This window comes from Chenopodium album, chromosome 23 (genome assembly GCF_948465745.1).
Source record: "Chenopodium album chromosome 23, dcCheAlbu1.1, whole genome shotgun sequence".
Taxonomy (NCBI): domain Eukaryota; kingdom Viridiplantae; phylum Streptophyta; class Magnoliopsida; order Caryophyllales; family Amaranthaceae; genus Chenopodium; species Chenopodium album.
The window spans coordinates 14,316,887-14,388,975 of NC_137856.1; the positions used below are offsets into that span (position 1 = coordinate 14,316,887).

At 37.1% G+C, this 72,089-nt stretch overlaps 3 protein-coding genes and 1 long non-coding RNA gene across 7 annotated transcripts; 1 reads left to right on the forward strand and 3 right to left on the reverse strand.

Moving 5' to 3' along the window:
* Positions 1-11,950: 11,950 nt before the first annotated feature.
* On the reverse strand, positions 11,951-22,060 carry LOC145606859 (uncharacterized). Of its 4 annotated transcripts, none has more exons than XM_081662705.1 (5): positions 21,911-22,054; positions 20,034-20,158; positions 17,077-17,448; positions 12,660-16,957; positions 11,951-12,333 (listed from the first exon to the last, which is right to left on the reverse strand). In XM_081662705.1, exon 4 carries the CDS (start codon positions 16,907-16,909, stop codon positions 12,731-12,733), a length of 4,179 nt encoding a protein of 1,392 aa, XP_081518831.1. In that variant the 5' UTR covers positions 16,910-16,957; positions 17,077-17,448; positions 20,034-20,158; positions 21,911-22,054; the 3' UTR covers positions 11,951-12,333; positions 12,660-12,730. The 4 variants fall into 4 exon arrangements, with proteins under 4 accessions (XP_081518831.1, XP_081518829.1, XP_081518828.1 ...); XM_081662703.1 differs by having other exon boundaries at positions 20,034-20,197; positions 21,911-22,050; XM_081662702.1 differs by lacking the exon at positions 20,034-20,158 and having other exon boundaries at positions 21,911-22,060.
* Positions 22,061-38,719: 16,659 nt separating this feature from the next.
* Positions 38,720-41,082, forward strand: LOC145608890 (uncharacterized). The gene is made up of 2 exons (XR_014105939.1): positions 38,720-39,982; positions 40,715-41,082. It is a non-coding gene; the product is annotated as an uncharacterized LOC145608890 (long non-coding RNA).
* Positions 41,083-48,720: 7,638 nt separating this feature from the next.
* On the reverse strand, positions 48,721-49,704 carry LOC145607076 (uncharacterized). Its single transcript, XM_081662847.1, has 3 exons — positions 49,291-49,704; positions 49,088-49,152; positions 48,721-48,802 (listed from the first exon to the last, which is right to left on the reverse strand). The coding sequence occupies exons 1-3, from the start codon at positions 49,702-49,704 to the stop codon at positions 48,721-48,723; spliced, it is 561 nt and encodes a 186-aa protein (XP_081518973.1).
* A 66-nt stretch (positions 49,705-49,770) lies between these two features.
* Positions 49,771-53,900, reverse strand: LOC145607077 (uncharacterized). The gene is made up of 8 exons (XM_081662848.1): positions 53,876-53,900; positions 53,524-53,737; positions 52,682-53,412; positions 51,738-52,578; positions 50,941-51,540; positions 50,812-50,871; positions 50,251-50,670; positions 49,771-50,110 (listed from the first exon to the last, which is right to left on the reverse strand). The coding sequence occupies exons 1-8, from the start codon at positions 53,898-53,900 to the stop codon at positions 49,771-49,773; spliced, it is 3,231 nt and encodes a 1,076-aa protein (XP_081518974.1).
* Positions 53,901-72,089: the final 18,189 nt, after the last annotated feature.

The window sequence follows — 72,089 nt, forward strand, 5'->3', positions numbered from 1 at the left end:
AATTTAATCATCAAAAATCACCAAAAATCATACTACTACTATTCGTACCCATGAACAATCTAAAACTTGCAATTATATGATATTTTAAGTGCCTTGAATACTTGTCTTGGAGGTTCTTGATGAACATCCTCACATATCCACTTGTCATAGAAAGTTGTGAATCCTTCATTTTTTTCTGTTTTAGCATTTCAAGTTCCCTATCATCAGTTTCAACTTGAATGTTACACCTACACCTATCAATGAAAGCATTTGTAATGGTTTCCCAAGCGGCAACCTTTTCTTTATCTAAGGATAAAAACCATTGTTGACATATAGTTTCTGATATGAAATAACCAAGAAAACAGAGAACAGAGGGGAAAAATCAACTAACAATGATTTCAATTCAACAAAACAAGATAAACCTATCTCAACAATCACCAAGATATATGAAATAGGGGTTCTTAAACCTATCTGAACAATCATCAAAATATATGAAATAGGGGTAATTAATCAAAGCTAACACAAAGTAGTGCTAGGATTAAGGTGTAACCACAAAGATTACAAGGTAGCAATCACAAAGAAAGCAAATAATCACATGACTATGGGTAGAGAGAGAAAATCTTATTGATTTCAAAATTAAGCAAAAGTTTTTTCCTAAAAGAAAGCTTAGCCCTATTTAAATGCTTTACAAATAAATCCTAAAGTTCTTAAATTACAACCCTTGGATTACAAATGAAAGGCCAAGAATAAAAGATAGCAAAAAGAAGCACAAAAGAAAAGAAGTTGTTTGCTCGAAACAAGGCCTCAGAGCGGCCGCTCTAAAGGGTAGGAGCGGGCGCTCCTCACTACTGAAACTTCAAGTGATGCCCATAAGAGTAGGCGCTTCATTGTGAGGAGCAGGCGCTTCTCTTGGAGAGTGGATGCTCCTTATAGGGGGAGACGCTCCTCGCAACTACTTGGTTATCTCGACTTCAAATGTTCATACTTCTTCATTTCCTGCTCAATTTTGGCATGTGACCTGTCGTTGGAAAGCTCTTGAACTCTAGTTTCACATCCAACTTTAATCACCCAAAAATTCCTTGTTACGAAGAAGATATAGACGATTGAATTTGAGTGTTGCATTTTTTTACCCAGTAAAAGATTTTTCTTTCTCATCCTTTTTTCCATGCTTCATCTTCATATATAACTTGTAAACTCAAGACACAAGGATTGCTCTTATTCACCTAAACCATATCATAACATAGAGAATTCACCAAAATGTTGATTGATCCTTAAATGCCGCTAAATAAATTGTATAGCCATATAATCAGTAGGTTTCAAGGATGCTCGCGCATCAGTTTCAAGAGACAATGGGAAAAGTGGAGGAAAGATCCTCTTATCAATTGCCTTAATGTTCATAATTGTCTCAAAAGCCCTTATTGAAACTTAAGGATTGTCAATTACCTTGAACTTAGGGATGTCATTGGCGTTGAACTTTTGCGGAAGAAGTTCTTTGTCCACTAAGACCCATTGGGAGCTAATCCCATGGAACATGTAGATATTTTAATAAGGCTATCTTCGATACGCTTAATTGTATCTACCGGCACTTGCCTGCTAGGATTGTTGACTTACGTAGTGAGCCCTATAAGCATTTCAGCGAGTCCATTAACGGTTTGGTTGAGATGATCAACTTCTTCTTGACTGGCCATTATAAGCAACTTTTTATGTGTCAAATCAGTTTATCAAATAGCAGTACTTGAACGAAGGTGTTTACTTCATTAAATGCCCTTCTCTCCTTGACCAAGTGCTGTGATATAAAAACATTGACTCTTTTAGTGACTCGACTCGAATTGACTTTAACTTTTATATGTTTAACAAAAAAAATGGGTGCATATTTTGGGAATCAAATATGAGGATCAAATTATGGTTCAAATAACATGGTATATGTTGGGAGGATAATATTCAACTTACCCCCCTAAAAATGACAGAAAATGCGCGCACAAGACACTTAGACATGGTCATGGTGACATATATACAAAGTGCGTGCAATTGACTAGTGAGTGAAAGTGACATGCTTGAGACTCGGGTAAAGACCATGGAACTATATGACTAGACTCGAACAACCACCGAATTCTGACCTTGGTTATTAATTAATTAACAAATCAGACTCGACGCGAAGACCTAAGCAGATAATTACACAATTGTGCAAAGATAGAGCTGTCGCGTCGCGTCAACCCCATCGCTATGCGATGTTTTTATCGTTTGGTGATGAATGCTGGCGCTTTGTATCACAATTCAAAACCTCCGCGTCAATACTGAAACGTTGGTTTTAACTTGAATTTGGTGTCATGTTCGAAAATGTAAACCTATGGTCTCGCTAAGTCAAATATGTTTAGACTTTATTAATCCAAATTAATTAATTAGTTAAGCAAAGTCCTTTAGTCATCAGTTAGTTTATTAAGACTTATTTACAAACACAAGTCAAAACAAACGGTTAGTTTAATCATATAGTAAGTATGCACAAGCAATAGATGCACAAATAGTTAAGTAGTCACAATATGATGAAATGAATTTGCAACCTAACCATGACTCTAGCTCTCTAAAATTCAAGGATTATGGTAGTCAAAGAGGGCCCATGGTTATGAGTAAGGGTGTACATAAATAGGACCAAACCTGAAAACCAACCAGAAGTGGACCTGTTAGGACCGGACTTGTACATTCAGGTCCGGTCCTGTTCCTTGAAATCTAAGGATTCCGGTCCCGGTCTGGATCAGGTTTAAAACTCGGGTTTTTAGGTCTGAACCAGAAACTCAGTAAAATTGTGTTTTTTTCCCAAAAAAAAGACTTTTTTTTTCAAAAATAAAAACAACAAATCAGTTTCATTTCTAACCCTAACTTCCTCACTCTTTGATTCTTTCAGCTAACACCCTTCATTTCGCACCCTACACCTGCACCGACTACACGCTCCCCTCAGGCGACCACCAAGCACCCACCGCCCACCAGGCCACCAGCACGAAAACCTCCGTACACGTTGCATCAGCCACTGCACGCGAACTCTGGGCACTGTAAGTGTTTTTTTAATTAAATCTAATTATGTTTAGGTATTTTTTATTTGAAATGATGAATTAAACGTGAGAATTTATATGTTTACTCATGTTTCAATTGCTGATAATGATTATTTGTTTAATTTCTGTTTTTTAGTTCATTTCTTTTGAATTCATGTTTTTTTTTGGTTTTTTTTACTACCTCCGTTAAATATTATGTGCAACTTTGGAAAATTTTATATGGAAGTTTTGACAATTACCACCTGCTATTATTTCTTTAAAAAATTACCACCTACTCTTTTATAAAACATCAAAAATTCCTCCCTAGTTGCCTCCCAACTACTTTATGACGTCATGTAGGCCCCACTTTTTACCTTCCCTCTTCTTTTCCCACCCTTTTTTTTTAGATCTCACTCAATTTTCATCTCCCCTGACTCATTTTTTGAGCGAAAAAATAAATTGGGGCCCAACTAGGTGGTTATTTTTTGAGCGAAAAAAAATAAATTGAGCGAAAAAATGAGTCAAAGGAGATGAAAATCGAGTGAGAAATGAGAAAATGGAGGGAAAAGAAGAGGGAAGGTAAAAAGTAGGGCGCACATGACGTCATAAGGTAGTTGGGAGGCAAGTAGGTGCGAGTTTTTGATGCTTTATAAAAGAGTAGGTGGTAATTTTTAAAAAAAAATAATAGCAGGTGGTAATTGCTAAAATGGAAAGAATAGTAGGTAGTAATTGTCAAAATTTCCATTTTTATATCTCACAAATAATACCCCAAAGTTGCATATAATAATTAACAGAGCTAGTAGTTTTAATAACTGTTTTTGAGATTTTTTAGTTCATTTGCTTCAAATTCAAGTTGAATTTTGGTTTCTTTCGAATTGTGAGTTTAATTTCTATTTATTCCGTTTTTATTTTCTTTACAGTGTATGCTTTTTATATAGTGTAGGTATTTTTTTTGAATTGTCATTAAATTCTAGTGTTTTATGTGTTTAGGATCAACAAGGAAGTTGTTCTCACATTTTTAATAAAAATGGCATGTGTTTATTATTGTTACTTATAAATTACTTATATTGTGTATAATTATGTTGTAGATGGAGAGCTATCAATCCAAAAGGTCTACTTCTTTTTCTCAACAATTGTCACAACCACTTTTTGAAAAGGATATAGAAGAATTGTAATCTACTTTGCCTTCGGATAAGAAGCTAGAGGCGGGACAGGAATATATATGGAACTTAAAAAGTTAGAAAAAAAACTAGGTATTGGAAATATTACTTAGAGTATGTCCAGAATGGCAAACTACGAGCTTAATGTAAGTTTTGTCCTAAAACTTTTGCTGCTAATGATAATCTTAATGGTTAAAAAATGTTAAAAACCATGCTGAATCATCTCTTGGTAATCCTGCTAATATAGAGAAAGAAAAAAGGCAAAGTAAAGCAAACTAAATTGTATTTTGGTCAAGAACATGAGAGTGGTGATGATTTGAAGTATGGGAGTAGGAATATTAACTTGAATGATGTTAGAGAGGCATTGATTCACATGATTATTGTTGATGAGTTACCATTTAAGCATGTGGAAAAACCTGGTTTTAGGCACTTTGTGCAAGTTGCATGTCCACAATTTCACATTCCATCTCGTGTTACTATTGCTCGTGACTGTTTAAAGTTGTATTATAGTGAAAAAGAGAAATTGAGAGAAATGTTAAAGACATGTTAAAGAATTTATGTGACCACTAATACTTGGAATTTAATACAAAGAATCAATTATATGTGTTTTACGACTCTTTTTATTTATAATGATTGGAAATTGCATTAAAAGATCATAAATTTTTGTAAAATTTCTAGTCATAAAGGAGAGGCTATTGAAAAAGCAGTTGAGGCATGTTTAGAGTATTGGGATATTGATGATAAACTTATTTACTATCACTGTTGATAATGCATCTTCAAATTGTGCACACTTGAGTAGAATGGTTAGAAGAACAAGATGAATTAATGATGGAAAAAATATTCATATTAGATGCAAGGCTCATGTCATTAATTCAATTGTGTGGGATGGTATTAGAGAGCATGGTGCGTGCATTGATAGAGTTAGAAATGCTGTGAAATATGTTAAGAATTCCCCTGCAAGAATACTTTGATTCAAAGATCTTTGTGCAAAAAGTGAACATAGATTCCAAATCTTCTTTATCCTTTGATGTCCCCACTCCTTGGAACTCCACATACATAATGTTAGAAACGGCTTTGAAGTTTCAACGTGTTTTAAGTGGGTTATCTCTTCCTGATGGAGAGGATTTGAATGATAATGAAAGGCCTCCTGAACCCGAATATTGGAAAAAAGTGAAGACGTTTGTTTTGTTTTTAGAGGGGTTTTATGTGTTAACTAAACGTATTTTTGGTTCCCATTATGTAACGGCTAATAAATGTTTAGGTGAAATTGCTTCTATGTATGATGTGTACGTTGAATAATTGGGAACAAAGTGGGGATTTGAATTTTCAAGCTATGGCCATTGCAATGGAAAAAAAAAAGTTTGATAAGTATTAGGGGTATGTGGACAAAATGAATAAGTTCATCTATATTACTCTTCTTCTCGACCCTCACTCTAAGTTGGTCATTGTTGAATTGACACTAATTGATATGCATGAAAAGGAAAAGGGTATGAAACTTGCTAATGATGTGAAGGAGTTCACTTACACTATATTTGAGGAATATAGAGAAATGTATGCTTTCTAATATTCCTCAAAGTTCCTAATCTAGAGATAATATGGAAATGGATGTTGATAATAGTAGAGGAGTGCGTTTTTATTATATGAAACACCTTAAAGATAAAGTAAAAGGATTGAAGGGGACAAATGGATTTGCGTTAAGTGAGTTGGATAGGTTCTTAAATGATCAATTAGGGCCGGAGGAGGAAGAACAAGATACATTGACTTGGTGCGGTAAGAATGGTGAGCGTTATCCGATTCTTAATCGCATGGCACGTGACATACTTGCCATCCCATTGTCGACTATTGCATCGGAATCTGCTTTTAGTATGGGAGGTCGTACTCTAGATCCATTTCGGAGTTCTTTAACTCCTAAGGTAATGTGTCTTTATCGTTTTTATGGTTCAAGCGGTTCTTTGCACACAAGATTGACTTAGAGCTAAGGGAGTGTTAACCGTTGATGTGGAAGAAAAATTGAAAGAGTTAGAGGAAATGGAGAAAGGTAGTATTAATTTTATGTACTTGTAATTTTGTTACACCAAATTTATTATTTCATTGTTATCATTCAATAATATATTCTATATTGTTATTTATTTAGAGGTGCAACGTGGCGAATCTAATGATGTAGACAATGAAGTTGTTTTCGTGGACTCATTAGTGTGAATCGCGCATTCAAAGGGAAAACAACTCGTCAAAATTCAAGTTGTCTTTGGGTATTTCATTTATTTCTAGTATTTGAGACTTAGAGACTTTATGTAATTTTATGAATTATTTGTTATATTTGAGACTTAGAGATTTTATGTAATTTATGTAGTTTTTGTGATTGATAATTTCAAATTTATGTAATTATTAAATTATGCAACAAGTAACAAGTCCATAAACAGGTCCACATGCAGGTCCAACATTTTATTTATTTAAAAAAATAAAATTTTATATTTTAAAAAATATTTTAAAAAATAATAATAAAAAATTAAAAAAAAAAAAAAAAAAAAGCATACACACAAAACAGGTCTATTGAGGTCCAGACCTGATTGTTCAGGTCTGGACCTGACCCGGACCTGTAGAATCAGGTTCGGTCTCCGGTCCTGAAAATTTGCTGATTCAAGACCCGATCCCAACAGGTCTGGTCCGGAATTCGACTAGTGTACAGCCTTGGTGCGGATGCATCGAGAGGAAGCCTTACCTTTGGAAGGGTTGGCGCGTATGGATGGAGCTTCGCAAGTTAAACTTGCTTCCATGGTTTGGTGAATTCACAAACTCGGATGTACCCGTCGTTGCACGAAGCTATCAATTGGGTAAATGGAGCGTGAATTTGCAAGGGCTAAAGACCATATGTAGAACACATATGGGTTTAAGAAAAGAAGGAAAAATACAATCAGGAAGTAGAATCAGCCAAACAGTACTAGAATCGGTTAAAACAATAATGTAGATTTCTAGCTCGGTGTTGGAAGAACTTGGCGCGAGAAAACAAGGTCCGTCGCGCAGAGATGGCCTTATCGCGTCGCGATGAAACCATCGCGTCGCGATAAAGCCATCGTACGGCGATGGTCACTGTCGTCTCGCGACAGTTCCTACACTCCTCGACAGCTTTTTGTGTTCTCGGGATTCTCCGATTTTCACAATATTTTTTCGATTTTAGTTGTCAAAGATATTTCTCAATTTTCCTACGTCAAAAAACTGTAGGGAATATTTCAACACACAACTTTGAGCCCCATTGTAATCACGCATTTAATTATGGTGGCGTCCAAAGTGAAAGAAGTTAGAGCAAAAGAGTCGCTAACAAGTTTTAGGAACATGTAGACCGTTCATGGGTGTAAAGGTTACACCCCATTCACGATCATAGAGATAACTAACTCCATAGTTGTGCGGAACCATGACTAGATATTCAGGGATGATGTTACGAATCCAACTTAAAAAAAGATTAATCCCGCCCTAAATAGGCATCTACTTTATTCTTATGATGTTCATGTGCGCTTTCAGACCAACATACATTCAATAAATTAATACTAAGCATATTTAATCTACGTTGGTTGATTATTAATGCGCAAATAAATCTATTATTGGTGATCACTTAAACTGAAATTATATTAGCCTAAATCAAATTGTTTATTATCTTATTAAGCGTGATTTCAAGTACAAATTCCCTTTAAACCTGCAAAAAAAAGGGTGATCAAACAATGACAATAAATCATGCAACATAATAATGTTAACACAGCAATCATCATCGTAATGATAATAATCTCATTAAAGCATAATAATATTAATAAGATCCTATGCATGATACTAACTAAATAATAACAAACCCTAGCATGTCACTAAACAATAAAGATCAAAGCTTTAGACCTAACATGATAATATCAAGATATTAAAGACAAGAAGCACCCTAAACATGATACTAAGAACATACATGATATTAGAAATATTAGTCAATACCCTAAACATGATACTAGAAATCATAAAGACATCTAACATAATACAAGGAATCAAAATAATAATCTAAGCATGCTTTCTAAAAGAATAGAGTAATTAAATTACTCACTTTGAAGCATCGTACCTCTTCCAATCAAAATAAAACACACGTTAGTAAATTTCAATAAATAATTAAATTAATTGAAATATGGATTTGGGACCAAACCCTCAAAACTACCAACCTTTTACGTCGAGGCCTACGGCAACTTCAAACTGGTGTATTAGTGTCTCGTGAAGGATGTATGGCGTGTATCTAGGAAATGATTTAGAACAGCATGAAAGAGATAATAAGCTTTAGTCTATAGAGAGAAAGAGAATTGATGATGATTGTGGGTGATTGAAAACAGAGGAAAACGTCCCCTATTTACGAAGAAAAACGATCAAAAAGACCAGAATTCGATAGATCCAAATCCGACGCAGATAAACGCAGTAACATTATCACATCGCGATAAAACCATCGCGGCGCAACAGAGTCTGTACGATAAGACTTTATACGGAATCCGACTTCCAATCATATTGGGCTAGTCAAATGTCCGTACTTATCTTTATTAAATCAGATTAAAAAATACTTGATCCTACATAAAAATCATAATCTTATATTTATAACAATAAGATAATTATTAATCCTAATGCCTTTAAAACTTAAAGGCAAATTTGTAAAAAAAAAAAAAAAAAAAAAAAAAAAAAAAAAAAAAAACCATTTAAAAGCACCATTTTGCGAAATAAAACCTTTTAAAAGCTTTTTGGTTAAAAAAAACCACCACATTCATTTTTTTTTGCGACAGGAAACTTATTCCTCTAATTACCCTCTAATTAACATAATCAAACTCTAATTCTTCTAATTAACCTCTAACCCACCAAATTACTAAATAATTAGATTTAATTAATACATATAAATAAATCACCACTCCTCCTTCCTTCTCCCTTCTCCCTTCCTCCCTCCCCTTACTCCTCCTTCCTCCTCCCATGAAATCAACCCCTCCCCCACCGGACTCGCTGTCCGGATTTCCACCTCCGACGACCTCCTCCACCTCCACACGACCCTCCCTTTCCCCTTAATCACATCCCAACAACCATTTCTTTGATTTTGAAAAACCTTATAAAATTGATTTGGGGTGTTTTTTTTATTATTTTGTGCATCTTTCTTACAATTGATGCTTGTTTTTGTTTTGATTGTGTATGTATGTAATGTTAGGGTGATTTAGAAACAAATTGAAATTGATTTGGACTTGATTTGAGTATGTTTAAATATATAAGATCCAAAAATTCGAAGAAGGGATGTGGTGGTCGCCAACGGGGATAAGGGGGAAAGGGATGGTCCACCAGTAGTGGAGGTAGGTTGCCGGAGGTGGGGGGATCAGGGCGGCAGGTCTGGTGGATGAGGGGGTTGCTTGAAAGGGAGGGGGAAAGGGAGGAAGAAGGGGAAAGGTGGTTGGTTGGTGGTTGGGGTGGTGGTTCTTTTTATGTATAAATAAATATAATTATTAAGTAATTGGGTGGGTTAGTGGTTAATTAGAAGAAATGGGAGGAAGTTAGAGTCTAATTAAGTTAATTAGAGGATAATTAAGGAAATAGGTTTCCTTTCGCAAAAAAAATGAACGTGGTGGTTTTTTTTAACCAAAAAGCTTTTAAAAGGTTTTTTTTCGCAAAATGGTGCTTGTAAAAGGTTTTTTTTGACAAATTTGCCAAACTTAAAATAACCTCCTAGATATTTCTAGAAGATTAAGAAAAATCCTAATGGTTTTAAATATAATTAAAATTGTTGGACCCTCCACATGATCATTAGGTACAGATATAAAGCTCAATTAAGTCCCAGTTTAGTATTTTGGTCATCGTTGAAGGTCTTTTCGAGCCCCATCCAACTACACATTTATTGGACCCAGATTATGGACCAAAAGAAACTAGATTTGACGTTTTCATAAATAGGACACGAAATGAATAATTTAAAACATTTTTAGAAAAAAAGGAAATTCACAAGACTCCTCAACATTTCACCTTGCTCGATAATCAATGGCGTAAAAAGTACTCATCACTAGGTTTGGTTTTTAGGAAGACACAATCATGTGCCTACAATTATCATACCTAAAAGAGCTTTCGACCAGTGAAAAATGATTAAAACCCCTTTATAAATCAACAATGATGACTTATGAGTAAGGAAAGTGAAAATTAGATAATACACCTAGATTGCATCACGTGCATGGTGTTTGATAAAGAACATACGATGCACCCAGTGAACAAAAAAAGGCGGAAAGAACATACATTGTTGGATAAAAAACACACCTATGTTTGACAAAGAATATACCTTTAATATGTTTTTTGAGTATAATCAGTGTGTTCTTTGAATATAATTGTATGTTCTTTACGTTATAACTTATGTTATTTAACATATGTTGATTAGTCAAAGAGGAGGAGAGATGAGTACCCAACATATTTCTTTAGTGGTATTTTGTTTTCTAGTAAGTGATATAATAATGTCACTTTTAGTGGTAAAAAAAAATTCAAAAAAAAAAAAAAAAAAAAAAAAAAACCAAAAAAGAAAAAAAAGAAAAAAAATATATTAAAACTTATACGAAGTATTTTATTTGAACTCACATATTTCTGTACATTTGTGCTCATTGGAATAGTTCTTATACTTCTACGGTTCTACCAATAGTTCTACACTTGTACGGTTCTACACTTCTACCATACTTCTACACTGAATAATCTAGCTGATATGTAGGCAGCTTGATATTACTATCAAAATAAACCCACTCTAGCTGTTAAGCTATCACAATTGGCAATGAACCAACGGTGCAGTTTGATACATGATCTTTAAATCTTTACCCAAATTTCTGAACAAATTTAGAGAGCGATAATTTATAACCTTAAGCAGAAATTACGCAATCCAAAGGCCTAAATGCTTCACCATTTTCTGCAGGCTAGAGGACAAATTAACCACTGAAACATTTTTTATCAGTAACCACTCACAATACCAAAGGCATTGCAGTAGCAGGACAAGCACAAAGCCACAAACCCATGGCTGCTACTTCAGCAGTACAATCTCTCAAATAAGCAAAGCATGTGCTCTGATACATTATTACAGAGAAAATACAGGTTTATCTCCATGATAAACAAGTTTCGTTATCAAGGGGGACAAAATGGTAATTTTAACAGTGAAAATGGATTTTGCCATAAACCGCTACTTGAAGTAGCGATTCATCTCAAAACCGCTACTTGCAGTAGCAGTTTTACTCCGTGATGAACGAAACTTGTTTACCACGGAGATTAACTGGGGCAGCCTCATTATTATATGGTACAAACAAAATACTTCAGTTGGGTATTTAACAGCAGATGCCAAATTAAACTAAATAAAGACCTTTGCCTACATAGGTGTCACCATCAACTCTGCACGGCTGCACCTCCATCCCATGCTCAGGGAAGGAAGCACTCACATAATAATTTAAAATATTATATAAAATGCATTGTATATGGTTGTTAGTGAGCAGATCTGAAAAAGAGATAAACTTGAGCTTAAAAATATGGAGAGCAAAACACAATCAATGCTCTGGGCATACACGGCACAATCACAAAATCAGTAAGAGAGCAAATGCTGTATCGACCAAAAAAAATACCCACCACAGTGACAACTCATTTGAGTTTTAGATGACATGGATTGGAAGAAATGCTCAAGGACAGTACACAAAATTTCAGATCACCTGTTAGTATCAAAAGTAAGATGGGAGCTATTTTGGTAATAGAAAGACAAATTATACGAAGTTAAAATGAGATAAACCAGGAAAAGAATGGATTAATTAAGAAAAATGCGCATACGGATACTTCTGCTATGAGCAGTAAACAAATTCAACATCCATTGCTCGGAGGTTGAAAAGGAAATGAATGGTATCAAAGCTATTGAGACTTTGGATAACAGGCACTTTTCTCAACAATTTATCTACATAAGGAAAACTGACCAATAGCCACCTGGGGATAGATTCACAGCATGAAAACAGAACTCCCTTTTTTTTCTTTTCTTTTTTTTTTTTCTAGTAAACAGGATTGACACAGCAGGAGATGGGGGTCGGAGACTTATGAACACATCAGTTTACTCACTTACCACCCATCCTTTTTATGACTTAAGAGTTGGATGATGATATCTTGGTAGCTAGCCTTGGTCCATCTTCTACAAACTGTAACAAAAAATTATTTTAAAAGAAAAGTTAGATGATGCAGGTTCCAGCAAAAAATAAATGACTTGTACAAGTAAAAACATATATGCTCATGGAATCCCATCAACAGATAGATGGCACTTATTCGCATACAAACAGTCCTTTCACAAAAATACAACTGAAACCTAAAAAAGTACAATGGCCCATTATGCAAACATCACAATTTCACAACGAAACAGAAATGTATATATGACTTAGAAAAATAACAAAATAGAGTTGGACAGAAAACTAATTTTATACACTGATCAAGCACAAATAGTGAACATAATGTCAAAAGATAGACTTACATAGCTAAACCAACTTCCAACTTCCAACTTCCAATTTTGAAGGGTCATTATATTGGTCACAATTTTTTTTTCTATCGCCATGATGATTGCTTGAAGTTTAGCTTATCTACATTCCATCCTCCTTCAGGTTCCTTTCTTTTTATATGGCCGCCTCCCATGCTATACATCCTTGCTTGCTCATCTGCCAGGGTGTGTGAGCTGATGTTGGAGACCTGCCTGGATACAACTGGCAACGACTCATCTCTACCTTCCGCGTCCATAACACCAGGGCCACAATTGAGATCTAGACCTTGTTTTCCCCATTTATGATTGCTTCCAATCACACTGTTATTTCCAGTGTCTGGAATGGAGCGAGAAACAACATATGCATGAGGATACTGAAAGGAAGCTGTTGCAGCATTTCCAACCAACTGAGAAGGGATAGAAGCAGTTGGGTCCATGTATCCAGAAGAGCCACTAGCCAAGGCAGATGTAGGGAGAGAGAAATTATTAGCAAATGGCAAGACTGGATATTGAAAAGCAGCAGGATGGAAAGGCAAAGCAGGAGAAGATGACAATACTGATCCTCCACTGTAAACATCGGGATTAAATGACAGAGCTGCAGTTGGACCACCTACAACACGCTGAGGACCGCCACCCATCCCAACCATTGAAAAGGCTTCTCTTTCAGGTAAAACTGATGGTGTCATGCTTACTGAGTAGCTAGTTCCTGGAGTATACCAAGAATAGCAGTTCCCTGCGTCAGAGCTATTAATTCTAGGCCCAAAGGGTGGTTGGAGCAGAATGTTCCCAATGTTAAGCTGACGAGATGGAACTTGTTCTGCAGGTAATTCCTCGGTCTCAGGCCCATCATTTAAATCAAAATCCCTCTTCCCACTTCCTCCAACATTAGAACAAACATTGGCTGTTGATGGTTTTTCATGCTGAGTAAAGGCCTCAAATATCTGCATGTTGCTAGCCATGTGCCGTCCCACGTGGGTCATATCTGAAGCTTCATCAACTTTATTCAGATCAAGGTCCAGTCCTCCAGAACTACACAGAGATGCCGTAGTCATCGGCTCAAGTAAAGGATTATTTCTAACATTGAACTCCTGACTAGAACTTTCATCTGCCACATTAAGGTCAATATCCAAAGGAAACCGAGTTGGTCTGCAAACAGGGGAATCAGGATGAAGGGATTTTCTAGGCTCAGCTGGACGAAATGCACTTGTGGCCGCTGAACCTTTCCAACCAAGTTCCCCTTTATTCCACAACAAGTCATCAGAAGGAACAAAAGGCCCCTTAGCAGCAGCAGCCACAGTAATTGATGCAGGAACACCACATGATGCAGGGGATACAGGGATTTGCAAGGGGTTGACTGAACAAACAATATCTGAGTAACGAGCAGAACCCAAGTTAGCCGGCTCACCATTCTTCCCCTCGTCAACATTAAAACCTTCATTCAAATCAAATCCAAGCTTTGTATCCATTTCTTGACCTCCTGAAGCAGTTGACAAAGCAACATTTTCTGCAGCAGATCCACTAGTCTCTTTACTCTCTTCTTCTATTGCAGTTAATTTAGTCTCTTCTGCATGTGACTGTAATTCTGCTTCCGATAAAGCAACTGCAGTGCAGCTTGCTAGTCTAGCTGAACTGCCATCTTTGTTTTCTGCATTTTGATCCTTGCAGCTTCTGTCTTGATCCACATCAGCACAACACACTACAGCTTCACCTTCTTTCACAGGTACAGAAGTATCACTCTCTTTGTCTAATGTCCTATTTTCTGTCAGACAGGCAAGGCCACATACAGCAACACCCTCAGTTCTTTCAGATTCGACTTCTGTAGCCAAATGAAGACTTGTACCGGAAGAAACCATCACTTGCTTCACATTAGTTTTAGAATCAAATTTTAATGTTACAGCAAGTGATTTTTGCTCCATATTGCTTTGAAGCTCTTGCTTGATATTTTTTTCATCAACATCTTTAGGAAAGTATAATGCAGTATTTCTGTGAGTTTTTTTCTCAAATTCGTCATTCAAAGAGACGACCTTAATTTGATCTTGAACATCACTAAGTCCCCGACTTGCAACTGGAAGCTCATTCTGACTCTCTTCTTTGGCAGCTACAACTTTTCTGTTTGTACTATCAGGCGTTTCAGCACCAAGATTATCCATACTCATACCTGTAGTGCAAGCAACAGATGCTGGTGGAGAAGCAGAATTACCTTTTTCCTCCAATGTCACATTGTTTTTCAAGCAGTCTTCCATACTCCGATGTAAATTATCATTTTTAACACCACCCAGTTTACTACTTTCCCCAACAGCTGTAAAAACACCTGCGACATTAATATGATTATCATTGCCAACATCATCAGTTGACTGACCTTGTTGAACAGCATCATCCCCATGCAACTGTTTTTGATTTCCAACACAAGTGCTACTGGAGTTTTCAGCTATATTTGAATTTCTGTGAGGAGAGATGACAGGTGAAACAACACCAGTCTTCGGGATTTCCCCAGCAGCTACACTAGCAAGAAGATTCATTCCAACATCATCCCCAGCCAACATAGACATATTAGATTCAGATAACTTAGCACAGCTTTCAATTAAAGCATTCATGGAGCTGAAAGAAGAATCATGCATATTTCTAGACATATGTTCAATGCTGGAGGATGAGCAAACAACTTTTGAAACAGAAGGTAGTTTCTTAATTTCACTGGTTCTTTGGTGTACCAAACTTGAAGGCTCATCAACCTCATGAAGTTGGTGAGAATCGTGTTTATTATCCCTCACAGCAAACTCTGATAGATCGTGCTTCTCTAGAAGAGAAGGAGAAGAAGCTCTACTATTTGTGCAGGAAGAATTCTCCAAATAGCCACCAGCAATGCTTTGAGCAGGACCTCGGCCCCGGTTAGATATCTTCACAATAAGCTTATGATTGTTGCTTTCTGGAACAGAAGCATCAACAACATTATGTGATACCTTTTCTACAACTGAGTTTTTGCCCACGTATGAGCTTTTATTTGATGCAGTTTCTTTTTGGGCACTGGAGGAAGGACCACAAACATGTTCACGGTGCTTGGAACTACTGCCTACAGTTTTATTCAAACTCCTAGACCCAGCAGTAGACTTCTTAGTGTCTTCCATGCCGCACAGAACAAAATTTTTAGCATGGTCACTTGAGCATTGACTGTTCGTGAGGGATTGGGATTGGGATTGGGATTGGCTAGAACTGCTGCTTTTTTCTTCCCTTGCCACTGACTGCGGCTCAGAGCTTCCATCATTGGAAGTTATTATCCGGGACTTCCCATCCTTATAATTATCGGAAGCTGATGTAGGAGACACTGTCGATATTAAACGACCTGGATGTGTAGATGCAGATTTGGAGGTAGAATCCCCTTGAACAGGTTTCACTGAAGAAGATTTCAATGAAGAGTGATGTGTGACAGAACTCCTAATTGAAGCATCATATCCACTAGGGTGCCTATTACCACCATGAGAACTGTCATTCTGGGATCTGCCTGGCCATGGAACAGCTTGACTTGAGCCAGGTTTCACATCACTGACATTCATTTCAGCCTCAACGCGTTTCTTCCATGTGTCAACCAAACTCCTTGCTTTCTTCTGAATTTCAGAGTTTTTATGAGAACGTAAATGATTAACAGATTTGCCAATGTTACACATCTGCAAGGCATTAAGATTCACAGGAAGCTTATCAAGTGCACGAAGTAAAACCAAGAGGAAGTCATCCACAAATTTATCATTGTGTTGTATATTTCCAGAATCACCAATTTTACCCTTGTGAACTTCTTGAAGCCAATCATTTAGCACATGCAAACCTCTAAGCTGAATAAATTTATTAAGGCAATCAAGCTTATCTGTAGCAGCTATAGTACTAGCAAGCATGGATCTACAAGTCAAATCTATCTTCTTCTCAGATTTATCAGGCTGCATGAGACGTACTAGCCTCACTACAGCTTCAGAATCCATAAGTCCACCTTTCTCAGCAAATTTAGCGATTTCTGAGTTCAGAGTGCTTTCTGATCTTATTTGGCCAGAGTCTCCATCACCTGGTTTTGAAGACCGTTCTCGTTTAATGGCATCAAAAGACTGATCACCTCGTTCCCTCTTCTTTCCCTTTCTATGAGAAGGGAGGTTAGAGCTGCTATTCTGCACACTGTCAGGACTGTGTTTCAATGGAGATGTTGCTGCTGAACCATTCACAGGTCTTGGAGAACGGGGACCTTGCTGCGGTTCTACTGATGCACGCATTTCTATACGTGTTTTATGCAACAGTTGATATACTTCTTCCTTCCGCTCCTAGAGAAATCATCCCAAGACAAATTAATTGCCAGAAACAAGGGAAAGCTAACACAACATCAGAAAACATTTAAGAGAACATAAACCAAATTGTCAAAGAGAACTATGAAAGAACTCACATCAATATAATCCTGATCCGTCAGCCACCACGGACACTTGCTTGTAATGTCTTAAACACGCCGACACACAAATGAGGAAACCCCAGGTGGAAATTTGACACCTTTAGGCAAAAATGCAACTTTACACGGGTGAAGTAATGATGCAGCAGGAATCTCATCACTATGGAATGAGTAGAAAACTTCGTTAGGCGAAGCTTCAAGTGCAACGCCTTTCAAAAGTTTAACTTCACCAGATCAATAAAGCCAATTCTCACGAAGTGTTAAATTATTTTCTTCTTCAGATGTCCAACCATGCATTATACCTACAAAAGGTGGAGTGTCTTTGGCAGGCTTGAAAAGAGCACAGTCATCAACAATAATCTTCTGACGATCCTACAAAACAAGGCCTTGTTAAATAGATTCCCAGCACAAGTTTCTTTACAAGCTTCAATACAGCAAACAATCATCAGCAAGGGAGCTTGCAAAACATCACACAACAAAGTTGAATGCTAAAGAAATTCAAGCAACGAAATATGCAGACTACAAAAGTTAACAGTTAGAAAAGTTCAAGCAAAGAAATATGAATGTGCAGGTTTCCATGACAAAACAGATAAGATCAATATGGATAAACCCACACTAGTTGCTCAAGGGGTAACTGAAAGTTGATTGTCATTCTGCAGATAACATAATTAATCAAGTCCATTAGGACATGAATGAACAAAATTGGACATATAAAAAGAATACAGAAGTCAGTTTTTATAAGCCTACATCTATTTCCCAATTAAGGAGCAGAGCCAAGGCAAAAAAGTGATCTTCATAAAATTCAGTAGCTAATTATCTTAAGCATAACAATGCCAAGGTAGGAAAGGCTGAGAAGGGAATAAGTAGAACCAGAACGATTAAAGGGTGAATTTTGGATGGCATGACACAGGATTGAGAATTAAATTTGAATCACATGGCAAAAAATATTAATATACAAAGAGGGTTAATGTGATGTGCTGCTTTCAGTAAAATACGAGACAACCTAAGGCATTTATGTGTCCAATGATTTTTCATACATATATCTACCACCTCTTTTATAACAATTTGCCCAAGATCAACTTAAAAAACCAATCTGTCAGTTTGGTCATAAGCATTCCAAAGGAAAAATAAAGTAGTAGAATACATGTAACTCAAATACTCGATTATGAACCATTGATAGAACATAGAAATATATACTTCCTCCGTTCTTTTAACATTGTACCACTTGCCTTTTAAGGGAGTTTCACAAATATTGCACCATTTCCATTTTAGGACAAAAATTATTTTTGTACACACTGCAAATATCCAACATACCCTTACTTTTTCACCTTTATTCTTTAGTTTATGTTTACAACACATGGACACTTTTGTATTTTTATCATTCTCTCTCTTCCTTTTCCAACTACCAAAATTATCGTGCCCAACTTGTATGGTGCAATAATAAAAAAAACGGAGGAAGTATAAAGTTTTTTAAAGAGCGTCAAAGATCAACTTTTGATTAACAAATGGAAGCAAAACTCGATATCAAAAACTTGTTGTCAGAATCGCAACCCGGATTGTACGATCCTTCAATCCAATTTTAGGCAAACAATTCAAATCGGATGCAGAATCGCAGAGCATATAGGATCGCTATAGGATCGTCCAAGATCAGATAGGATCGTGTAAAATCGTACAAGATCGAGTAGGATCGCACGATCCTATTTTTCACTTGGACTATTATTGGATAGTACAGGATCTGAACGGATCGAATCGGGTAGGATCGATCAGTTTTACTTATTAAAATTAGCCTAAAGCAATCAAACTTTTCTCTAAGCCTAGAGCATTACAATCTAACTACTTAAGCTATAAATTTTAGCATTTTACAGCTTAAAAAACGTGCATCTAGTTAAGTAGCAACCTTTATAGTATTACTCTTTTTACCAATTTTGTAGGATGATACGATTCTACAATCTGACCGATTTGATCCCAATCCCCTCACTGATCCAATATGGCATCCAATCCTAACAACCTTAAATACAACAAATACAATATAGAAAATAAAAGAAAATACTTAAAAATAAATAAATAAATAAAAATATAAAATAAAAATAAAAGTAATAATAACAATAGCAATAATAATAATAAATTAAAATAGTACAACACATCATAAGGAAAAAAAAAACTACTGCAACAAGCCAAATATTGCCAAATAGCTTACGGTCATAAACACAGTTTTTACAATACAAATAATAAAGTAGTTCCTCCGTGAAAAATTTTGACTTTCTCCAATATTCACCAAAGTTTCTTTGACCTCATTTTGTGATTTATACTTTAGAAAATACACAATCGAGTGTGCTCTTGTTTGATTCGTCTCAATGCCAATTTTCCAAATATCACCTTTTTTATAACTTTTGGTTGTACTTATACATAAGTGAAGATTTATTATTTGAAGCTATGCATTAGCTAACTCTCCTAAATGAAATGTGTCACCTAATATGAAACGGATAAAGTAATGATTAATTACACAACATTAAAGATAAATCCAGCGTAGTTCAAACTGGAAGACTCTTTCCTGGTGAAATAAACAGAACTCCCTAAACCATTGTCCCAACAATCAAATCTTATCATTGCAGCAAGTTGAGTTTATTATGCACTCAGCTTATTATAATAATCAACAGCAGAAAAAAGTTATTATCATTAAACAGGATAACAAATTACATGACAAACGAGAAATCAGCATACCACAAACCTAAGCTAGGCAGAAATACCCCTGCTCCAATGTCTACATTGAAATTTTGACACTCATAAATAATTCCTCATAACCTAAAGTTAACAGTTTTTCTAATGAGACTACAATGGTCTAGGATCCATAATGATGGTAAAACTTTCAAATTACAACTTCACAAGTAAAAACTTCAAAGTGATTACAAGGAAACACAAGATACATGACTCATAGCTAGCATTCTAAGCATGATAACCTTAATAAATGATGATATGGGTACAAGTACAAGAGGCACATTAGGTTGACATTCATTCTTGGAATGTAGCCTAGAGACCGATATTTCAAGCTTTTGTCCTCATAAGCACCCACTCCCTCCTTGCACTACAACACAGTGACAACAAGGTTCGTCAGAGTCCCCATCTGAAAGTCACCCAGCCAACAATGATACTCTATATAATACTTCATAACAGACACTAATTAAAGTTTCAGAACAAAGTCTGAGTATAAAACATATATTGAGCAAATAACAATTTTAACTATTGAAAATCTCTGCAGTGTTTACAATTTATAGTAAATTTAATTATTAAATATGACATTATCAAATCGTAGAAAAGGATCATAGTGGCAAAGATCAAAGCTTTATAGATATTCAGTATTAATCTAAAGAAGGAAAATGAAATTTATAACAATGTCATTCCATCTGCATGTAACTTCATCTTCTTTTCACCAACATCGGCCACCGATAATAAAAAAAATATATATAAAAAAACACACACCACTAACAATCAAGGATAAGAGTTCATTGCACATGTCCATTTTAACACTGAAATAGTCCTATACAACAACAGTAGCATATTATTACAGTGAACAAAAGCATGATTTTCCCTAACCCCTAATCCAATAACATCATCCTCTTAAGAGTCTTAACAAGTAGTTCAAGTAAGGTGTTTAGGTTGCAACTTAATCAAACGCATAAGAATAATACTAAGGTTTAATATGATAGAATGGTAACCATTTCTAAATGCGCAATAAATTAGAAGAAAAAGTATGCTACTAGATTATTAAGACAGGACATACAAAATGAACTCCATAACATTTGATAGGAGCATCTGTAGACACAACATATACAATTGTAATGGATGTCAAGCACTTGACAGCTTTGAAGGATGCTTATGTACCCCTTTCTCTTGCTTAAACACACTAAAAAGAGCTACTCATTGCTTAACCAACCTGCCCAAAAGAAAAGTTCCTTTGTAAAGAACTTCTATCGCTTCAATACTTTTCTCCATTAATAGACATATTAACAGAGCTTGTGTATTTGTGTATGAATGTTACATCACATTTTAAAAAATCAAACTCTATAAAGATAAACCTAATAATATAAAAGATAAGTGGCCAGATGACAAAGCACAAAACTTACGGACGCCTTTGATCAGTAAATGGTTCTAAATTACGACTGTAGAGAAAAGACTGACAAGCAAGGTAATGTTGTAGATCAATTATTCAGTTCCTCCAAATATACTTAGAGCTTAAGAACAGCAGAAAATTAGTGGAACGATGCCCAACAAGCGCCAGTCATGTATACATAAGAAAAACAGGCAAAAAATTTATTGTGAGACAAATATATCAGCCCACAAAGAACTCTTTTTTTTTAACAAGAGGTTTCCGCATTCTTCGAATTGCAACACAAACATACTTTCATTTCATTCAAGTACAACATTCAAAAAGGTAGGGTGCAGAAACAGCCAGAATAAGGCTATCAATTAAAATAGCTACTCAAAAAAATTTCTACGAAAATAAAATAAGGCGAGATGAGGTCTAATTTAATAGTTCAATCCTAACATTAAAGGGTTCTGCAATACATTAGCAATAAAATTTGATTCAACCATCAAATAAACCTCGAAAAATCACATAATTTTAATGATATGCGATTCAAATTAAGCTCATAAATTTCTTTTCTAGCAACAAATTCATTCGTTATGATCTTTCAAAATATTAGTATTTATAACCAATAATTGAGATTTTCAAACCCTAAACCTACTGCACTGACAACTGAATTAAATTAAATAGATCAAAGATAAACCCTAGATTGTTAAATTGACATGATGATTACAAATGGAAACAACAACTTACCTCAGAAGCTGCTTCAATGGCGGATACAAGTATTAGAAGGCGACTCGATGGAGAACGTGAAGTGCGATGTTGAGTGCGCGCTTCAATGGAGAACTGAGAGAGAGGGGAGCAAGAAGGCAAGGTCTATGTTCATCCGTTATTTATTTTTTTTTTTTTCTTATTGACAGAGCAATTCATGGCCCACTTTTATTTCCCCTTCTTTTTCCATATTAAAACCCTCAATTTATTTTGACACGTCATCAAAAAAATATATGAGGCCTTTTTCTCATATATAACTAACCTCCCTTTGGAAGGCCTCATATATTTTTTTTTGTTAGTCATCACGCTACCCGGTATAGGTCGCGTCGCCCAATACCAAGTGACGTCAGTTTTTTTTTTAATATAATTAGCTTAAGGTAAATAACAGTACTTAATAAATAAATAACAGTATTTGATAAACTAATAACAGTACCTTGATTTAAAATAACGGTTTACACAGATTATTACTATAATTCAATTTGATAATTTATATGACTTTTATTAGTACTAGTTTTCACTACTTTACTACTTATATCTTAAACAAATTAGCTTTTACATTTAATAGTCCACCATGCTTCGCAATATAAAATGTTTTACGTAGAGAGTTTTGACCAATACCTAAACTTAGTCGACAATGGAACTTCCGGCAATCTTTATTGTATCTGTGATGGTACTTTTTAAACATAAAACTAACTCATTTATGACATAAGTTTTGAGAGGATAAACGTTTCCTTCTAAAAGGAAAATTTTATTTAATTTGAAAAGATTACAACACTCATTTCTTACAGAAATAAAAACAGAACGTCTAAATAGACATGACAAGAAAAAGAGTTTTTCTCTACTTTAAGAGAGATGGAAAACCAATCTATCTCTTAAGGTGAGGATTTTCTCTAGAGAATTCTTTTGTTTTCAGAAATGCTCTAGCAAACTCACTTCAAGCCTGCCTTCACTTCTTTGCCTAATGCCCTTTATATAGGGGAAGGCTCACAAAGGTCACCGACACTTTCTATGGTTTACAGAAACCATGACTCAGCAAGTGAATATCGTTCACTGCTTTCCTAAAGATTCTTTAAAACAAATAAAACGTGCTACAAACAGTAAAAGTAGAATACATAATTTCTGGTGTGGGCTCAGGACTCCATCATATTTTGTAGACCACCTTCGTTGTCCTTACTCTCTTCATAATGGACATACATTTGGTTGTCTTCTTCTATTCCGAGATCCATCACACATTTGGCAGCATAGGATTCATCCTATGTGACAAAGATCTCAAATAAGTGCTCTTTTCCCTCTAAGGATAAATATCTTCCAGCTTCAACTTGTTCAAGATAGTCATACACTGATTCACCATGTAATACTCCTTCTAAATAATTCTTTAACCATTCTGGTGCTACAATTGTAGTATTTCCCACATGTATTATGATTGGTGGCTCTTCCTTTATTGCCATAAAGTAGTTAAGATACTGAGCAATATAGAAAAATCCATATGCTCTAGCCTCCGGGATCCCTTACTCGCCTTTGCTGGATACAGATTGGATCTTTGATTTTGCGATGAACATCTTCAAACATGATCAGGAAATGTGGAGAGCTAACTTTACCTTCCACCATTTCAATGTTTGCACTTTGTACAAGGACTTGTTCAACTCTTCCTTTGTATCTTGTTGCATCATAAATTCTCCTAAATACATACTTTTGAAATTTTGTGAGCTTCTCAATGAAAGTAGTATTGTGATCAGGAAATGGGACAATGCTATGAACCATTCCATAATCCCAAGCTTTGTAGTGCTCCGCCACATATGGTGTCCTCCATTCCGGAAAATGTGGATGAATTGACACAATACCCACTCTGGAATTAGTGTTGAACATTATTCTACTTCCCCATAGATCATAAACATCATACAACTTGTATGACCTTGATACAACTAAATTGTACCAGAATTTGAAGTCGTAGGATAATGACCATTACTTCGTACATTAGGAACCTTCAAACTGCTACATGACAACTCTTAATCAAACCATCTCGAGATCTCTTTTTTGATGAAACAATCATGGCCTCCATCAAGGCCCAAATGGAGGGTGAAACCCGCTCCATTGCTTTATTTGTTTCTTCAATAAGAGTTTTTCTCTCTGCCTCCATCTTTTCTAATTGATGGGCAGGAGGTTTTTCTGATGTCTTGTGCTTCTTCGCCATTGGCTAACTCTCTGGTCAAGCTATCTGCCAAAGAATTCTTTGATCCCTGTATATGTTCGACAGTAAAAGAAAATTGGTTAAGCCATAATTGCCAACGCAGGAGTCTCCCTTGCGCTTGCATATTTGACAAATTCTTTTTAACAAAACCAAGTATGCCTTTGCAATTTGTTCTTATTAAGAACTGTTTAGGGGCTAAGAAGATTAAGAACTTCTCGATCCCTCTAATAACTGCAAGGATTTCGTTTTGCATGGTAGGATAATTTAACTCAGCTTTATTAAAACTTCCACAACTATATCTACAAAGTCTTTCTCCTTCTTTGACTTTTAATACAGCACTCCAGTGCTCATTACTAGCATCTGTTTCAAGAATCAAATCATCTTCACTAGTAGGTAGTGTTAGTATAGGAAGATGTTTACACATGGCTTTTAAATTTTGAACAATTTTGGAATCATCTTCTTTCCAGTTCCAAGTGATTTCTTTCTTGAGTTTGTGTTGTAATGGTTTTCAAATAGAGCAAGATTTTCTATGAAATCAGAAGCATAAGTTAAACATCCTAGAAATCTTTCTAGTTGTTTTCTATCTTCAATCTTATCTGGGAATTTTTCAATCTTTTCTAGGATATGTTTTTGCAATATTATTTGTCCTGCTTTAATCTCTAATCCTAGAAACTCAATTTCTTGTTTAGCATAAACACAATTATCTTTAACAAGGATTATACCATGCTCAGCACATTTTTGAGTTACCGCTTTAAGATCATTCTTGTGCTGCTCTAAATATTTTGAGAAGATTAAAATATCATCTATGTAAACTAAACAAATTAAGTGATTCCAAGATCCTTTATTTGTGCAATAATTGACCGGACTTTGGCCCTACCATCAACCATTACATTTTCAAGGTGAGTAAACTCTTTACTGATTACAACTCTTTGTAAATCTTGGTTGAATAATTAACCGTCACATGTTTAATTATTACCCTTTGATTCAAGGTTCTAAACTCTTTAGGTAACCTTGTTGAGTATAACCAATTAAAAGTGTAAAATTTGATTTACCCCCTCTCCCTAAAGATATAATATGACACCCACCTTTGGCATGACCCATCATAAATATCAAAGGTTTCATTGGGTTTTTAATTAGAAAAGCTATCTCACTATTTCCGGGACCTAGATTTATTATGTTGTGATTTTTTAGTGCTCTAGCGCATCATCACAAAACATCAATTAAATCTAATATGCATAAAATACTGAATGCATAAACAAGACATAGTATGGCCCATAATCCTAAGAAACTAATAAAGTAAATGCTCCCACTTGAATCATCATGGATCTCATCCACCTTGCTGCTTTAGGCCTTCACTTCATAGGCTTCTTGGATTAACTGCAACATGTAATTCTACTCTATTCTATCTACTGCTTAAATAAAATAAAATAAAATTACAAAAATACTTTATCGGTACGTAGACCATACTAAGATTACAAAAATACATCACGATGCGCAGATCGTATTAAGCAATTTACTAGTCATTATATAGCAAAAATAACATCATATATTTTAAAAGTGCCACATAATAAATCACTTATCATGCTTTCCTAAACTACAAAATTGAATGTTCATAACTAAGGAAACATGGCATCTAAATATCTCATATTTTAATTAACTAGGGAGCTAGAGCGCGCTACGCGCGCTTATGGTTTGTAAATCACGTTCGTTTGTCGTGTTTAGAAATGGGGCAATGTTGGGGGTTTTACAAAATTGAAATGTATGTATGTTATGATTTTTAAATAAAATACAAAGTGTGTAGTTGTGAATTGTAATGTAAGGGAGTATTGAGGATTAGGGAAAAAAAAATTATAAGTATACTTAATAATATACATTAAGTGTTAGAATATTATTGATGTAAAAATTGCATGTATATGTTATTTTAAAATTATAGATAATCTAATTACATGTAGAAGTCAAGTAATCTATTAAAGATTCACTTAAATTTATAAGTTGGAGTTTGAATGCTAGGTATTGAATTAGGTTGGATGTTATTGTTGACTTTTGAATATAATTATTTATGGTAGATGTTAGAGTTTGGAGTTATGGGTCACTAATGTGTTGTTGTTTGGAGATTAGAATGCTAGGCATTTAATTATGGTGGATGGTTATTGTTGATTTTGGAATAATATTAGTTATGGTAGATATTAGAGTTTGTGTATGTATTGAAAAAGGTTATTTAGTTTTGGAGTAATAGGTGACTAATGTGAATTGTTAAATGATTTTTATTGTAGTTTGACTTAAGTTTGAACGTTGTACTCATAGTGTTTATTTGTGTATAAATACTGGCTAAATAAGTGTAGTAGTTTGCATGAAGAAGGGAATTATTTGGTATGTGATGGCTAGTAGAGGTGGTGTGCGTGGGCGCAAGCCTTTTGTGCAAGGGTCTCGTGAAACAATAGCCGAGACACATGCGTGGTTGAATGATATGGCAACCGTTGGGAAGGGATGTTTTTTAAGTTTTTTGTTTTCTAAAGCGTATCATGCGCAAGGAATTATTGTAGGTTTTTGTAAGATTATGTTTACAGAGTGATTATTTTTCATGGTTTATTTTGTTTTTGTTGTGTTGTTAATCGTGTTTGATGATTTGATGCAGAATGTTCCGTTGGGGTTTGCTAAAGCACACTTTGGCTTGTTTCCAAAATCAACGGATGTTGTTGTGCAACTTTATGATACGCGCTTTGATGCTCAGCTGAAAATCAATAGACATAATGAAAAGCTTATTCAATGTTTCATCAAAAATGGAGTTGATGCTGCGATTGACTATTATGAAATACAAATTGATGAAGGAGCGATTATTAGTTATTTTCATGGAAATCCTATAGTATTTGATGTCACATTATAATTGAGTGTAGATTCTTAATGTAGTGTGTTTGTAGAATAATAACTTCTTATAGTGTGAATAAGAGTGTTATTATTAGCTTATTGCGTTATGAAATAACAATTAGAATAAGTTTATTGTATCAATTTTAATATGTTATACACATATTTTGGTATTGTAATAAATAGAAATTATAAATCAATTTAGATATGTATTTCATGAGTTATTTGGATTGTCTAATAACAAATTGTAACTAATTCTAATATAAAGGGATTTTGACATGTGTGAAGAGAAAAAAAATTATCCGGGATTATTTATATGTAGCTTTTTATTTTTACAAAATTTTTTTTTTAAAAAAAAATTTACTCTTATAATCGAGTGTTTTCGTGAATAGGTACGTTGTATGAAATAGTGCAATTTTTCTTCTTCTTTTGCATGGTATGATAGACAACTGAAAAGACATTTTACATTTTCCCATTTTGCGTTGCTTGAAAATAGAGAAATTCATCATCATTTTCTCACATTTTCCAAAACTTGCTTTGCATTCTTGAAAGTTGAATATCCTTCCTCTCAGTTTCTCCCGTTTCATCTTCTCTATCTGCACACCAAATTGAAAGATCTGAACAGTACCATTGCTGGATTTGATGATAGTGATAGCATTTTCGATGATTGGTACCGGAATTTCCTTGTCAAGTACAAGGACAGCGTTCGTGGTCAGTTTGGGGCCTGGGGAGAAATTTAAACACAGGCAAAAAAGAAGATGGATGAATTGCTTGATGAGATTAAGGATTGTGATGCGCAGATAGCAAAGTGTGATGAGGTGGCGCAGAGGAAAAGGAAGGCCAAAGAGACAAAGCCAGGAACGCAGGGCAAGAAACCTGAACCCGGAAGCAACTATGAAACACCAATCAAAGTCGAAAGCGATTCTGATGATGACGAAACACCAGTAAGAATGATAAGATATGTTGGTGTGCAGGGTGAGCCGTCTAAATTCAGAGGTCAGTGCAGCGGTACTAAGCTGGTGTTTGGTGCTGGGGTTGAAGGAGGGGAGGATGATATGGATATCAGCGAGGATGAAGGTATAGTTATGTATTTATGTTAGATGTACTGGTACTAATTGTAGGGGTCTTTTGTTCACAAAACATGCTATGGTAATTTGGGTGTCATTATTGAATATTGATCTGAAGTGTTGATTGTTAAATGTGGTGTTAATCATGGTAAAATGTTACCATATCTAATTATAAATCTGTCTTCTTTCTCATGTATAAAGCATGTGTTGAATGTCAAAATGTATAAGGCTTTATTGTTAGAATCTTACTATAGTTGTTAGCTATAAAATGTGTAGAGAGGACTGTATAGCAAAAATTAGCATAATCATTATACTCAAGTGAAGTCTAATAGGTAGCCTTAAACTCAATCCCCACTACTTTTGATTCCTTATAATTGCTATGCTTGAAGCCTTCCTTAGTTTGCTTCAAATTGCATACATTCAAAGTGTATATTGAAAACATTTTTATAAACTACTCTTTTAATCCTGCAAAAACTTGCCTATTTCATTTGGCCATTTGGGCACATAGATAAGGAAATGCAGTTTGGTGGGCCATTGAGTAAATGAAGATAGAAAAACTAATTGAAGTATAAGTGAAATACAATTTTTTGTTTCATTCTTTTTGAAGGGAGGGAGAATGTGGACATTGTAAAAGGAAAAAAAAAAAGAATTGCTCATAGTTGAAATTGATCGAACCTAAACTCTAGAAGGAATTGGACAATCCTTTGAAAGTTTGGGACATACTAAAATGAAAATTAGGTGGTCGGGACAGGGGTTGGAGGTAGAATACTATTGATTATGCTGGAATTACTTAAGACATTGATTGTTGATTGTGGTTGAATGAAATATGTTAGTTTATTTTGAGCCAAATAGTTACAATGTAGTTATGCTAACTGTCTTAGATCCAACTCTGTTGTAAATAGACATTTTTACTTTGGTATTGAACATTTACCTTAGCCCTGCAGCTGCAATCAGGGTGTTGCCATTGTGCTTTGCTATTGATAAAATTCTTAGAAAAGATTAAGTCATATATATTGACTGAATGTGATTCTTTTTTATTACAATGATACCTTTGGTTACTAAGCTAAGTGTTCTGGGATTTGGATATAGTTGTTGAGCATTGCAATGTTGTATGCTATATATCAAGTACAGGTTTGGGGTTAGTTTTGAATTAGGCTGAAAATAGCAAATACTAACCCTTGTTTGATGGCCAACTGCATACTGCTTTGCTGTGTTTTGATGATAGAACTTAGGACAAATTTTTTGGGATTGGTATTGATAGCATATTCTTAGGTAATTAAGGCTGACATATATTTAGTATAGTATGCCATGGTCTTCTATTATGATTGATTTCACAAGCCTATTTTGATTTATTCGAGGAGTTTTTGTATAATTACATACATTGCTGTTGTATGTATGAAAGCTAGCGAATACTCAAGAGAGCTATTGGGGCACAAGATGGTGTGTTGGTGTTAGAAATAAGGCTTGTGGGGTTTATGGTGTTGGGTCTGGTTGTATAATCGGGAAGGACAGAACTGAGCAGCATTTTTTGATAGATTGGCCTTTATTTTGTTGGAGAAGAATAAGAGAAGAAATTAAATAGGCTGATTGTTGAGTTTAGTATAACTGCTGTCAAATTTTGGTTATTGTGTCTGAGAAAGTATAAACTTGCTGTTGTTTGCCACATTGTGTCTGCTTCTTAAGTAGTTAGTAATATGTGTTATGTGTTGGTTAACAGGTGTTTAAGTTTAGCACTGTCTGCAAATTTTAACCTTTACACATTTTTTGTGCGAGGGAAGTTTGTCTGCAATAGAATGCTGAAAATGAACTTAACCTGTGATGCATTATGTAATATAAATTGCTAAGCTTTGGGTCTATCTTTCACATGAACTGTGGAGCTGAGTGATAGGGTTACTGAGTGTAACTTAATTACCAGAATTCTTGTCACTCAAAATCATTAGAATTTAATTTAGTCTGATAATTTTGGCAATGAGCTTCTGCTGCAGAATTTTGTATGCATTTCAATTTTAAATGGCTTATTTGAAATGGATTGAAGGATAGGGTAAGCTGTTCAACTATTTTGTCAAATTATCAATAATTACCAGCTTATTTATTAGCTAAATCACCAGCAAATTATTAGCTATAGAATGGTAAGCATGGAAGCAGTCCATTTTAACATAGGTGAATTATCAGAGTTGTAGGATGTTTGGCAGGGAAAATCAGTTGAGCATTGAAATCATTCACAAACAAAGAGTGTTTGATCTTTCAATCTATGTATTTCTGGCAAATGTATTGAGTTGTAATTCTGATAATGGTGTTGCTGGTGCGCTCATTGGTTAGACAAGCTAATTACTCGTTCTTCGTAATTTTGGCGCTGCGAATTCGTGTAGAAACCGTACATATTAGGAAACCTATTTTGCCGTAGTTTTAATAATAATTTCTAATAGCCAGGACTTGTTTAACTAATGTTGTTTTTTTTGTAAAATCTAAAAAATACTTGTCCCACAAAAACTCTACCGAAATTTGTTGCTTTAGCGTGCTATACGGCAATGGAGGTAATAATAATATTTAGACGATGCATTTTGAGAGCCTTAGTACGTAAAAACAAAGGGAAAAATTGCTAGAAAGCCGTAAACATTAATTCGGAAGAACTAAAACAAAATGAGTGATTTTGTGTGATATTTGAAGGCGAAAGGCAAGAAGATTTACTATTAGCAAGAAATTTTTTTAAAAATGGTAGAAATAGCTGCTAATTGACACAAATCATGCATTGATTGTGAAACATTAGAGTATATAGTACAAGAAATTTCTGAATTAAAACCTGAGTTTAGTATGCAGCAGAGAAATTGTTTTACAACGTGAGCAAAACTGCATGCAAGACAAAACAGGAACATACAAACTAAAGCAAGATTTAAGTGCCAATCAAAAGCAAGTCTTTTTGGCAGTTGATTAGAGAATAGCTAACTTGCTAGCAGAAATTATCAAGGTCTCAAACAAGAACACAACTCAAAATGATATGCAACGCTCATCGGGGACGATGTGTTCTGATGTGAGCCCGTAGATCAGTAGACTTAGTATTCACTGGTGGGAAACTGACTGCACTACCCACCTAAGTACCCCTGCCCTGTTCAAGGGCTGTGCTGGGTGAATTATGATGTGCATTGGTGTGTTCTTCAGTGCTGCAGCAAGGTGATCAAAGTCACTCCAATCATCCTGAGATAAATAGAATAGAAGAAAGTGTCATGGCTAGAATAGGTTTATATAAGCGATTTTATTTAATAAGACACTTGTTTGATTAATTAGGCACCTTAATTTCCCTCTCAAAGATTTCTAATGTAGGCAACTGGAGGATTTCTCACATACTGGACCAAAGGCAGTCAGGCGGAATGTTCTAGTATTGTCTGCTGCATCAAATGTGAAATTAACCCTGCAATGGCCTGGAGTTAGTGTTTTAAAATTCAGCGTAGTAGTTGGCTGCATAAAATAATCATGTTGAAAAGCAAAGTGCACCTTTCAGTGGAGGTGCATTTTTTGTTAGGGCAATGTGGACAAAAAAATGCTACATTTGCAGCAACTCCACAACGTTTACCACAGCCATCACAGCCAATGTAAGCAATGACATTGCTTAGCTGTGCATCAGGAATTGTGGCAGTGATTGTGTACACCTCTTCTTGGACAGTGTTGTCAACCTGGAATATTTAGGGTGGGTTAGAAAATTAAGTGCTGGTGGCAATGGCTGCCAAAGAGGCTCACATTTTTTTTAATGATCTGATCAAGTGTTGTAGGAACTGGTTCAGTACCAACAGTCATGAATTCGAGTTGCCTGGCCATATAGTCAGTAATGACATATGGATGTGCATGAGCCCTATTTACAGCAAAAAGGGCAGGATGAAGTAAATTTTGTTGGGGTTTGGTGAGTCCGACTCACCGCGGAAACAAACCCAAAACCAAGACCGCACTCGCAATAAATAAAACCATAAACATAATTAAATTAATCACAAGATTAAGATAAGCTAATTACCCTTGACGTGTGCTTCGCTCCAAATGAGCTCTTACTTGAAAGCTTCAAGTCCCGCTCGCACGGAGACCTCCAACGAAGTCCACCCGCACCAACAAAACCGACTAGGTCCAATGTCTTGGGGTTAGCAAGACCCGACCAACAAAACCCGAGTAATTATATTGAGTTCAAAGGTTTTCACTAATTGTGATGCCTTTTCCAACTCTTACTCAAGCATCTTTCCCAATGCCCATACTTGGGTATTTATAGGAAATGATGGGAGTATCATTTACTCTCCCATCAATGTGGGATAGTATGATTTTTCCATTTTATTTTAAAGCTAAAATAAAATCAATAATCAAGCTAGTAATAAATCAACAAGTGGCAAGCTCATGTGAGTGGTTAGGTGAGGACCACTTGGAGAAGGGGGGGGGACCAAACTTGCTCCCCACTCCCTCTCCCATAACCGGCCACCTCACTCCCCACACACTCAAGGACCACAAGCCACATGGCACCTACCCTTGGGCACCAAGGCAGCCAAGGTGGGCTGCCATGTGCTGCTGTCCGTGGCAGCCACGCCCAGCAAGCCCAGCACTCGCATGCGGGCTGCTGCTGCTGGCCTTGTGCCTTGGCCAGCGCTGCTAGGTAGCAAGCAATGGCCTAGCCATGCTGCTGCTAGCTGTGGCAAGCTGGCCCGCCTAGCGTGCTAGCTCCAGCAGCTTGTTGCGGCATGGCTTGCTAGCCATTGCGCGCACAAGGCTGCGCCTAGCATGCTAGCACGCACTAGGCAGCGCCTAGCCTTGCGATGCTAGCATGAGTGCGCTAGCACGCACCAGCCAGCCTAGGCTCGGCTTGGTGCGCATGCTAGCCACCATGCTAGGCTATACGCCCTTAGCACTCGGTTTGCTTGGGCATTCCGATGCTAGGGGTATTTTGGTCTTTTGTTGATTTATTACTATTTCTCGTCTCGTCTTTCACTATTTTTCGACTCGACTTCCGACGCTCGGTTTCGACGCTCTAAGCTCGAATTTCCGACGTCTAAATAAATATTACTCGGTCGACTCATTAATTCCTTCCGAATTAATTCGTCGTTTCGGTTTGTTGAATGCTTGGGTGTGACCCGAAGGGTTCAGTCAAGATTAAGCTGTAACATTAATTATCCATTAATATTACTGATCGGAAGCGGCCTCCACCCAAGCATTCCGATCACTTGACCTTACTGAATATTTTAGCTTTCTAATAATTCTGAACCCGCTAACGGAATAGTACACTTGTTCGAAGGACACCATTCCTTTCAATCTCCCACTTGTCCTTCCGGACAAGTGCTCATTTTGTGTACAACCTTTTCCTATGTCGCTTAATGTCTCTTCATGAACTATAAGGTAAGATTTATTTTTGTCATCCTTATTACGTCCAGAAGTGTTTCCCGATTCCGAGTCCGACTGTCAATAAACAGATGATTTCTAAAATCCATCCGAGCACGGCCATGCATTTTACAGTCTCGCTCTACGAGAGGCCTTGTATACAACAAAGACATCTTCCCTATTTTACTAGGGGGACATTCCCAGTCTTGTAATGTAGCTCCTCTTACTGAGAGGACCTAGCCGCCCGAGTGTTGCCGTTATAATCCCCTATTACGGCAGACGTTTGACAACATCAAAGCGAACTAGTACTCAAACAAGAGAACTCACACTACTCATGGTCGAGGAAATAGGTTCCGATAGCCATAATGAGAAGTATACTTATGACAAATTTTTAATTTCTTAAAGTATTCTCATAGGTCGATCCAGTATGGTTCTAAACCAATACCTGTGCAAATGATTTATGACAATCATGTCCTCGTAGCACATGAATCGGTGCTATAAATCAGACTACACACTAATCTCAATTGGTCATTAATCGTCCATCGTTTAAATGACCTTGATTAGGGATAATTTTCGATTATAATATTCAATGTTCACTTAATAGGTGTTTCCTTACCAAGACTGGTCTTGATACCCCATTTTGAATATTCTCAGAATCGAATGGACTCATTATTTAATCCTAAACCACAATTAAATAGCATAACGGAGTAATAAAATGTTGCATGAAATTTTATATTACTCCAAAACATGAATGGTTTTCCTTAGTGCCTTACATTAACTTTTCTCAAAATTAACTAAAACACTAAACAAGGAAATCAAAGCCAGTCTCCTACATGCTTGATTCCCATTGCCTCAACGTGCTTGTTGTGCTTCACTTGAGGCAAAGGTTTAGTAAGTGGATCGGCTACATTGTCATCCGTTCCAACTTTGCAAATTCTGATTTCACCCTCTGATTTCCATTCTCGAATCATGTGAAATCGCCGCTTGACATGTTTGACCTTCTGATGTTCCCTAGGCTCTCTGGCCTGAGCAATAGCTCCATTGTTGTCACAATAGAGGGCTATTGGACCCTTTATAGAGGGTACAACATCAAGTTCGCCAACGAACTTACGAATCCAAACAGCCTCCTTAGCTGCTTCAGCAGCTGCCAAGTATTCGGCTTCAGTTGTAGAATCTGCAGTTGTACTCTGCTTTGCGCTCTTCCAACTAAACGCCCCTCCATTTAGACAGAACACATATCCAGATTGCGATTTGAAATCGTCTCTGTCTGTCTGGAAGCTTGCGTCGGTATAACCTTCCACAACTAAATCCTTTGTACCACCATACACCAGGAATTTATCCTTGTTCCTTTTCAGGTACTTTAGGATATTTTTGGCCGCAGTCCAATGCGCCTCTCCTGGGTCTGATTGGTAACGGCTCGTAGCACTCAAGGCATACGACACATCTGGCCTAGTACATATCATGGCATACATGATAGATCCAATAAGCGAAGCATATGGAATCTGATTCATTCTTACCCGCTCATCAGGTGTCTGTGGACACTACTTCTTGCTTAGGGTTATGCCATGTGACATTGGCAGGTGACCTCTTTTGGCCTCCTCCATGCCAAATCGAGCTAGTACCTTATCAATATAAGTACTTTGACTCAATCCAATCATCCTTTTCGATCTATCCCTATAGATCTTGATGCCTAGTATGTACTGAGCCTCTCCCAAGTCTTTCATTGAGAAGCACTTTCCAAGCCAGGCCTTTACAGACTCTAACAACGGAATGCTGTTTCCAATGAGCAATATGTCATCGACATATAAGACTAGGAAGGCGATGTCACTCCCACTGACCTTCTTGTAAACACAAGATTCATCTGGATTCTTGATAAAACCAAACTTACTGATGGCTTCATCGAAACGCAGATTCCAACTTCTGCTTGCTTGCTTTAATCCATAAATGGACTTCTTAAGCTTACAAACTTTCCTAGCATTGTTTTGGTCGACAAAACCTTCAGGCTGTGTCATATACACAGTTTCTTCCAAATAACCATTAAGGAAGGCGGTTTTGACGTCCATCTGCCATATTTCATAGTCGTAATATGCAGCAATCGCTAGGAGGATCCGAACGGATTTAAGCATTGAGACTGGTGAAAAGGTTTCATCGTAATCAATACCATGAACTTGTCTGTAACCTTTTGCCACCAATCTAGCTTTGTAAATGAATACATTTCCATCTTTGTCGGTTTTCAACTTGAAAATCCACTTACATCCGATCGGTGTATAACCTTCGGGTAAGTCAACCAAGTCCATGACTTGATTTTCAAACATGGAATCCATTTCAGATCTCATGGCCTCTTGCCATTTAGCAGAGTCGGTGCTTGCCATCGCTTGCTTGTAGGTTGCTGGTTCATCTCCATCCATAATCAGGATGTCCTGATTCTCGGTTAATACTAAACCAAGATATCTATCAGGTTGAGATCTCGGCCTCAGAGACCTACGTAGGGTAATGGATTGAGCATTTGCATTGTCGGTTCGACTTTGCACATTTTGATCATTTTGACCTGCGTCAACAGATGCTGTTTGAGCACTTTGACTGTCATTATGATTTTGTTGCTCATCCTTACGAACTTCGTCGAGTTCGATTTTCCTCCCACTTGTCATTTTGGAAAGGTGCTCCTTCTCCAAAAAGACACCATCGCGAGCAACAAACACTTTGTTCTCCGATTTGTTGTAGAAGTAATACCCTTTGGTTTCTTTTGGGTAGCCCACAAAGTAAACCTTGTCAGATTTGGGATGAAGTTTGTCAGAGATCAATTTCTTGACATATGCTTCGCATCCCCATTTCTTTAGAAAAGATAACCTAGGAGGTTTCTTCGTCCATAATTCATATGGAGTCTTTTCTACAGCTTTTGATGGAGCACGGTTCAGTGTTAGTGCCGCAGTTAGAAGTGCGTGTCCCCAGAAAGAGATAGGAAGATCACTAAGACCCATTGTTGATCGTACCATGTCTAACAAGGTTCGATTTCTCCTTTCGGATACTCCGTTCCATTGTGGAGTTCCTGGAGGTGTCAATTCTGAAAGTATACCCTTTTCTTTCAGATGGTCATCGAATTCTTGGCTCAAGTATTCACCACCTCGATCCGATCGAAGGGCTTTGATTTTCTTGCCAAGCTGATTTTCAACTTCACTCTGAAATTCTTTGAACTTTTCAAATGATTCAGATTTGTGCGACATGAGGTAGACATAGCCATATCTACTATAGTTGTCTGTGAAAGTGATGAAATATCGATGTCCATTTCTTGTGGTTGAGCTCATTGGTCCACATACATCGGTATGTATAAGACCCAATAAGTCACTTGCCCTTTCTCCCATCTTGGAGAATGGCTGTTTAATCATCTTGCCTAATAGACATCCTTCGCAATTCTCAAACGATTCTAAATCGAAAGAGTCAAGAACATCTTCTTGTAGAAGTTTCTTGATGCGTTTGATGTTAATGTGGCCAAGACGACAATGCCACAAGTAAGTCTGATTTGACTCCATGGTCTTAGCTCTTTTGGTATCATTATTCACATTATAAACTTGTTTGTCTAATGAAAGCACATAAAGACCATTTTCAGAATGTGCAATACCATATAAAACATTATCGAGATAAAATGAACATTCTTTGTTCTTTACTCGAAATTCAAAACCTTTGGCGTCCAACGCCGAAATTGAAATAATGTTTTTGGTAATGTTAGGAACATAATAAACATTATCGAGTTCCAAAACTAGCCCGGTGGGCAAAGACAAACTGAGAGTTCCTACGGATACGGCACCAATTCTGGCTCCATTGCCGACCCGGAGTTCAATCTCTCCCTTCTCTAGCCTTCTAGCGTTCCTTAGTCCCTGAGAATTGGAACAAAGGTGTGAGCCACATCCGGTATCTAATACCCATGATGTTATGCTAGTGAAGTTAAAGTCTATAACGAATATACCTGATTCAGAAGCAACGGTTCCATTCTTCTTATCTTCCTTGAACTTGAGGCAATCTCTCTTCCAATGTCCCTTCTTCTTACAGTAGAAACATTCGGAATCAGATTTAGAAGACGCTACCCTCTTATCCTTGGTAGCTTTAGACTTAGGCGGAAAAGTTTTCTTCTTACCTTTCCCCTTAAAGCCTTTCTTCTTCTTGCCCGAAAATTTGAACGGCTTGCCCTTTTTAATCATGAGCATATCATGCTTTCCCTCATCCTTGAGCGTTTGCTCAGCTTGCTTCAACATACCATGAAGCTCGGTGAGGGTTTTCTCCATGCTATGCATATTATAGTTCATCTTGAACTGATCATAGCCTTTGTGCAGCGAGTGGAGAATGATGTCAATTGCCATCTCGGTTGAATACCCCGCATCAAGCCTTCCCATGTTTTCAAACAATCCAATCATTTTGAGTAAATGTGGGCTGACTGGCTCTCCTTTCTTGAGCTTGCTCTCAAGGATCTGCCTGTGGGTTTCAAACCTTTCAGTTCGGGCCTGCTCTTGGAACATATTCTGCAATTCAGAAATGATCTCAAAAGCCGTCTCCTTTCCAAAGAAAGTCTTTTGAAGCTCAGGAGACATTGTGGCCAACATGATACATTTGACATCTCGATTGGCACTTTGCCATCGATTTAGGGCAGCTTGAGTTACCTCCTCATTGGGAGTCTCGGGCATTTCCTCATCAAGGACATATTCCTTTTGCTCTTGCATGAGAACAATTCGCAAATTCCTTTGCCAATCAAGAAAATTTGGCCCACTCAGTTTCTCCTTGTCGAGAATTGAGCGTAACGAGAATTGGTTGTTTGAGTTATTTGAAGACATCACTACTACATTTTTAATCAAATGTAACGGTAAAAAAAGAGCTAACGCAACGGCCCTTTTGATACCGTTGCATTAGATAAGCCTATTGCAACGGCTTATACTTCATTACTTCAAAAATAAAGCTAACACAACGGTTTTAATAGGCTGTGGCAATAGGAGTGCTAATACAACGGTTGACTGGGCTAAGCGCTGAAATTTTAATAATTCCTGCTTTATGAGTTTTCAAAATTTGAAGCCGTCCACACGTTTTTTTTACAAAAAAATAAAAAAAAAAGAAAATAAACAAAAAAAATTCCTTTCATTTCTAATCAGTTTTGGGATGCTAGGGTTTTCACTTGCTGCTCTAATACAGAGAAATAGCTGAGGAAGAGAGGGAGAATCGAGAATCGATTGCTTCGTAATACAACCCAAACACTCCCTGTTCAAAATTATTCAGGACGGCTCTCAGGCCACGACAAACGACTACACTGAATCTCAGGTACACGACAATGTTCTTCAGGCCACGATGTAAGTCAATTCCTTTAATTTTTTTTTTGTCTGAATAATGTAATTGGGTTCCAATTCCATTCATCGATCCCTAAATTTATGTAATTAAGGTTTTAATTTTTCTCATAACTTTGTTGAATTCGCCTATGAGAGTGACAATATGTGTTATTTAGTCGTTCATTTCCTCTTCATTTTTAGAATTGAATGGTATTGCCTATAAGATTTCAAAATTGGTATTGCTTAACCTATTAAAAAGAGGTGTTATTGTTAAATGTCCTTTTCAGATTTTGAAGTTATTTGCTTGAATTTTGATATGGATTGTTGTTTTATTGATGTGTTTTGTGGGTTTTTAATTATCCTGTTGGAATTTTTCTGTTATTGTTGCCTTGATTCCGTGGTGGTTGTAGCTAGACTGTTATCGAAATGTTGCCGATTGCTGCTCTATATTTTCTAATGGCTTGTTATGGTAATTCTTTGTTGATATTGTTGTATATTGTTGATGTTTGTAGTGTCTACTGCAACTTGAGAGTTTCAGAACTTGGGACTTAATAATATCATAATATATGGCAAAGCTCCAATCTGATATTGAATGAGTTAAGTCTATCTCATATGTTGAGATGCATATAATAACGTCTGAATTTCAAAAATAATTTTGTTTCTGTATAGAGTTGTGGGGTTTCTTTTTATCAAACAGTTTTCATTCGTTCAGGTATCTTCTATCTTAAATATATGAATTTTATTTTGATTTTTAAATTCTATTTTCCCATCTGATATTACTAATATAAAGTTAATCATGTATAATTCTTCTTTCTTTGATTTGTACTTATAAGTTGATTTTGTGAATTGTGATGGAAATATTCGAGAATATTAGATGCTCGAATTTACAAGTTTATAAAATTGCCCAAAAGCTAAAAACAGAATGAGGAATTAGGTGCACCTATCTATGAATGTAACAACTCATAACAACTTGTAGTTTAATATTTTGAGTGCTAAACACCCATTTCAGCATGTGAGTTTCTATTAGGTGAAATAATGAATTTTACTTTTGATTATATAGAATTAACTACTACATTTTGGTATCTAGATCTTCCTAATGAAATTTTATCACCTGGCATATATAGAGTGTGTGCTATCAAAGTCTTCTTTTTCTTCCTCCTATATATGTTGCTGCTCTTTCATCAGTTTTATGCACAAGCAATCGTGGCTATGGGAGCAATATTAAGGATGATTTATGAGGTTCTCGACGTACTCCACAATATATATATGGTGGTAGTTGGTGCAACTGCACAAGGTATACTGAGCTATAGAAAACTGACACATGGTTTGTTTCCATCCATTGTTGACTGATACGAGTATTCTGGAAATTTTAGCTGCATTTTGTTATCTACATTGCTAATGTTGTCATTAGTATCATACTGATATATATCATGCTTTCTTAAAGGAAACTTGTAGCTCACAAAAAGGATCTTAGACGAGTGTGGTCTGGTTTGAGCTAGTTGAAAATCTTAGCTTTATAACTACTCTGTTGATTAGTTGGTGTGCTCAGAAGCATTACTATTGTTCTAAGAATCTTTTAGACTATTACTCAGTACTCACCCATTGTCTACTCTTTGATGTACCCCCATCCTTCCCCATCCAGCTCTACTGCCTCCCTAACTTTTACCAAATAAGTTTTCTAGTACCGTCATATACTACTTCCAGGGCACGTATGAAACCAACTTTGAATTTGACAGTTCTACCAATATATTTCAATTTATTATCATAAAACTTTATAATTCTTCCCATTCTTGAAGTTTTAGTAATGCACAAATTATTTATGGTTATAATCAGGACTTCTAAGTCCATTTTTTTTCCTTAATTCCCTAATTAATCATGTTTAAGGGAACCTATAGTATGATATCTTATTTGTGATGAAGTGACATCTCTCTTTATCCCAAAGAGTATTTTGTTAAAAATGTTGTAGGATCTAGATATGAATCATACATAAAATATTGATATTATGCACTACATATTGATGCTACAGGTAAATCAAACAACTACAAGTATTAATATGCTACAGAGACCAAGTATGAAAATTTCCAACAATAGCAAGTCAGGAAACGTCTATGTGGAGTAGTGACATGTACAGTTTCGGATCTTATCTTCTCAAGGCCTCCTTTTAATGTCATCGTGAGAGCTGTGTTAATATATCAAGAGATTCAAGAGATCATGTAGAAGATAAAAGATTTCTCCTTATGTTGTTGTCATACTATTTGCTCTAAACTATTGTCAGAATTATGTTTTAATGCAATAAACATATAATTCTAAGTGATATTTATTTGTAATTTATTTTTCTAAGTACGACATTTTGTATGTACTATTAATTTTTAATGAAAATTCCCTTTATTATCATATTTTTATAAATTCATGTATATCTATATACGAAATACCTTTGCTTTCAAAAAAAAAAAAATATACGAAATACTTAGATTCATGGTTAATAATAATAATAATAATAATAATAATAATAAAACTAAAAAAAAAATTATATGAATTGTCGTTGCATTAGGTGTCAATTTCATCATAATTTTTAGTTATTAATCTATTGCCACGGATTATTTATGCCGTTGTATTAGGTATTGAGCTAACGCAACGGACCATAGATGCCGTGGCGTTAGGTGTCAAGTACCGTTGCATTAGACCTATTGCAACGCCAGCAGATGCCACGGTACATAACCGTTGCATTAGGCCTAATGCCACGGATTTTGACGTCTAATGCGACGGATTTGGGGGTTGCAATAGGTCAAAAATATAGTAGTGCATGATTCTACAATTGAAAGAATTTGAAATGAAAAACCATTCATTATACTTAAATAAGATTGAAATCATGCATTTTAATCAAGCTTATTTAAAACGTCTTATTCACACATTAAAGATTGTCCCCAATTTTGGTGAGAATAAGTCGATTCCAAGATCCAAAGAAACAAAGAGTGGTTAAGCATGCTTTGGCTTGTCTTAACACTCAATCTCCTAAGGTAAGCAACGCTTTGCTAATGGCTCCAAGCCACTATTGGTTGAATAAATCGTCGCATCCAATGCTCTCTAAACAATTTATTCACTTTGCCACGACATGTTAGGACTCCATCACTCATATCGTTGAGTATAACCAAAACCACTTGCATACCCAGTATGCCTTACGTTCCTTGGAGAAGTAGTGATGCCTCGCTTTGGCGTAGCCCACCACTACCCTCGTTCGGTTGGTAAGTGTGTTTTGGAATGGCAAGTTTTACTCAATTTTAAGGGACCTAGGGTTTCTATGTTGGTTGATTTAAGTGAACTTAATTAATCATCTCAACATTCGAAATCCTAACCATGCATCTAACATATAATTCAAATATATAAACATAAATATATATCGAAAACATAAATAGAGATGCATTTGGCAACTAGCATGACCCCTTGAGATCTTCAAGTCTTCAAAAGGTCTTCATTTGCAACTTCATGGCTTCGTCTTCTAAGAACCCCGTCTTCAAGACTTGACCAAATAATATAATTGCTAGTATCTACGATTAGGACAAATCTAAATATTAAGGTACAAAAATACTCAACGGTTCGCAGACCGTATTTAGGTTTACAAAAATACATCACGGATCACAGTCCGTATTTTCTATCCTAATCGGGCCCCACTAGTTGCCATTTCATAAAACCTGTGAGAGAATTTTACATTCCATTCATCCATTCACTATCTGTGAATGGCCCATGCATTTTACAACGATCAAACAAGTAACAATGCATAAAACCGCGCGAGAACTATGAATTAATCTAGGTGGTTAATCCAATTAACACGCCTAATTAAACTAGTCAAAGTTGTTTTAACCGGTTATGGTAATAACTAAGAGACGCTCCCACTAAATTCCGCATCCAATTTTAACTAATCCAATTAATTAAGTCGGTGAACCCAAATATTTGTCAAAATTAATTTTGCAAATGTCGCTCAAAAACCCGAGGCCTAGCCTCCAAAATTGTAATTAAATAAACAAAATAATTAAAATAATTAAAACGACAATCTAAGCAAAATTACGTATTCCATAATGTCTAAGTGCCTAGCACTAAGACTTGGAACCCAAAATTACCCTTATATACATATTAAGCAACGCTAAAATTAATTTTAAAATAGCATCGCCTTAATAACCCGGGGTTATTGTGCCAATTATGGGATCGTACGTACCGAACAACAAGCTCGTAACATACCCATTCGCACCCCCGCAACACCAAGCATGCCCATGGGCTGCTTGTGCTCGCACACGCCACGCCCAGCCGAGCCAAGCGTAGCAGCACGCACAGCGCGCACAACACTATGCTGTTGCTGCGCCATGCTGCTGCTTGCTGCTGGCTGGTGCGCTATGTTGCTGGCAGCGAGCAGCAGCCCACGCCCTTCCTCGCACACACAGACGCACAGCACCACGCACCTAAGAACGAAGCACCCAGCAGCCTCGGCAGCCACATATGGGTTGCGTGAGCAGCCCAGCTGGCCGAGAGCTAGCTCGGGGCTCTTAGGCCTCGTGTTGCGTGCTAATGCTTCGAAAATTATCGAATTTTGTGTGTGACATTATAAATCAATTCTAAATTAATTTTAGAATCAATTTTGAGGAAAAATGAAAAAATAACAAGTCCAACTTAAATAATTCATCCAAAGCAATTAACCAAATTTATTTCCAAGAATCATTCTTTAATAAAATTGGTTTAACTTGGTGTAACAAAATAAATTAGGGCAATTCTCACTATTAATTTAATCACTTTAAATTAATCTTGAGATTTTGACAAAATAAAAGGGAGTTGGAAAAATGAACATAAGTTCAATAAAGACTCCAACTTTAATACTTGTGACTCCATGAAAAATTATATCTTCCAATATGAAGATAAACCAATTTCTATCACAAGTTTTAAACTTTATGATTCCAATCAACTAAAAAATGATTAAATCAACAAAGTTTAACCAAAAATCATGGAATTTAGTAACTCAAAGTTTCAATCACTTATCATAAGTAAAGATTGAATCTTTAATACTTGGAAGCAACAAAGAACAACTATTTCACACTTAATGCAATTAATTTGCAATTATGTGAAAAATAAAACCAAACTTTCAAGCACCAATTACTACCAAGTAATCATGCTTAAAGTGGTCTAAAATTGCATATAAAATAAGGAAAGAACCATTTACATAACCACCATAAATATGCAATCAATTTTCAAGATTAGAAAGACTTAAAATTTTTCGTCAAAACGAAAAATCCCTCGAAAAATGCATTTTTGGTCGTTTTCTGGCTAAAAACCGAGCCCTAGAAGGGTAAAACCATTTCCAGAACACCTTTTCCACCCAAAATTCACTATATTTGGGTCGAAATCTGGGTTCGGGAGCTGAAGATAGCTCTAATACGAGGTAAAATTTGAAAAACGAGTTACTAATCTAATTAGCAACTTAAAACCAGAAAAAATAAGCCATAATGACACCTTGAAAATATTATGATTTTAAAATAAACGAGCGAGGCTCCGATACCGCTGTTGGGGTTTGGTGAGTCCGACTCACCGCGGAAACAAACCCAAAACCAAGACCGCACTCGCAATAAATAAAACCATAAACATAATTAAATTAATCACAAGATTAAGATAAGCTAATTACCCTTGACGCGTGCTTCGCTCCAAATGAGCTCTTACTTGAAAGCTTCAAGTCCCGCTCGCACGGAGACCTCCAACGAAGTCCACCCGCACCAACAAAACCGACTAGGTCCAATGTCTTGGGGTTAGCAAGACCCGACCAACAAAACCCGAGTAATTATATTGAGTTCAAAGGTTTTCACTAATTGTGATGCCTTTTCCAACTCTTACTCAAGCATCTTTCCCAATGCCCATACTTGGGTATTTATAGGAAATGATGGGAGTATCATTTACTCTCCCATCAATGTGGGATAGTATGATTTTTCCATTTTATTTTAAAGCTAAAATAAAATCAATAATCAAGCTAGTAATAAATCAACAAGTGGCAAGCTCATGTGAGTGGTTAGGTGAGGACCACTTGGAGAAGGGGGGGGGGACCAAACTTGCTCCCCACTCCCTCTCCCATAACCGGCCACCTCACTCCCCACACACTCAAGGACCACAAGCCACATGGCACCTACCCTTGGGCACCAAGGCAGCCAAGCTGGGCTGCCATGTGCTGCTGTCCGTGGCAGCCACGCCCAGCAAGCCCAGCACTCGCATGCGGGCTGCTGTTGCTGGCCTTGTGCCTTGGCCAGCGCTGCTAGGCAGCAAGCAATGGCCTAGCCATGCTGCTGCTAGCTGTGGCGAGCTGGCGCGCCTAGCGTGCTAGCTCCAGCAGCTTGTTGCGGCATGGCTTGCTAGCCATTGCGCGCACAAGGCTGCGCCTAGCATGCTAGCACGCACTAGGCAGCGCCTAGCCTTGCGATGCTAGCATGAGTGCGCTAGCACGCACCAGCCAGCCTAGGCTCGGCTTGGTGCGCATGCTAGCCACCATGCTAGGCTATACGCCCTTAGCACTCGGTTTGCTTGGGCATTCCGATGCTAGGGGTATTTTGGTCTTTTGTTGATTTATTACTATTTCTCGTCTCGTCTTTCACTATTTTTCGACTCGACTTCCGACGCTCGGTTTCGACGCTCTAAGCTCGAATTTCCGACGTCTAAATAAATATTACTCGGTCGACTCATTAATTCCTTCCGAATTAATTCGTCGTTTCGGTTTGTTGAATGCTTGGGTGTGACCCGAAGGGTTCAGTCAAGATTAAGCTGTAACATTAATTATCCATTAATATTACTGATCGGAAGCGGCCTCCACCCAGGCATTCCGATCACTTGACCTTACTGAATATATTAGCTTTCTAATAATTCTGAACCCGCTAACGGAATAGTACACTTGTTCGAAGGACACCATTCCTTTCAAATTTTACTGAGGAAGCTAAATATAATTCCATAATACAATGTAATCTTAGTGCTGACCAGGAACACTAAGATTTTGTGCTTACCAGGCTCTTAAAGCTTCAAATTTCTCACCAACAGGGGCTGGGTTAATTTCTGTAGACATACTCGATTGCAGAGAAAAGCCTGTGAAGACTACATTAGTAATTTGATATTGCAGAACATTTAAAATAATAGATGGTGTAAATGTGTATAACCTTTGTGAGTTGCAGGCTTAAGAGAAGTTAAGCTTACAACCAAGGGGCTGGATGACCAATCCTTAAGGAGTTCACAATCAGAAGTTGCAAGCTGACCCCATGTAGAGATGATCATGGGTCTAGTACTAGTGCTGCAAGGGCAACAAATTGTAAATTTGTATTTTGGTTAGTATATTGGTAGTGTTGTTGTTAATGTGCAGCAGAGGTGTTACCTTTCATCAACAATGCTTATATCGCGCACATCAGCAACTCTGCCTGACTTGTATGTCACTTGGCGCACATCTTCCATGTGGACCACTATGCCTAGCAAATCTAGCAAACGACAGCAAATGAGTTCATTATGAGTAAGAGATGATGTGGTCTTAGGTAGTAAACACAAAGGAAGTTTTCATGTAATGAAGACAATACAAGCAGCTTACCAAACCGATCATCCTGACAACTGGTCTTAGGGACATCAGCAATAGGGATGTATTCTGGCAATACACGTCCTTCAGTACGATCAATAGGTTGGATTTTCGTCATGCCTCCAAAGGTTAGCTCACATTCTCCTGGGAAGGAACTGAACTTGGGGTTTACGACTCTGACCGGAGCATTAGCAATTTCATACTTTTTCTTGTGTTCAAAGACTCTCTTGAAGTGATCACATTCATCTCCGAACAAAGTGGCTTTCATGTTGTTTCCCTGCATTGCAAAAAATTAAGCTGATGTGCAGCAGCATATGCTTATATATTTATAAAGAAGAAGGGTAAAGGGTAACATATACCTCATCGTCTTCGAATACCAGCTTCTGGAATTTTTTTTGTTCAGAGGAGATCGGATAGGGGACTTTTCTTTCACGGTAACCCGCACTTTGTATGCTTTTGTTATAGGTGAAAGCTTGTCCAAAGGGGTGTATTCAGGTTTCATATGTGGACATGAGTTTAAATGAAAATGTTACATGGGTCTAAATTGTTTAATTTTGTATAGTCACACATTATTTGCTGTAGCTAACAATCTAATATGCTATAACTGGATTTTCAAATGTACAAATAATCTAGGATGATATCTGTTTTATTTTATTAATTAGCTCTGCCACTTGAATGGTAAGGCACATGAGGGAATCTAGTATGAATTATTATTTTGGCAGGAACAGCTTTACCTTGCAGACAATAGAGTGACACTTAACCATATATAAAAGAAAGGTAAGTGTTCACAATTTTACAAGCCTTCCTTTTCATTTTTCCCCTCAAGTGTTGTAGCTTAGTGTTCTTAGAACAAAGTAGCAGCAATGTCAAGCAAAGGAAAGAGTAAGACGAAAAGCAGCAAAGAAGGTGACCTCCCCAACCAGCAAAGGTCAAGCCCTCTGGAGGAAAGGGTTGCTGTTTTGGAGCAGAAGGTGGAGAATCTGGAAGCAGTTGTGCAAGAACTTTGCTTTGAGCCAGAAGATAAGCACCCAAGCCCAAAGAAAGAAACTCCAACAGAGGGAACCAGCAAGCCTAAGTTTATTCTTGGCTTGGATGACATCCACCACCATTCAAGCCCGGAATATTCACCTGAGAGTGATGCTTCTTATGGCGTTCTTTTCTAAGGGAGCTATTAATTTATATCCACACTTGTTGTATGGTTTTAGGCTATAAAACTAAAAATGCCTTATAATTGTTGTTTTCATGTAATACCAGCTTCAAGCTGGATTTTCAAAGTGGGAGTAGGTATTTGTTGCTTTTTATCAATTGTACTTTGTCTTTAGATTTCCCAAGTAGTAGTTATTATTGTTATAAGTTGTATTTTCTAAGTACTAATGGTTATCTATTGGTGTTGTGTGGATTATGTATTATGTCTGTTTTTACCAAAAAATAAGTCCTTTTTTTTTTCCAACTGCACATGCAAGACTTATTATCTTCACTAATGCAGAACTAAGCAATCCTCTATGAGATTGAATTTTAAGGCATGGTTTCCATGCAAACTTTAAGAAAAAGAAAAGTCTAACCATTTTTAGAATGTGTATTGTGGTCCAGATAAATGAAGTCTGAATATGGCTAGCTAATACTGAGCTCTAATTAAGCAACTTCTGTAATTTTTTTGACTTGTCAGCATAATATTAACTAAGGCTTGTATAAAAGGAAGTGGTAACTTTAGTAAGGCAAGGCTTTACAGGTAAATGTACCAAAAGAGCATCTTTTATAAGCTTAGCATTTACATAATGAGTGTCAAAATGCTAGTTAGAGCTAGGATAAAGGGCACTGATTATAAGTTCAAGAGAATGGCCTGTGAAAGTTGTTTAAAGTGTACATGCAAATTTGAAAGCTAGGTAATGCACCCTGTATAAATTAAGCAATTGATAAATTTCAAAATAATATTAGGCTATAAAACAAAGCATGATTATCTGTCATAGAATTATACAAATGAAGTTTTAAGCACATGGTTTGTTAAGTGGCTTAGCAAGTAAGATGGAGTGAGTTATTGTGTCCTATTCTTGTAAATTGAATCAAGACAACAACAAGGCATTGCTAATTTGAAAGCAAAAACAAAATAACAAATGAAAAATTGAGTTTAAATTGAAGTGGAAAAGCATTTATGAACATACCTTGCTAGAGTGGGTTTGCAAGCAGTTATTGCTAGATCACAGCAGCAGAAAACTAAAGCGGCAGAGAGAAAAGCTAGAAGTAAATGTTCTCTGTGAAATATTATGATTTTAAATAGATTAGAGGCTTCTAGATTTAACATGAGTGCTATGTAATATTCAAGGTTTCTTGCTTTGGTGTGGAACTTTTTATTATCCAGCAGATTTAGAAGTGCATTAAGCAAGACAATGGCTAGAAACCGGATGTGCAATAAGTCTTTTTTTTTTCTGTAAAATAAAGTAGAGCATAGTATGGACCAGCAGTCAATAAGATGTGTGTGGGAAAAGTAAATGCTGAAATTTGTACTGTGGGTAATAGAATGAATGATGTTTTGCTGCAATACAGCTGCAAAAGCAAAGATGTAATACAAAAGCAAAAATAAGATTTTGTCTTTATAGCAAATCTTTATAGCATAATAAGGTTGGAAAACCTAGGATATTTCCATTTTTGTGTTACCAATTACAATATACTTAAGATTGTATTTTAAATTTTAAAATAGAAAAGTGGGGAAAAACCAATCACATGCAATAGGTGCAAAAGTAATTGTATATATCATATAACATAATACATGGCTGCAAACAAAAATATATGTAGCACCATTTCATGGTGGTTTTACACAAATGAGCTTACAAGAATTTAGGAAGCTTAACCTTAGGCTCAATTACGTTATAGATATATAGTAGAAGCAAAAGCACCTGCATTTGTAACATGGTAAATATTATATTAGTTACAGCATGTAGAATAACTGATTTAAAATTAAGCTAGCAGATTAAATAATTAGGGAGCTATACCTTTACATTCCTGTATCATGTTATGCCAGATAATCGCAAGACATCATATGCTACAACGTTTTTCAGGACCGGTGAAGTGTGTTGTTCATTTGGGTATGGTGTGATCACAGTCACTTTAGCTGACTTCTTTGCCCTTGACAAGGCAACATATAGCTGTCCATGGGAAAAGCATGGCCGTGGGAGGTAAACTATCACTTGGCTTAGTGTCTGGCCTTGAGATTTGTTTACAGTCATTGCAAAGCTGAGTTTCAGAGGGAATTGAATTCGCTCAAACTGAATAGGATATTTCGTTGATGATGGAGGTCGGAGATTAACACGATGAATGAATACAAGCTCTCCTTGACGATGACCAGTGGCTATAGAACAAACAATTACATTCCTTCTGAAAGACTTGCATATAAGATGCGTTCCATTGCAAAGCCCATCTGCTGGATCAATGTTTCTGAGCAATATCATAGGACTGTTTATTTTAAGAACAAGTTCATGCGGAGTCATACCACCAGGGGCTAGCTGGTTTAGGAACTATGTAGGGTAAATGGCGCAATTGTCATCTAGCATGCTATCAAAGCTCTTGTAAATTACAGAGTTTCCTGGAAATTTGTCTATGAGAACTGTGTTAATAGCATCAACTGCATCATTTAATGGTGTAAGAATTGCTCTCTCTGTGAAGATATCTGGTGAAAATGCTGCATGTTCTAATTCTGGAAATGCAGTAGCAGCTAGGTGATTGATAGGATCATCATTCTCATGATAATAACTCACAATGTGAGCAGGAACCTGAACATAAGCATTTCCATTAGATTGCAGCTGGCCGTTGCCCAAACTTAGCAGAAATGAAGCATATGGGGGATCTTCTCTTGCTCTGATGTTTTCAGTTAGGTGTAGCTTTTCTAGCCAAGGCCAAATATGTGAGTTTACTAGGCTTGCTGCAACAGCTTCTCTTTGAGTTTTGCGAGGAACAACTGGCAAAACCTGCCTAAAATCTCCCCCAAAAACTACAACCTTTCCACCAAATCATTGTTCTGTGTCACAAAGGTACGAAGCAAAAGCTCAACTGATTCAATGTTTTCTTTTTTAGCCATTGAAGCTTCATCCCAAATAATAAGAGCTGTTTCTCTGATTAAAGCAGCTAGGCTGCCTTGTTTGGGAACATCACAGGCAAGAGATGTCTCTGAATCCAGGGGAATCTTAAATCTTGAGTGCGCTGTTCTTCTAGAAGGGATGTTTGCTGCAGCAATCCCTGATGTAGCTGTTGTCAGAACAATCTTTCCTGACATGCGGACCTCTGCGTAAAATGCATTGTATAAGAATGTCTTGCCAGTTCCTCCAGGACCATCAACAAAGAAACAGCCAGGCTTTCCTGATTGGACTTGAGAAATAATCCTGTCAAATGCAATTTGCTGAGCTGAGTTCAGTTTGCCTCTACAATCAATACACTCCTAAGGAATAGGTGCATCTAAGGCATCAATGATGTCTTTTATTCTGTTCAGGTCTGCTGGAAGCTCTTCATGTAAGTGATCAAGCTGGAAATGAGCTAATGATTTTCCCATAGACTCTAAATGCCGTTCAATTGACTGTATAGTCAGCAACCTAACACGGAATTCATTCCCAGGATCAGCATGCCTGTAATCATAAGATAGTTCATTGTAGAATCGCTACCACAGTCTGTTTGGGTCAGTGGGGTTGCTGAACACACAAACAGCTGCAAATAAGCGCCGTAAGGCTCCTGGCAAGTGTATTTCTGCTGCTTCAGCCAAGCATGCATGAACAACATTGTCTTCCTCACATAAGCCTCGTTTAATAGCTGCCTCTTGAAAAGTGGCGCAAAGTAATCCATTAACAGTCCGTAGGTCAGTGAATGACTTAGGGCTGTGTACATTAACCAGCAACAACCTTAAGAAAAATCGCTCTCCTTCTGGTGGTGTCACACTTGCTAGCCGACCAACCACAAGTTTCTTGTTTTGCCGTTGAATCCATCTTTTCTTACCGGCATCCCATCTGTTGTGCTCTATAAATTCGCTGTAAAGGTATCCTGTACCTTGAGGAGAAGCTGCATTTGCTTTAAAAAATTCTGTCAAATGAGTCTTTGATCTACGTTCATTCAACATAGCAGAATCTAACTGTTCATGAGCACGTAACTGAACAATTTGCATGTTTTCCAGATGCACTGGCAATTGTTGCACAGGTGGGTACATCTCAAAGAGATCAAAGGAAAAAATTCGCCAAGCTGCCTCACATGGTGACACCCATCGGCTAGACTGAAACCTCTCTATTTCATCTTCTGAATTTTTTCTGTACCAACCACATTGAAAGAAACCCTATCATGACCCTTATAAACATACTTCACAGCTTTAATGGATGAGCACACTTCTACATTCAAATGGCAATCAAATAACATCGAAAGGTATGGATTGTATGGAATGACCCAGCGGTTATCAAGGCTTGCACCCCTTATTCAGACACTTTCTCCCGTATCTCTTCTTTTGTACATGGGATATCCATCATCGTGATTCGTTGTTTCATGTAAAAAATGTTTCGTCGGATACCCATATTTACAAGACAGGGGAGAATTGTTCTTTGTAGTCATGCATGCACATTCAGGGTTAATTTCTGCACATGGCCCATGCATCATACGCCGTACCACAATCTTCCGAAGTTCTGGGGAGCTGTGAGGTGGCAGCTCTGCAGAGAAAAAGTGATCAAAATCCGCAGGATTTTGGATCTTGCAGTCTGGTTTTAAGATAATGAGAAAGTGTGCATGAGGCAGGCCCCTTTTTTGGAATTCAACCACAAATATCATAGCCGCAACTTTTCCAAAAATATGCTTCATTATCTGTTTTTTCAAGCAGATCAACTTTGCCCGGAAAACACGAGCAACAAGATCTGGCCGGTTCTGAGCTGCTTCCCCAGGAGCCAGTTCTGCCTTAATCTCCGGCCAATTAGCGTTGCAAGTCATTGTGACAAATAGATCTGTCTTACTGAATCGCTGAACCAAAGCCATTGCATTTAAGTAGTGGCGCTTCATGTCTCGTGGACCACCAATAAAAGTTGGAGGTAATATAACTTGCCAGCCAACATTCATGGGATTTGTTTCGCCACTCTCAATTGAGTCTAAGATCCCCTGGTACAAATCAGCTCTGATTGCATGTTGATTGTGTCGGAAAAAATCTAGGCGAGTATTTTCTATCTTCACATACATATCGACTATATATTGCTGAAGACACCGGCCTGCTCTAAGAAGCATGTTGTTTGGCCGAGATTGCAACTTGTAAGCATAATATTCACGAGGCGAAACATGCCTAGCTGAAGTGCCACTTGCATCTACCAGACCTGAAATCAGGATGTTTGCAATGTCTGTCAGATAAGGCACACAATGATAGGCTAAGAGGTATGATGAAAACAAGCAAGTTTTTTACTTAGTTTAAAAGCTTACGTGTTGCTTCCTGTTCAAGCACATCTTCCTCTGTGTGTATTGCAGCCTGTTCGAGCACATGTTCCTCTGTATGTATTGCAGAAGCCATAGCAGAGTTTGCTTGCTCCTGAGATGCGCCTCTGCCTTTAGCTATACCTTGACTCCAACCACAATCACCATAAGGAAATAACAGCGGGTACTGCAGAGGATCATAACATCCGTAATGATGGTATACACGATGAGGATCGTTTGATTTTCCTCTTACAACAATGTATGGGCTGCTGGACTCACTTGACGATGTATCGTCAGGCCAGATCACAGCCACCTCATCTGTTGTAGGAGCATTATAGGCGCGTTGGTCTACAGCAGTGTTTTTGTTGATCAAAATTTGTGTGTCTTCTTCAATGTCAATTTCTCTCAAAGATCTGAAAAAACGAGCGTATGGATTATGCTCAGTTACCTCCATAAGTATATTTATAATATGCTGTCTAATTTGTTTTAAACAGTCCTTCCTAGCAGTTGCTTCAAATTGGCCATCATAAAAATAGAGTTGTAAATATCTAGGGCTTTTATCACCAGGGATTAAATCAGACAAGTTATGGTAAATCTGGCCATGCAATTTAAAGACATAAATTCCTTTGTCTGTATCTGCATCATACTTGCCACCCAATGAGCTAAATGCAAATAAGTTATTATATAAGCGGATATATTGTCTAAAGTGCTGTGCATCATCTTCATCAGATGTTAAGAGTCTATATAATGCAGGAGGATACTCATTAGTTGCTAATTCAATTGATCAATTTCCACAACAGAAATGCAGTGACTCATGCTGAAATTTTTTTGCATTATAGTGCCCACAATACCTATGTGCTTTAAGCTTCAGAGGAGCAGTTGGTAATTTGAGACCAACCATAGCAGCTGGGGGTTCTGCTATGCATGGAGCAATTGCAACATCAATGTATTGGTTTGTAACAGTACAAAACAAAAAATTAAGAAGATATGGACAGGAAAACGTACTTGTCTTCTTAGCAATGGGCTTCTTCACTACTTTCTTTTGAGAAAGATCAGCAGCAGTTTCTGTGAAATGTAAATGTCAGAAGCAAGGTCTAAGCAATTAGGCATCTAAAAACTAACTGAAAAGGTGATGTGTACATATTTGTTGTTAAGATAACATTAATAGTGGTCACTGCATATATAAAGTGTTTGTATGTCAACCTTTTGTCTCATGGACAACGATCATTAAATAGCTGTTGTGTCAAAGCTTAGCTTGCTGTTAAAAAGCTATATTGCAAAAGTCTATTTTCAATATTAACACCTAATATGAATTTCATTATAAAAGGGAGGAGGTCACTTTAAATTGTATTTTGTTTCCACAGGCTAACTTACTGACCTTTGGCTGAGCTAGTTGTGGTGTAGATTTAAAATCACCTTTTTTTTTTTTTATTTTTTTTTATTTTCCCTTGTTTAGGGGGAGGGGGGGAGGGTAAGAAAAACAACAAATGAATATGGAAGGAGATGGGGATAAATTTCCAGTAATGCATGACGTGGGAAAATTAGGTCGTTGGACTAATCCTCCTAAGCCAAACAAAATTTATAAACACTCAACAAACCTAAATACAAGTATAGAGGTAAGTCAAGGGTCGAACCCAAAGGAACGGTAATGTCTAAATGCTTTCAATTATGTGCCTAAGCTAGGTCAAAGACTAAGGGTAAAAGAGGACACTAACAACTACTAAGACAAAGAAACCAAACAAATAAAATGCTAGGGATTAGGATTCACTTATAATAGCAATGAACAATGCAAATTGGTATAGGAAGTTGACTAAGTCAAGCAATGTGAGGGAAGATCAATTATGCAACCAAAAGAGCATATCAAGCTATTCTCCTAGAGGTCTAACTAGCGTCAACTACGATAAACTCTAGCTAGGCCTCAATCGTGTAAATGCAAGCCACAAATCAATGGTCCATATCAATGTGAACTTACAATGCAATCTAGTGTGAATAACAAGGGTGATCAAGCCTAAATCAAACACACACATGCGCATAATCAATTAACCAATTTAATCACATCATCAACTCCATCAAAATCTCCAATCTACATCAATTCATTACATTATACAAGCTTCACCAAATCCCTAACCAAACAACTACTCTAGTAACATCATCAATTTAACAAACAACTAAGAAATCAACAATCTACAATCAAAGAATCAACAATGAAAGAAGAACAATAACTCTAATCAAACATCAACCATCAAATCATCAAAATCTAATCAAAATCAAACAATCTAAACATGAATACTAAACAAAACAATAAATGAGATAGAGTTTAGAATGCTCATTGATAATAGAGTAGATCTCCAATACAATTGTCACCATTGGATCTTCAATCTCTCAATCACCATTGAAATTCTTCACTTTCTCTCTCTAAAATCTACTCCTAAAACTAACCCCTAAAATCTAGAGAGAGAAGCTCTCAACTAAGCTAAGAATATGATCTAATTCTATTGTGAAAAACTCTTACAAAAATTGGGTTCAAATAGGTATAAGAAGAGAGAGAGAAAATCGTCGAAATCCGATCGGAAAAGACCCACGTTGGTGCGGCCACACAACAGGGGATGTGCGCCCGCACAACCATGGTGTGCGGCCGCACATCCTTCGTGTGCGCCCGCACATTCTGCGCGTGCGGCCGCACGCAGCTGGGTTTCTTTGAATCTTCAACTCTTCAAGCTCAAGGGGTGCACACATGATTTATGATGGTGATGGAGGACAAGGTAGGCAGTAGCTAAGGATTAATATTGAGGGCACACACTTCCTTTGAAGGGAGCACAAGAGAAGAACCAAGACTTGGAACTTCCACTTCTTTGCATCTTGAGCTTCCCAAACTCCATGAACTTGATCCTAAAGCCTCTTCCACCATAATGGATCACCAAAATCACGACCCGAACCTCGTCCAATACCTACAACCACGAAAATAGAGAAAATAGAGAAAATAAAGAAGAAAAGACTAGAAAACCAACGAAAAGCACAAAAGCTACAAAATAAGAGAAGAAAGGTAAAACTAAGCAACAAAGCATAAAACTAAGCACTTATTAAGCATGAAAGCTATGAAAAGAGGATAAAAAGGACCTAAATGCTCATCAAATGTGTGCCATTTATGACACACATCAATGCAGAATCATGATATTGAAGCTAGCTTCGAGTGTTAGAGTTAAGGGAAGCTAATATACAGGGCAAATTATCTAATGCCATGTCTGTTCATTCTGATGCAGAAAAGAGGATAACAAAGCTAAAGAGGAAATTAAATGAGATATCAACTGAGGTTTTAAAGATCAGGAAGCTTGGTAAAGGGAAAAAAGCTAGAAAGAATGCTGCAAGCGAAGCTGGTGAATTTGCACCTGTTGTGCAGATAAGAAAGAGCAAAATGCTGAATAGAAACTGCAATGAAGATGCTACCATTGCTGTTAATGATGAGGATGCTGGAATAGCTTAGGAAGATGTGAACAAAGACATTGTCGAAGCTAATGAAACGAAAAGTGATATAGTCATCCAGCACTTGTGTTGGGGATAATACACAAAAAAAGAATTTTATGGGATCTTCATGTAAATGCCTTAACAATGAAGAATGGTTATTATGATCTTAATGTTTGCAGGGAATTGTGCACTCTGAATTTTAGCTTGTTTTTGTTATGTTGTAAGCCATTTTAGATTTTGCTACTTTATAATGTATGAATAGCCTCTACTCTAGATCTTGATGATGCTCAGTGATAGAGTTGCTAGGGGAAAATTGTTCGATTTGTTGTACAGCACAAATGCAAATCTGAAGAGGTTATTATTAAGTCCGTATGATATGCTATTCTGAACTATAACATGCACACTTACTGGTTGTCTTAGTTTGTGATTTCTTCAACTGTGGGTTCCTTGTTTTGCCTTGTTCACTGGTTTCACCTATTTCCCTATATTCACAGCAACCAGTCAATGCTAAAGAAGTGCTGTTGTTAACAATTAAATAGGAAAAAATACGTGCCTTAGTGACAAATAGAAACAGTGAGACCTTATAGGAACATGTGGTTCAGACATAGAAGCAATTGCTTGCTTGCGTTTGCTAGTTCTCGGATTATTAGTAGTATTCTGATACAGCATGCACTGGTCTAAAAGTGGCCTCCCAGTAACCTCACTGGCAGATTGTGCACTATTCAATTCAGGTGCATTAACAGGCAAGACATGAGGGCCTGTAATTAAAAGACCATGTTATCTAAGTACAGCAATAAAGCAATTCATAATTCAAGACTGTGGTTTATAGTTAGGAGTGTTCATTTAGCATGTCCAATGAGTATCAGTCTAAGATCTTTACAGTTCACAGCCATAGCACGTATCCAAGAAACATATAATTGTGCTACTTTTACTTCTGTTCAGCAACCCGGTAGACAATTGATCACCTCTGGCTAAGCATGCCTCATTAGGTTCTCTGTATGATACAAGGGAATAGGGAATTTAAATGAATGGGGAAAAAAGTTTGAACAAACACTGTGAGTAAATTAGCAGGGTACATTTGCAACCAGAACAACAAATGACCTTATTGAAACAGGTGTCCCAGGCAAAGCTTGTAAGTCCTGTAAACGTTTGCTAGTCCTAGTTTTTGCAGGACCCTTCTTACCAACTAAGCAGCGATCTGTAATACAATTTAAGATTTTCTGAGTCACTCCCCAAAAATCTCTTTCTAGGTGTATTATCTTATTGATGAGCTGGTGTAGGCATATAAATAACAATCAAATTTAGCAAGAGATAGCAATAGTACTCATGGTAGCAGTAAAAGGTTGGTGCAGCACAAACAGTTGAAAGCAGGAGTTTAGCTGCGAAGCAAACAAACTGTGCTGGAAGGAATGCACCTAATTAAACCAGGGATTGGGAAGAAATGCAAACTGGTCACATTAGCCATTTATTTTGGCCAAAACCAGTGTCTGCGTAGTATGGTTTAGCAACAAACCAAAAACATAAACAGCAAAGTACTAAATACAAATACTCTGGTAACCTTTTAAAATAAGCACTCAAATATTGTAAAGCATGGCAAAACAAATTTATATCATTAATTAACCACAAAAGTCTGCAATACATTATACGAAGCAAAAGCAGTACAATAGTTTTGCCAATTACATGTACACATAGAGCAAGTTAAACTATAAAACTAAATGGCAAAATGATAGAATACCAGTCTTTGCCAACTACATGTACACAGAAGTACAGTAAAATGGAATCAGACCATAACTATAAACCTTAACAAACTAAGCGTACTTTAAAACTGAGAATGCAAAGCTATGCTCTATGTGAAATGCAGCAGCACACTATTCAAACTTTCTACGCTTGAAGAAGCTGTCTAACTCAGCTGGTGTGGGTGAGAGATTGCCAGTATAGCGAGCGCTGAAGGATGGCCTTGATCTTGGCTTGTGAGGTGGCGGTGGAGGAAGAGTAGGTGCTGGAATCCTATGGACAGCAGATTTAGGTGTAACACAACTTTCCTCAACTAAAAAAGGAGCTAACTGAAGAGCACCTTAAATCCCTAACACACGTTCTTTGGCTGCTAAATAGCTCTCTCTAGCCAGGGAGCATTTTATGCCAGCATAAATCCCATTTCCATAATTCAGATCAACCATGTCAAGATTATATGTAGTACGTATGAAATCAACAGCCTTCCTAGCTGCATCTTGCTTAGTTGCTTTCAAGTCAGTACGCACAGCACTAAAGAAACACTCCACTCCAGTAGCAACTGAAGATCCATAAACTGTCACCCATGATACAAATTTTCCAGGGCCAACATTAAAAGTGTCAACTTCAGAAATACGTGCTTTGGTTTCAAAAGACAGGATACGCAAAACATCCATGTAATCAATGCAAACATATTTCTTTCGACGCTTATGATAAGGCACGACCGGCCACTTCACTGGAACCTGCCCTGTCCCTCTTTCAATTGCTTCTAGCTCAATACGCTTCATCTGATACAAAAACTCAGCGCGTTCGAGTCTTTTGATTTTCCTAGAAGTGAAGTCCTCAACCTGAATACTAAATTCCATCCGAAGAGCACGGACAGCATTTTCAGCAGCCTTTTCCCGGGATTCCCTTACTGTTGTAGCAGAACCGCCCTCATACACAGAAGGACCTAAACCTGGATCAGTCTCCATGATAATCTTCACAGCATTCTTCCCCACATCCACCAAATAGTAAGCTGGCACATGAAGTTTCAGGTACGCAACAACCTGATGGAGGAGGTGGGTAAAAGAAATAGAAACTTTCCGAGTTTCATGCCCACCCACCTGTGTGCACACCTATGACATGAGAAAAGTACGTATGCAACTGATTCTAGCGTAGACATCTAATAACCTTAGCTACATTTTTTAAAAGGCAAACGCATTCCACAAGAACATTGTAATTCTATACCCTAACCATAATAAACTAAGCACATACGCAATTTATAAAAGCATCCAAGAACACAATATCATGCTCATCTAGCCAAAGGAACTGCATTTTTTTTAAAAAAAAATAGCAACCTTATATATATTCAGCTAATTATAAGCAGCTAAGACATGCAACATGATCCAGCAAAGAAGAAAAAACAATAAAGGTAGCATAACACATAATCAAGCTACCTATCTTAGCATCACTTTGCTAACACAATGCATCCCCTCAACAAACCCATGATAGCCAATCTTGAACCCACACAATGCATCAATAGGGACAATAAAACCACATCCAAACAAGGCATACTGCCAGCTTATTTAACAAGTGAAAAATTGTGAAATGAACATAGCAAATTTAGCATCAGCTTAAAACAGCAACTAAACAAACACATGAGCCAAATCAGGTATACATAGAAAGGTTTCAGAAATACTCACAGCAGGAACTTCATCTGCAGCCATTGCAAGGTCATAACTCTGCACAAGATGAAGCCACAACCAAAACAGGAAATTTAGCATTTCATCAAAAAAATCTGTAAAGACTGTAAAATAATGCACAATTTGCAAGCACTCTAACTCATGATTTTCCCAAACTCTTTTACTGCTTCTTTAATTTTCTCAACTAAAACAAATTTGCAAGCAGATCTATGTTCATGCATGAACATAGATCTATTCTCCAAAAAAAAAACTTTTTCTCAAAATAAAATAATAACCAATTAAGTTAAAAGATATTTGTAAAAAATATGCAACAACAGTAAACTTGTAATTGTTCCCTAGTAAGGCCATGGTAACTCATCAAGAGGCAAGCACAACCAAGTAACACAATGCATCCCCTCAACAAACACATGGTAGCCAATCTTGAACCCACACAATTATTGTTTTTAGCAAAATAAGACAGAGTTAATTAGCCAGTAAACAGTACACTCTTATAATCACACAAAAAATAGATTTGCAGGTCAGTTTCCGTAAGTCCAGCATTCAATTTTTGGGGTTAATAGTTAACAATCAGTGAACCACCAACCAAGATAGCATAGCAAGTCAAGGTAATTGTTCTCAGTGCACATAATCTAAGATCAATGTTCCAAAGCAAGTTATTAATTGTTCAGTTTTCATAGTCAGCTCTTGGATGTTGTAGTTCTCTTGACCAACACAAGCAAATTCTAGATCTAATTTCTACATTACCTCTAATACAATCCCCATGAAATCTGAGCTGTATAATGCATATGCAGGAAACCAAATAAACCCCCCCTGTATTTATTAACCAGCAAAGCAATAGAAGACAAAATAAAGAGAAAAAGGTTCAGCAAAACACAGCAGGTAATTGAGTTCACCTATTAAAGCCTACAATAAAGTAAGCATGCGTTGATCTAATGACAACCTTACAAGCTCATTATCACTAAACAAGCAGCCAGACCCACTGCCCCAAAACCAAATAAGCTTCTTTAAAAGAGTACTGCTCTTACCCATTGTAAACAAAGATAGACCAGTGTGTAATGCAATGCTTCAACTTCATATTCCAAGTAAAATGAGTATCAAAAACCCACTAGTCCAAAGAATGTTCTGCTGAATAGGCAGAATCAAATGTCAGTGCTACTTATTTAAAATAATTAACTGAACACTCTCATAACTTTATAAGTTTTTAAACAATCTAATTATCAATTAGCCATTTTAACCCCTTCCAAAACCAATAACATAGTTAAACAAGTTACATGTAATTAATCAAGCAGCACATTAGCAACCCACTTTTGCAGAGTAACACCTAACAAAGCTGTAAAAGAATGGGTCACTAAGCAATTGTGAACTTACTTATAAACGGACATGCACTAATAAATCTGAACAAATTGGACAACCAATGAAGAAGGCTAGAAAGTAGGACTAAGTGGACTGAACATGGATTTCATAATGGTAGAATTGCGCACATAATAAGTTCGCAATTGTTTGGGTAAATTTCAACAACAACGCAAGCAAAACTAATCAAGGAATTAACTCCTAATTACTCCACCAATTTCTCACCAAGCATCAACTACCCGTGTACATGGATATAGCAAAATTGCGCCCAGAATGAGCTTCATAATTATCCCGGCTATTTTGCACAATAACTAATTTAAGACTAACCTCCTGCTCTCCCTAGCAATCTCGCCCTCAAAGAAGCAGTTATGAACTCCAAATAACCTCCATTGTCAAGCTGAGGAAGAAGACAGCTGCCGCAGCCCGCAACACGTGTTTTCTTTTACATTTAGAAATATAACGTGGACACTTTTGAGGGACCACATACACCCTCACATGCACAAATACAGAAGGGCAATGTGGGCATGACACTATTGACAAAGAAAGTCCTCACACAAAAGCAGGGGCACTCTGGGCAGAAATTTTCAGCAGCACATGACATATTTATGAGGGCAATTTGGGGAACGCACTATTCATAAGGAATTTCTAGAACAAATACAGGGGCAAAATGGTCAGAACACTATTCATAAGGAGGGGAAAAAAAATGATGCTTGGTGCTTTTTTAGGTTTAGGGATGCAATTAGATAATATCATATATTATTCATGACAATCTATAAAATATCGTATATTATAAATTAGTCATGAGAGAGAATCAAATCTTATTTTAATCTTAAAAGATAAATTATATTTATCCTCAATGATTATCCTAACAAACTAGGAAATTCTATCCTAATTACTAGCCAATCACAAAATTTTAAATCAATTATATCTAAAAATAATTATGGGATAATCACATTATTTAAATCAATCTTTATCCTTTTGGAATATGCTCAAAATATTCTAACAAATCCTATCCAAAATTAACAACTTTAAGTTAGGATAATTATCAAAAACCAACTTTTGAAATTTGATTTTATATCCAAAATAAAATCAGATTTTATCTTGAAAATATTTTTAAAACAAAATAATTAATAAATTTTTTTTTTAATTCTATTGCCACGTCAGTCTGGGGAGAACCCCAACAAACGCAACAACAGCAACCCCGCAACCGCAGCTAGGGATAACCCAGCCACGGCTCCAGCAACCTGACCGGAAAAAAATGCATGAGATCGGCAGCCCGAGGAAACCACCTGACCAGAATCGATTCCATCCGCTCAGCCGACGAATAAGCCCTTTGTGGCTGAGGGTTGTGCGTGCGTCGTAACTAGGCAAGAGCCCAACCACTAGCAAACCGCAGGCTGCAGCACGCGGCAGTGCAACGGTTGCACTTCGCTGCTGCCGCCTGTTTGCAGTCCTCCCTCGCGCACCCTTTTCGACATCCTGGGCAGCCGCTGTGGCCCACCTCATGGTGGTTCGTCCACCCAGCCACGGCTACCCTCTCCCAAAAATATATCTTTTTTTTTTAATTTGAGAGTTTAATTTAACTAAACAACATTTGTAAAATTAAATTAGATTAGGTCTTTGAATTAAAAAACAACATGTATGCCTAATTCAATTTTGAAATCAAATTCACTATTCAATTTCAAATCTAGGGTTCTTTATAAAATTAATTCAAAATTAATTTAACTTTTAAATCAAATCATTGTTTATACAAAAAATCATATGTTATGTATCAAATCAATCTAATTAAATAATTAAGCATTAATATTCCAAAATCATCAAAATTAAGCATAAAAATCAATATTTTAGGTCTCGATTTTAATCAAAATGTTTGAAAATTAGGGCTTAATTCGGATTTGTCTAGAACAAATTGAGCAATTAAATCATATTTAATCATATCCCAAAAATTAAATCTCTATTTAATATAAAGATTGAACCATAATTAATTATTCTTCTTCCTAATTGAATTAAAATTGCGGACTATCAAAGAATTATAGTCAATATGCGTAAATGCAAGAGGCTAACTGATACCACTGTAGGAGTTTATAGGTACTAATTGCGGAAAAACGGGAATCATATTCATACAGTACCTAATCCCAAGATCTACTGCATAACATATAAATAACATATAATTGTACCTTTGAAGCGTGATTTCATATTCGATCGAGCAAAAACAATGGGAGATAAAGAACCCCAAGTGTGATTCCTCTACTTGGTCCACGAGCACGGATTAAGACCTCCACTAATGCTAGTTAGTTGCAATTGAACCTTTAAATTGACCTTTTACGGAGAAGAGCGAGCAACGAACCATCCACGAACCACTACACGCGCCACTAAGGGGTGGCCGGTTGTGAGTCCAAAGGGGGAGGAGAGGGAGCCATGAATTAGAGAGAGGAATTAGGGTTTTAGGATTGGTTGCCTTGATATCAAAATACACTGTGTGTGAATTATGACTGCTTGCTTGCAACCCTAGACATGAATCTTATTTATAAATCTCATCTCTAAATAAGAGCCCATGTCAAAAGCCCAAAACCTAATTCTAATCTAACTCTACTAGCCCAATCCATTTCATGATTAGTTAATTGCACATGGGGCCCGTTAATGGGCCTCTAACTTGCTTAACTCAATACCCTTGTGTGTGACCTCATAGGATTCATTCTAGCGAGCTTTGGACCATTTGACTAGTCCAAAGATCATCGCTCATAGTCTAGCAACAGATGATGACGACCCAAGAGAACGAACTTATTATCTCCATAATAATGATCCTTGATATATCTAGTTATTGGACTTATCGAAGACACAATTCCTTCAGTATTGTATTTTTCACTTGACCTTGAGTTTGATTTTGTGTGGTCGAAGATCCATTTGGTGGTGGTGGTGGTTCTTGGTAAACTCGCCCAGAACTAGTTAGATGATCTATCTCGTTTGGATTAGTTGTAGGACTCATGAGCCAACTTTCTTCTAGAGGCTTTGGATGTGTCTCCATTTCAAGATGTTCCATGAGTTGTGCTTGATGCCATTGTTCATTCAAGGAGAGATTTGATAAGTCTTGTGACTTCCCTAGGAAATGATCCCAATTAAGCGCTCCATTTGTCTCATTTTGTAAACAAGATGGAGGTGGGATGGCGGCATACTTAGAGACATATAAGTCTTGAAAGTCGTCGTCCCATAGTCCACATACTTCATTAGTTGCCCCTATGAGTATTCATTAGTTGCCCCTATGAGTATTGTGGCTAGAGGTTTTCCTATAGGTGTGATATAGTCCAAAGGATTGAACGTATCACTTCCCATATGGTCCTCATCAATATGAACACCCCTAATGGGGATGCATTATTATTAGGTTTAGGCGTTGGAATTCTCCCATCGTCTACTACTAAATCTTGTATTTTGTGCTTTAGGATGTAGCAACGTTCAGTATTGTATCCAACGCCTCTATGATAAGCACAATAAGCATTATCATCCTATTGAGGAAACCTTCTTTATGGTGGAGTGGGTGGTATCGGCCCTGTAGGCGCAAGTAAGCCTTTTTCACTTATTTTTTCTAATAATTCTTTATAGCTTACAAGAAATGGTGTAAATTTTCTTTCTTTTGTCCATCTCCTTCTAGGATCATTATTATTGTGTTGATTTGTATTGTTGTATTGCGTGGTGGTCGCAAATACATCAATAGAGGATGATATATTATCATTCCCCTTTTTGTGGTTAATCTTAGGTTAATGATAATAATGGGGTTTATGTGCTTTCTCTTTAGCAAGATCATCTTCAATCCTAGAAGCCACATAATAGACCTTTTAAAAAGTGTCTAAACCAAGGTAGTGTAGATGTTTGTTGTACTTTTCATGACAGTTGTCAATGAATTTTTGTACTAACTCGAGTTCAGGTGGCCAGTGGGCCGCCTTTTCTCGCCATCTCCCATAGAAAGCAAGGAAACCTTCATCGTCGCCTTGATTAAGCATTTCAAGGTCACGTAGAGTTGACTTGAACACTATGTTACTCTCATATTAGGTAATGAAAGCTGAAACTACATCTTCCCATGTTATTTTGAATTTCGGATCTAGCCCATAGTACCACTCTCTTGCGGCTAGGTCTAGAGATAAAGGGAAAGTCAAAGCATAAAGCTTAGGATCTACTCCCTTTAATGCCATGGTGCCATTAAAACACAATAAATAATTTTTTGGATTATTGGTCACCTGAAATATTGGCAAGTCCGTAGCTACAAACGTTTCCGGTAAAGCAAGTCCTGTGGGAGGAGAAAACTTTTCTGCGTCGAAGTACTTGTTCCCCATTGTAGAACAAAGAACTAGCTTCTCCAACGACTTTTCTTTGATGGATAATTCTTCCATCTTTTGTTGTAAGGCTAAGGTTTCAGCATTTTTCTTTTTAGCCTTTTCAATTTTCTTGATTCTTCTCTCCTCAGCTTCTTGAGACTTTTCCTCTCTCAAAACGAAGAATCTCCTGTTGAAGTTCTTCAATGGTTGACATCGTTGTTGGACTAGGACTAGTTGTCGAGGGAAGGTGGCTTGAAATGGGGTGATTATTGGATGGTAAACGTAGAATGCGAGTGCCTAGGAGTATTCCTTCCCAAGCTTGAAAACCGACCCTAAAAGAAGTACGAAAGGATAAGTAACTCGATACGCTTGTTTTGGGTGTGCGCAAGAGATATATTCGAATGGATAACATAACCCTTAAATAACCCTTGCGCTGGTAGGGGTCGCGTAACTCATTGAGTTGCGCGCGCCACCTGCTCGTAGGATTTTTTTTTAATTCAAGCGCTCTCGTTTTTTTTCTTGTTTTGTCATCGTTTTTTTATGATTTTTTTTTGTTACCCTTCAAATATGACTCAAAATTACGAAGAGACCGCTTCATAATTGGGAACCTAGACCATACTAAAAAAATAGAGTACAAGAAGACTATCCTAACATGTTGCATATAGTCACATAAGCACATAAAGCATGTCATAAGCCAGTATTCACATAATGCAATTCTAAGGTCAAAGAGGCTTGGGTGTCCAAAGGTACCATATCTTAAAAAACAACGCATAAATCAATCACTCAACGTGTTGACTCATGGCAGCGCTCTCCTAACATTTTGTTGGCGATATTGGTGGGATGATTGTTATTGATTTCGGGATAGAAGTCAGGTGTTGGCAACCCCTAATCAATGAGCCAATCAATAACAATGGTTAAAGTGTGCTATGCTTATGCATGATGCAATGTTGCTTGTTTGTTTTTTACTTTTGTGCAAAAGGAAGATATTATGCATTCAAGTCTCGCTCTCTAACTACAGATTATCCATGTTAATTCCCGTTACAACCCATAGGCAACCTAGTGTTGGAAACCTTGGACCATAACTAAGAACTAATCATGTAGCCTCTAAGTCCCCAGTGGAGTCGCCAGTGTAAGGAGGGTGTTCCCATCGTAGGGGATCTTCTCCTTAAATGCCCATTTGCCCTTTAGAAGCCTAGAACTTTACACTTGTTAGGGTGTATTTGTTGGGGTTTGGTGAGTTCGACTCACCGCGGAAACAACCCCGACTCAAGAACCACTCGTAATTAATAAAACTATAAAGCATAACAAATAAACACAAGAAGGGTAAAACCGGAATATACCTTTGAAGCGTGCTTCGCCCTCACAAACGGGCTCGTACTTGAAAGATTTAGCTCCGAAAATACCGAGCCTCCAATGGTATCCACCCGCAAGGACGAACACCGAATTTTTAGGTTCGCTACCTTGGAGTATATATCCCAATCAAAATACAAGTGATCGAATGACAACATCGTCAACGATCCCAAACACATTACGTGTTAACAAGCAATCATCCTCGAACCGTTCAACTTCTTGTAAACTAAACCTAATCTATGCATCCAAAGAAAATAAAGAGAAAATTAGAAAGGGTCTCACCGGGCTATCCATGCTTAGCATAATAAAGAAAGGCGATAAAAAGAACCACCTTCGTTGCGCTCCAAAATTGTAAGCATCATCAAAAAGCCATGTGAGAACAAGAAAAGCAAAAAAAAGCTATAAACAAAGAAAAAGGTTAGTAACTTCAAAACAAAGAAAGAAACTACAAAATAAAACTAAACTAGACTAACAAAGACTCTTAACAACTGTGCAAAACTAAAACTAAACTAACAAAGACCAAAAAGGAAAGTAAAGAAAGACTAAGTAAGCAACTAAACAACTAGCTAACTAAAGAAACTATACTACAAGATTTGGATTCAAAGGGATTTGGATCAAAGGGTTTTGGATATAAGGGATTTGGATTCATAGGAGCGAGGAGCAAACAACATCATCACAAAGAAAGAATCACAACAACAATAGAAAATCAAGCTCATGGGGCTAGCAACAAGCATCAATAGGATTAGGGACTAAGAAATGAAAACCATCAATCAAGAGGCAAATATAATACAAGGTATGCAACAACAACAAATATTGGCAACCGAGATACAAAATAAGTTCCCCCAAGCTAAACATGAATACATCTCAACATCCCAACATCACAAAACAAGCATATAAAACATAACGGAAGGAGGTAAAAATCACAAAAGCGAAGGAACTGATAATCATCACCACCACCACCACTTGGCCCGGCCTCGTTGGAATCATTGTTGCCCATGTAGTAATCGAAGGTTGGGGGTGAGTAAGGAGCCCAACCTCCGGTGAATCCTTCGGGCCAACCATAATGCCCCTTGAAGTTGTCTTGTTGCCAAGGGGCAAGAGGCGTGAATTCCTCGGGCAAAGAAAGCTCAAGTGGATGGTTATGGTGCACATAGGGGTAATTAGGATCACCCCTATAGTCACACCCTCCGGGAGCACGGTAATCATAATTACCATGCTCGTCCGGGTAGGAACGAGGCTCGGTACCGGGCTCTAGAGGCCCTTGGCAATAAGGATGCCCATGAAAAGGTATAGGATCTTGCTGGGGTGGAAAGTAAGAATAGTTAACCGGGGAAACGATGTTCTCGCGGTTAACATAGAGTTGTTGTTATTGAATGAACATACCTTGTTGCATTTCGGAGATACCTCTCATTTGGGTGCAGAGGGATTCAAAATCTTGGTTATACATGCCCTCCAAGAGAATTTGCATTCCGCTCATTTGGTTGCTAAGGGCCTCCAAGTCGGAGCTAGCAAATGAAGGTTGTTGCCCTTGCCCTTGTTGTTGTTGTGGTTGTTATTGTCTTCGTTGTTGATGTTGCTGTTCTTGTTGATGTTCTTGTGGCTCTTCTTCTTCTTCTTCTTCTTCTTCTTCTTCTTCTTCTTCTTCTTCTTCTTCTTCTTCTTCTTCCTCCTCATCGGAGTTAAAGTAGGGACGCCGGTAGCTCTTGGGGTGATGGGGATGAGAACGGTAGGTCGTTGGGCTACCACCCCACCCTATCAAACAAAATTTGTAACTTAACTAACCCCTATTTAGCGTAGTGGCAAGTCAAGGTCGAACCCAAGGGAATGGATATCAAGTGCACGATGTCCAAATCAAGCTATTTCGGAATCAAGAAGGGGTTTGAGGTAGAACTAAGGCTAAACTAGGTAATGCAAACTTGTATAAAATCAATCTAAGACACTAGGGCAATGGATCCACATGCAATCATAGTGGAAACGGTAATTTGGGAAGTCAAACCGACTAAGTCAAGCGATATGAAGGAAAATCATCATGTATCCAAAAGAGCATACTAAGGTGGTTCACCTAGAGGTCTAACTAGCGTCAACTACGCTAAACACTACCTAGGGAACGTCACAAAGCACCTCAATCGTGAAATTGCAAGTTCACTAATCAATGGTCCGTATCATAGCTAGCTTACAATGCAATCTAGTGTATTAATCAAAGATGGCCAAACCTCAATTAATCACACACATGCACATGAAACATCAACCAAATTTAATCATATCATCAACTCCATCAATTATCCCCAAATTACACTATTCCATCATTCATACATGCTTCACCATCTCCCTAGCTAGGAAACTACTCACTAGCCATAGGAATTAAGATCAAAACTACAACATTCATCAAATTCATCATCAACATACTTGAAATCAAAGATTAAACCAACAATCAATCAAAATCAATCAAAATTCAATCAATAACCAAATCAATCATCAAAAATATGAAAAACTAATGAAATCAACTAAAATCAAACTTGTATTGAAATCAAGAAGAAAATCCTTACAAAACTTTGATCCAAAGATCAAATACAATGAGGAATCCTCGAGCAATCACCAAAAATCATGAGTTTCTCTCTCTAGTTCTTGAGTTTCTCTCTCTAAAATTCTCCCAAAAACTAACTATCAAATTCAATCTAAAAACTAAAAACTTCCGCCTTCCCAAAAATAGGTAGAAATAACTATATATACAAAGGAGAGGTCGGTAATGACGCCCAAAAATAGACCCTCGTAAGTGCGGGCGCTCGAAGGAGTGTACCCAGGAATGTGCGCCCGCACACACCTGATGTGCGGCCGCACACGACAGATGTGCGGCCGCACACTCCTCAAGTGCGCCCGCACATAGCTGCAGCTTCCTCCTTTCTTCTTTGCCCTTGCTCACGAGGTGCACGCATCCTAGATGATGATGATGGAGGACAAGGTAGGCAGCAACTTCCTTGAATTTCTTGAAGAAAATGAGCCATGAGGAAGGCATAAACAAGACTTTGAAGCATGCTCCTTGAACCTCTCATTGACTTGAAACTTCTTGCACAAGCTTTAGGCATGAAAATCAATGGAAAACTATAGAAAGGAAGCCCGGGAATCCTTGGACAATCAATCACAACCTACAATCAAAGGATAAAAAGCAAGTAAAAGGGAAAAATAGCAAGTAAACAAGAAAAAGCATGAAATAGAGAAACTAACTACAAAAAGCACGAAATGAAGAAAACAAGAATAAAACTAAGGGAAACTAAAGAAAAGAAAGATAAAAAGAAATAAAAATCATCCAAAAAGGAACCAAATGAGTGCCAAAAATGTCACTCATCAAATTCCCCCAAGCTAAACTTTTGCTCATCCTCGAGCAAAACAAAGCAAGAAAAAGAGAGGATGAAAATTTTATTAAAAACGAAAAAGAAAGACTCAAGATAAGAATATACACTAAAACTCATTGTCGTAGGAATCACGGTTGTTTTTAGCTACAACAAGCCCTTAAAACCCCAAAGTCGCCTATAAGGACGAGTGAGGTCTCGTAAGGGTATCCTAAGAGTTTGACCCATAACTCTCCACCAAACATCAATGAGGCAAACCATAGAAGAAAAAGAAAGAAAAACAAACCTTTACGAAATGAATCATCATAATGACTATAAAGCAAATGAATGACAATCTTTCTTAAGTAGTTAAGGTATGCACGTTTCAAGATATCCAAGGTTGATTAAAACATAGGGTATGCTAGGCATAGGAACTAGTTATCACAATTCACTTTCATCCCAAACAATCTTACCGCGTTCTTCCCACTAGTCTCAAATCTCCCCTTAGTGAGTGTCCCAATGATTCCTCGAAGGAACCGGAAAAGAAATATTTTAAGGCTACTCGACAATCTTGACTATGCATCCCCTTTCCTTAGGCAATGACCCATGATGCCCTCCCCCGAATAGTGACTCAACTATCTAGGTCGAAAGGTCTTTCCCCAAGGTTGTAACGTAAGGCATAAAGGGTGAAGGTAGGCAAAAATTTTAAAATTTGGTGATTTTCCTAAAAAGTGAAGCAAAAGGGTGATCAATCCTTAACACCACAATCAAGAAATTACCAAACAAAAACAACACCCCCAAGCTTACTTGAAGCTATACTCACAAAAATATATACAAAAAGCGTACACGCTTCTCCCCCAAGCTTAAATGGAGCATTGTCCTCAATGCTTAGTAGGAGAAAAGAATACATCAAAATATTTTTGAATTTTTCACTTTTCATTTGTTTTTTTTTTTGTTTTTATATTGTAATTGCAAAGTCCTTGCCTTTTTAACTTTGGACGGCTTTTACAACTTTTGCACTTATTTGTCCATGCCTTTTATAATAAAGGACGGCTTTTACTCATACTCATTTGCCATTATTCACAAAGAAATCATAACACAATCTCGCTTTCATAAAAACCAAAATTCCAACTTAACCACCACAAACTTCATCTCAAATGATCATATTGCTTCACAAAAATCAAGAAAGGTAGAAAATGAAACAAAAGGTCAAATAACTAAAGATGTGGCTTGAAAAGAAGGGATAAGGCTCAAATGGTTGCAAGAAGGCAAATGTAAATCCAAAACAAAAGAAAATAACAAAATATAGTAAAAATGAAAAATACCACCCCAAAAAATGTGCCTTTGTCCTTCCTAGATAGTTCGGTCTCGTGTTTGAGAATCATACATCAAGCTTTATTAGATTAGGTTTGCATAGGCAAGGATCCACGCCGCTCATACAAGGAATGTTGAAGGCTAGAAAAACAAGTTACCTCACAAGGTTGTGGCAAAAACTCACCAATGGTGTCAAATCAACTATAGGAAGCAACTACCAACATACCACAAACAAGTAGAATCCGGCTTCATGATCCTCCTAGTTCAAACCAACTACCCTAGCATACACTATCCTAGAGTCAACCGAACATAATCTCAAACCGTGCATACCGTTACAACCTAGGAAGAAAGTCATGCAAAAGACAAGTCCAATGTACAATGTCCATCTCAAAAGAAAAGAAATGAAAAACAATGCCTCAAAATCACATCAAAAATAAAAAGAAAAATAAAAGAAAATAAGAGAAAAAGGTAAAATAAAAGAGAGTAAAAGAAAAGAAATGGAGACATAGGAAAGGAAAACATAGGAGAAAAGCGTGCAAAGGTCGAGAAAGCATGTTAAACACATAAAAATCCCAATTGACAAACAAGTGATCGATAGACAACAAAGTCACCGATCCCAAACACATTACGTGTTAACAAGCATCCATCCTCGAACCATTCAACTTCTCCTAAACTAATCCTATTCTATGCAACCAAGGAAAATAAAGAGAAAAATAAGAAAGGTCTCACCGGGATTCCAAGCTTAGCAAAAATAAGGAAGCGAGTATAAACCACCTCGTAGCATGCCATACCCATAAGCTCATCAAGGAATCAAGTGAGAAAAAGAAATAAAAGAAACTATGAACAAAGAAAATGGTTAGTAACTTCAAAACAAATAAAAGAAAACAACAAATAA

Coding starts and splice junctions, on each gene's coding strand:
- LOC145606859 (XM_081662702.1), bottom strand. CDS start 16,909: ATGCGTGCATCAGTAGAACCGCAGCAAGGTCCCCGTTCTCCAAGACCT.
- LOC145607077 (XM_081662848.1), bottom strand. CDS start 53,900: ATGATCGTTGTCCATGAGACAAAAG. Junction 50,872..50,940: donor TTATTTGCAGCTGTTTGTGT/GTTCAGCAACCC, acceptor TTATGATTACAG/GCATGCTGATCCTGGGAATG. Junction 50,111..50,250: donor AACAATGATTTGGTGGAAAG/GTTGTAGTTTTT, acceptor TGAAAACATCAG/AGCAAGAGAAGATCCCCCAT.
- LOC145607076 (XM_081662847.1), bottom strand. CDS start 49,704: ATGATATTGCTCAGAAACATTGATCCAGCAGATGGGCTTTGCAATGGA. Junction 49,153..49,290: donor AAAACGTTGTAGCATATGAT/GTCTTGCGATTA, acceptor TTACAAATGCAG/GTGCTTTTGCTTCTACTATA. Junction 48,803..49,087: donor GTTAAGCTTCCTAAATTCTT/GTAAGCTCATTT, acceptor TTGCTTTTGCAG/CTGTATTGCAGCAAAACATC.